The 68,550-nt window shown below is 38.1% G+C and overlaps 12 protein-coding genes across 13 annotated transcripts; 7 read left to right on the top strand and 5 right to left on the bottom strand.

The window, feature by feature from the left end:
* Positions 1–874: 874 nt before the first annotated feature.
* Positions 875–2,908, top strand: LOC149391292 (uncharacterized). Its single transcript, XM_089619973.1, has 3 exons — positions 875–1,362; positions 1,823–2,318; positions 2,747–2,908. The coding sequence occupies exons 1-3, from the start codon at positions 875–877 to the stop codon at positions 2,906–2,908; spliced, it is 1,146 nt and encodes a 381-aa protein (XP_089476099.1).
* A 582-nt stretch (positions 2,909–3,490) lies between these two features.
* LOC149391293 (uncharacterized) lies at positions 3,491–5,090 on the bottom strand. Its single transcript, XM_089619975.1, has 3 exons — positions 5,027–5,090; positions 3,779–4,248; positions 3,491–3,668 (listed from the first exon to the last, which is right to left on the bottom strand). Exons 1-3 carry the CDS (start codon positions 5,036–5,038, stop codon positions 3,491–3,493), a joined length of 660 nt encoding a protein of 219 aa, XP_089476101.1. The 5' UTR covers positions 5,039–5,090.
* A 384-nt stretch (positions 5,091–5,474) lies between these two features.
* Positions 5,475–8,491, top strand: LOC149391294 (uncharacterized). Of its 2 annotated transcripts, none has more exons than XM_089621390.1 (9): positions 5,475–5,633; positions 5,753–5,804; positions 6,276–6,349; positions 7,114–7,215; positions 7,349–7,492; positions 7,630–7,681; positions 7,833–7,906; positions 8,028–8,121; positions 8,231–8,491. In XM_089621390.1, the coding sequence occupies exons 1-9, from the start codon at positions 5,509–5,511 to the stop codon at positions 8,267–8,269; spliced, it is 756 nt and encodes a 251-aa protein (XP_089477516.1). In that variant the 5' UTR covers positions 5,475–5,508; the 3' UTR covers positions 8,270–8,491. The 2 variants fall into 2 exon arrangements, with proteins under 2 accessions (XP_089477516.1, XP_089477517.1); XM_089621391.1 differs by having other exon boundaries at positions 8,028–8,117.
* A 2,644-nt stretch (positions 8,492–11,135) lies between these two features.
* On the top strand, positions 11,136–13,401 carry PAB5 (poly(A)-binding protein 5). The gene is made up of 5 exons (XM_089619976.1): positions 11,136–11,322; positions 11,619–12,466; positions 12,544–12,633; positions 12,806–13,114; positions 13,204–13,401. The coding sequence occupies exons 1-5, from the start codon at positions 11,136–11,138 to the stop codon at positions 13,399–13,401; spliced, it is 1,632 nt and encodes a 543-aa protein (XP_089476102.1).
* A 61-nt stretch (positions 13,402–13,462) lies between these two features.
* On the bottom strand, positions 13,463–14,629 carry LOC149391296 (uncharacterized). The gene is made up of 4 exons (XM_089620967.1): positions 14,510–14,629; positions 14,157–14,421; positions 13,980–14,087; positions 13,463–13,900 (listed from the first exon to the last, which is right to left on the bottom strand). The coding sequence occupies exons 1-4, from the start codon at positions 14,561–14,563 to the stop codon at positions 13,725–13,727; spliced, it is 603 nt and encodes a 200-aa protein (XP_089477093.1). The 5' UTR covers positions 14,564–14,629; the 3' UTR covers positions 13,463–13,724.
* A 4,468-nt stretch (positions 14,630–19,097) lies between these two features.
* On the top strand, positions 19,098–21,379 carry HGPT (Hypoxanthine-guanine phosphoribosyltransferase). The gene is made up of 3 exons (XM_089619537.1): positions 19,098–19,551; positions 19,643–19,807; positions 20,695–21,379. Exons 1-3 carry the CDS (start codon positions 19,258–19,260, stop codon positions 20,791–20,793), a joined length of 558 nt encoding a protein of 185 aa, XP_089475663.1. The 5' UTR covers positions 19,098–19,257; the 3' UTR covers positions 20,794–21,379.
* Positions 21,380–26,301: 4,922 nt separating this feature from the next.
* LOC149391298 (DEAD-box ATP-dependent RNA helicase 39-like) lies at positions 26,302–28,529 on the top strand. Its single transcript, XM_089618742.1, has 6 exons — positions 26,302–26,817; positions 27,175–27,264; positions 27,350–27,532; positions 27,648–27,791; positions 27,946–28,146; positions 28,290–28,529. The coding sequence occupies exons 1-5, from the start codon at positions 26,404–26,406 to the stop codon at positions 28,117–28,119; spliced, it is 1,005 nt and encodes a 334-aa protein (XP_089474868.1). The 5' UTR covers positions 26,302–26,403; the 3' UTR covers positions 28,120–28,146; positions 28,290–28,529.
* Positions 28,530–28,956: 427 nt separating this feature from the next.
* On the top strand, positions 28,957–29,713 carry LOC149391299 (nucleolar protein). The gene has a single exon (XM_089620682.1). It carries the CDS (start codon positions 28,986–28,988, stop codon positions 29,364–29,366), a length of 381 nt encoding a protein of 126 aa, XP_089476808.1. The 5' UTR covers positions 28,957–28,985; the 3' UTR covers positions 29,367–29,713.
* RH39 lies at positions 29,700–32,848 on the bottom strand. Its single transcript, XM_089620681.1, has 9 exons — positions 32,240–32,848; positions 32,064–32,159; positions 31,665–31,853; positions 31,400–31,540; positions 31,114–31,254; positions 30,793–30,935; positions 30,561–30,690; positions 30,407–30,455; positions 29,700–30,334 (listed from the first exon to the last, which is right to left on the bottom strand). The coding sequence occupies exons 1-9, from the start codon at positions 32,747–32,749 to the stop codon at positions 29,808–29,810; spliced, it is 1,926 nt and encodes a 641-aa protein (XP_089476807.1). The 5' UTR covers positions 32,750–32,848; the 3' UTR covers positions 29,700–29,807.
* A 6,886-nt stretch (positions 32,849–39,734) lies between these two features.
* On the bottom strand, positions 39,735–43,688 carry LOC149391301 (cucurbitadienol 11-hydroxylase-like). Its single transcript, XM_089620920.1, has 9 exons — positions 43,435–43,688; positions 42,174–42,510; positions 41,393–41,542; positions 41,045–41,299; positions 40,855–40,944; positions 40,615–40,693; positions 40,308–40,414; positions 40,088–40,215; positions 39,735–39,948 (listed from the first exon to the last, which is right to left on the bottom strand). Exons 1-9 carry the CDS (start codon positions 43,638–43,640, stop codon positions 39,858–39,860), a joined length of 1,443 nt encoding a protein of 480 aa, XP_089477046.1. The 5' UTR covers positions 43,641–43,688; the 3' UTR covers positions 39,735–39,857.
* An 8,920-nt stretch (positions 43,689–52,608) lies between these two features.
* Positions 52,609–53,442, top strand: LOC149391302 (embryogenesis-like protein). The gene has a single exon (XM_089620373.1). The coding sequence runs from the start codon at positions 52,751–52,753 to the stop codon at positions 53,201–53,203; it is 453 nt and encodes a 150-aa protein (XP_089476499.1). The 5' UTR covers positions 52,609–52,750; the 3' UTR covers positions 53,204–53,442.
* A 1,816-nt stretch (positions 53,443–55,258) lies between these two features.
* On the bottom strand, positions 55,259–59,086 carry LOC149391303 (Leucine-rich receptor-like protein kinase family protein). Its single transcript, XM_089621170.1, has 2 exons — positions 56,250–59,086; positions 55,259–55,783 (listed from the first exon to the last, which is right to left on the bottom strand). Exons 1-2 carry the CDS (start codon positions 59,071–59,073, stop codon positions 55,395–55,397), a joined length of 3,213 nt encoding a protein of 1,070 aa, XP_089477296.1. The 5' UTR covers positions 59,074–59,086; the 3' UTR covers positions 55,259–55,394.
* Positions 59,087–68,550: the final 9,464 nt, after the last annotated feature.

A 68,550-nucleotide genomic window follows, 5' to 3' on the forward strand; every position in this document is an offset into this window, starting at 1 on the left:
TATGAAGCGGGTAATATGCCGATTGAGCCTGCTTTGTTGAAGGACGATATTGATGTTAAGTATTACACGAAGTGCAAAAGTCGTAGAAAATATGCACTTTGTGTAACTTTGATATCGAAAGAAATCACAGCGTTCAGTGCAAACAAAGTAGATAAAGGAAAAAATGTTATCAATGAAGAGTTGCCTCGTGTTGAACTCAACAAGAGACGAAAGAATTTGATAATCACCGATCGAGATGATGAAGTATACGTGCATGATAGAGATAATTATCACAACAACGAGGAAGAAGATGATGAAGAACAAAATAACAAAGTTGACGAAGATAAAAGTGACAAGGGAGAAGATGGACTCAACAGTGACAAAGAAACAGAATTCGAAGAGTTTGTAAATCATGAAGAATATAAAGATTTTGTTAAACATTTTGCAGTACCATCAGGACACGGTGAACAATCAAAACAAGGTGAACCGTCACGTGACCCTCGTAAAGATGTTTCACAAACGGATTTCGTGCGTTATTCATGGGAAGCCCCTGACTTCACAGCGGCTGATGTTGTCAAAGAAGAACGTAATGAAGGTCCAACTCTATTGTCACATTCTTCCACAGGTAATAAAAACAATGATATCTACTTATATATGGAAAATGTTATGTTATATATTTTATAACCATTGATTACATGCAATAGGTAGCACAGAAGATATATACCTTGGGAAAGAGTTTGAGTCAAAGAAACAGATGAAGCAACAGATTCATGTTTTTGCTCTAAAAAATAATTTTGAGTTTAGAGTGAAATCGTCTTCGAAAAAGAGATGGTATGTCATATGCAAAAATGAGATGTGCACTTGGAAGCTGAGGGGTGTTGTGCAGTGGTCTGACATGTGGCAGATAACGTCGTATGAGAGTAGACATTATTGCGCGCGTGTGGTTCGAACAGAAGGTCATAGAGGAGCTGCACCTTGGGTTATTGGGCACGTCTTCAAAGATAAGTACAACATTAGCTCTATGGCTGAATATTCAGCGCATAACGTAAGAGAGGAAGTCAAGACAAGATGGGGTGTTGGCATATCGTACTTGAAAGCGTGGAGAACAAGGGAGAAAGCAATTTCTTACGTAAGGGGTACGCCAGAAGAATCTTATCAGAAGTTACCATCTTGGTTATACATGTTGGAGCAGAAGAATCCAGGGACTCTTACGGCGTTTGTGAAAGATGGCGATAGATTCAAATACGCGTTCTTTTCTATTGGGGCGTGTCATAGAGGGTTCAAGTCTTGTCGACCCGTCATATCATTAGACGGTGCATTTTTGAAGATAAAATACGGTGGACAGTTGCTATGCGCAATTGCGATGGATGCTAATTCTCAGTTGTATCCACTTGCATTCGGGGTAGTAGATAGCGAGTGTCACGCTTCGTGGATTTGGTTTTTGATAAAGTTGAGAGAAGCTATCGGTGAAGACGTTGAAGAGTCGGTGTTCATATCCGATCGACATGTTAGCATCATACATGGCGTCGAAGTGGTGTTTCCCGGTATCCCTCATGGAGCATGCTTCCATCATCTCAAACTAAATGTCCAACACAAATTCAAGACTGATCATTGTGGAATTGAACTGTATGATGCCGCTTATGCCTTCAATAAGCGGGCTTTCGAAGCTCATTTTCAGCAGTTGAGGAGAAAAGATGTCGAGATGGCTAAGTATCTCGAGGAAGTCGGTTTTGATCGGTGGGCAAGAGCATTTTTTCCTGGAAAACGGTAAGACTAAAACTTTTCCCTTTATCATTACAAGTGTTTTAACCAGAACGTCGCTAATATGTAACTGTTTCTATAGGTATGATATAATGACAAGCAATAATGCAGAAAGCTTCAACAATAAGACGAGGAATGCTAGAACGTTTCCCATCACCACTTTGCTTGAGTTCATTAGATTCACACTTCAAACATGGTTTTTTAATCGAGAAGAAATTGCTAGAAAATGTGATACAAGACTGTCCCCGAAGTTTCAAGATAATCTCGAACATCTGAACGGCAAAGCACAATACGTGAATACCTACGGACTCGGGATGTTTGAATGTAATGTTAGATACGAGAGAGGTGACTTTGATGTGCATTTGATGAATAACACATGCACTTGTGGACTACCACAACTACTTGGAATCCCGTGCGAGCATGCCATCGCATCCGCACAACACAGGAGTGTGGACATTTATTCGTTGTGCAGTCCTTTCTATTCGAAAGAGATATGGATTGAGATGTACAAGGAGTCTATATATCCTGTTCGGAATGAAGAACAGTGGAACGTTCCGGATGACATAAAAAACATGAAGGTGTTGGCACCAGTTGAAAAGAAACAAGCCGGTCGGCCGAAGAAAAGTAAACAAGGAAGGCGAAGAGTCAATCGATACCCATCTCAAGGAGAAAAAGTTGTTATCCATCGGAAATGTGGTAAATGTGGTGGTATGGGACATAATAGGAAGACATGCACATCGAGAGAGTGAAAACTTGTTTATTTTCATTAAGTTGATCATTATCTTTTTTTTTAAACTTATTTTGTTGAACAAATTGACGTTTAAGTTTGAGTTGAACATGTTTGTGGTTATGTTTATGTTTATGTTTATATTTTTATTTATTACTTTAAAATAATTAAATATAAATTTAATGACATGAGATCGTTTGTACTTAGAGCCCTCAAGACGGTTGCCTGAGATCTTACCAACTGACTCTGAGATTTTCGAAGTTCATTATAAGATTTTAGAAGTTGATTCTGAGTCTCGATCATATTATTCCACATATCCTCCGTCAAAGACCACATAGGGAGATGATCGGGACGAGCCGGATGATCGGGATGACCGGGACGATCGGGACGAGCGGGATGATCGGGACGACTGAGAGGTGCGCGAAGTGTGGGCTGAAATGATTGAAACTAATAACTACTTCACATGATTGAAACTAATAACTACTCTAAAACTAGTAATTACTAAATAAAATTTACCTGACGAGGTTCTCGCGGTGTATCTGAAACATGATCATCATCATCGTCTTCATCACTCCACAAGTTCTCCTCTTCGTCCTTTTCCGCTTCTCTGAGTCCGTCGGCTTCTTTCGCGATTTATTGTACTAAATCAATCTCTTCCTCGATATTACGTGGCTCAACCACGTTTTCGCCTTCAGTCGGATAGAGCGATTGACTGAGTTGCGTTTCTAGTTGCTGCTCAACCACGTTTTCGCCTTCAGTCGGATAGAGCGATTGACTGAGTTGCGTTTCTAGTTGCTGAAAGAACTCGCGCTCACCGGTCCTTGGTCTCAACATCTGAAGAACACCGAGCTACAAGAGGAAAAAAAAATATAAATACTTAACATCTAGATAAGTGTATAAATTATGTATAAAAGATATAAATTATAAATTACCGTTTTTTTAAGGAAAACCTTCTCGACGTCCTTGCGTGTCACCACTCGAACGCTTGACCACGAAAGCATCCTCGGTACTCGAACACCGATATTATTCCCGAACTGTTGACCAATCTCCGGAATAGCCTCGAACGCCCAATATTGCACGGCGTGCAAATTCCCCAGTAAGGAATACTTTGCCTCCTTCTGAAGAATGTTCTCGTTGACGGATTTGTCCTTTTGTTTTAGACAGTAGCGTTTCATGTCCACAGAGAGGGCAGAGAACGTCTCTGTCCACGTGATGTTCCCCCACGGCAGAGAATAGAAGAATGGCAAGTCCTCAACCATGTAGAGATACTTGTCGTTAATGACTCGGTTGTGTTCTACTCCGAGGAGATACCCAATGACAAACACGCACAATCCGAGCTTATACGCGTCCTCCGGATCTTGACATGTCTTGAACGCGTTCGTCAAGACTTCGAACTTGGCGTTTCGCACGCCGTTTAAGTGATCGGTCACGAGCCTATTACTTCTTCGCTCGTTCTGCTCCTCCGCCGTCGGACCGTCTTCCATACTGAATCCGGTGATCAACGCGTATTCGAGTTTACCGAATCTCACGCGTTTATTTCCGATACCGAAGTGAATCTCACCCCTTTTCGTGGACTCCACCTTTCGAAGAAGCAGAGAGTGTAAGAGTACTGAAGAGAAATTTAACGTCGTCGCCTCGAAGAATTGAGCGAACGGAGTCTCTGCTATCCTTTGAAGTAGATCCAGAGCTGTGAATTTTTCTTTCACAAGCTTCAACATTCCCGAACCACTATACGTGATTCGACCCGGAAAATTACTCTCACATAGCAACGTCAAATTCTCCTAAAACACGAGTTATAACAAGTTTAATCACTAATAAATTATAAATATCATTCAAAACACAACTAAAATTAAATATCATTCAAAACACAACTAAAAACACAATTACATATCATTCAAAACACAACTACAAACACAACTAAATATCATTCAAAACAATCCAACAATAAACACAACTAAAATCTGAAAAAAATAAAAAATTATAACAAGTTTAATCACATAGCAACCACGTTACATTCTCCTAAACCACGAGTTATAACAAGTTTAATCACTAATAAATTTTAAAACAAAACAAATATCATTCAAAACACAACTAAAATTAAATATCATTCAAAACACAACTAAAAACACAATTACATATCATTCAAATTTAAACCCATCTCTCGTTAGAAAAAAAAAACAAAAAAAATTCACTTTGAAGCCGACGGGATTCAATGTCATTGGAGACAGTCGGATCCCGTCGGATCCCATCGGAATCGGTCGGATTCCGACCGATTCCGATGGGATCCGACGGGATCCGACAAAATTTAAAAAAAAAAAAAATAACTTTGAAGTCGGAGACGGTCGGATCCCGTCGGATCCCATCGGATTCAGTCGGAATCCGACCGATTCCGATGGGATCCGACGGGATCCATCAGGATTTAAAAAAAAAAAAAAATCCAAACATTTCCAGATTTTAAAAAATAAAAAATTCACTATGAAACCACTCTAATCTTATTTCTTATCTATGCTACACTAAGAAACCATGAAAAACCATTAAAAAAACCATTAAAAAACATACCTTTTTTGTCATTTTGAGGTAGCTATGGAGGTTGATGGAGGTCGGGGTCGGCGTCGGAGTTGGTGGTGGGCGTCGGAGGTGTCGAGGTCGGCGTCGGATTTGATGAGGATGGCGTCGGATTTGGTGATTTTCGCGTCGGAATTGGTGGAGATGGAGAAAAGTTGTTTTTGTGTTGAGAGAAAGTGAGAGAAAGTGAGAAAGTGAGAATGAAGAAGATGATGTTACGAGGTTTATTTTGAATTGAGGGTATTTTTGTCCAAAATTGGTATAAAAGTCCAATTTTGGATATTTTTTAATTAACGGGTCTAATTGAGATATTTTCATAACTTTTAGGTCTAGAAAATGAAATTTCTCTTTGTAAAACCGCTATATAAACGTGAAACAACGTCCACGTGGCGCTTTAGTGTCCTCTAACTTCTTTCTCTTCTTCTACGCCTATTTACTAGTTCTCTCAGTCGCTGCTCTAATGGAATCTCGTGAAAATGGAGAATTCTCTGGCGACTGGCTTGAAGGTTCTGTTCACGGCGTTAGGGCTTGCGATGGCCGTCGCTTTAGCCTACACTCTCGCCGTTGACGGCAGTCCCTTTCAAAGAGAGTATCTCCAACCGTACGTTGAAACCGTATTCATCACGAAACGCTGTCTTCCATCGGGAAATGCGATTGGAGTTCTTTTTTGCTCCGTTTGAATCTCAATTCCGTTTATTTCTTTCTTTTTTTTCCTTTCAGGTGGTTGGTTAGGTCGTTGTTTGATTTCTACGTCAACGTCGCGATATTGGCGGTACGATTATACACTCATTGAGATTGAGTTTGTTTTCTTTGTTGTGCGATTATGGTCTAGATGTAAGTGCTATAAATCACCATGGATTAAGGTATTGATATTTGAGATTTAGAGATAGATCATAGAAGTTTTGTATATAAATACGAATGGTACCAGAATTTGTCTAAAAAGCTTATACTAACAACTAAAATTTAATGATTGTGTTTCTTAAAAGAAAAAAGAAAAAAAAAGCAATTTATACTCAAGATTGAATCAGGGTAAAATTTAAACTACTCATGAATTGCACAAATTGAATTGAGTTGGTGTCAAACAACGCGATTTTTATATCCCGGCTGATTATAAACATACAAAGAAATATAGCATGAGTGTGTAAACATAAAAAGAATGTTAACTGGAAGCTTACTTTTTAGTGTAAACTTGTTCTGTGAAAGAATATTTTGTGCATTTAAATATTTTCTCTATTTATTCCAGGCTTGGATTATTTACAAGGAATCCAACTGGATTAGTGCAACAGTTTGGATAATCTTACTAGCATGTGTAGGCAGGTATTCAATATTTCGCACCCTTTTCTTGTCCCAACTGTTTTCTAGTTACACTCTTACTCTTACAAGCGATATATCCATGTTAAAGAGACAGTTGAGACTGTTCTCTTAAGCGAGGTCTGCTTGAATACCAACACAATTTTATTTTGGTTTTTTATGCTAAAAGATTTATCCATTGTGTTTATTTTCAACATGATCACCCAGTTAGCTAGGTTGAATTGCAGATGGATATAGTATATTGATTTTAATGCCTAAACTACTTGAATCTTGAACCCACGGGTATTAAGAGATCGTAGTTAAATATATAGCAGGAGAATTATTTGGTTCATCATTTTACTGTCCTGTTCTGTCTAACTCGGGTAAGAAAGATCTTTTGATTTTGTAAGGTTTCTATGTTTGTTGCCTTTATTTCTTTTAATCACAATTACTGGAGTTGAAAAGTGATCAATGTTTAAACTCAGATCTGAAATTGTAATGTTACTGTTAGGACCTTAAGGATAGTACGGTAATTAGAAATTAGTGGTTAGTAAAATCATTTACTTAATATATATAAAAGAAGAAGAAAAGAGAGAGTTAGGCAAATATTGAGCGAAAGATTGCGATGTTTCCATTTGGAGATAACAAGCCTCTCGAAAGCTTTTAACTATCATTATAATTTCTATTTTCAACTAGTAGAGTACACAGGTTCTTATCAGCTACACTATTGTATAGTTTTTTGCGATTTCTAATTCGTAATTCTTATTTTCGTTTCCCTTGTTCTATTCTAGCATTGCAACATGCGTGTACATTGTTATACAATTATTCAAGTTGTCGAAGCAAGAGATCGAACAGGATCCAATTTATCATGTTCTGTTGCGGCATCCAAACAAGTAAGTCAGAAGAAAATTTCAGGGACGTCAGTTATGTGATAAAAAAAACAAAAACAAAAAACCTTAAGAAACACTATATTTTTAATATGCGTTGACCAACGTTGATGAAAACGAGTCCTATTTTACTCCATAGGAACAATGGTGAACAAACGACGAAGCACGTCCCTGTTATTGCGGGTAGAGTCATCTTCAGTGTTTTGGGGTGTTTGGTGCTCGGAGTTTTTATTTACACTGCGGCCACTCATTGGTCTGGTTATCTCCAAGGCTTTACCACCCCGTAAGTCGTCTCTAGAAATCATTAGACCTATGCAAAGCGCTTATCTTATTTGGAGATCTTTATTTTTAGTGTTCTTTTGTATTTGTGGTGATTATGTAATGAACTGATGATCTGTATGTGTATATATGTACTCACAGGTGGGCACCGGCAACTCTGGTTGACTTCACTGTCAATTTCAGTGCCATAGCAGTATGTCTTACTTCCACGTTATATGACTTTTCCATTGGCCTCTTTTCTATCGGCAAATAGTATAAAGTTGTGATGTTTATGCAATATTTACAGCTATTTTGCTGGCACTGATTGTAGTTAACATTTACGATTTGGATGTGTGTGTGTCCAGGTTTGGGTTGCTTACAAAGAATCATGTCTAGTCAGAGCCGTGCTTTGGATAATATCCATGTTCTTACTCGGCGGGTAATATTCTACTGTAATTTGGTATTAGTCTTCATTGTTCCATTAACAATTATTTTCTTTCATATTTTTTTTTAGTTATTGGTTTGAATAAATTGTATATGGTATCCTTTCTTCTTCGCAGCTTTATGATATGTATCTACGTCGTTACACAGCTCTCTCGGCTGTCGTCTAGAGATCCTCTGTATCTTATTTTGTTCAGAAACGGTGTCAGGCGAGTATGAAGCTTTCTTTTGATCATTTAAGAATGGATAGTCAGAGAAAGAGAAAGAAGGCATTTAGCTTTAAAACTGGGTGGTTTACTTGATTATTTATTTGCTATTTCAGGGAAGAAGGAAAGTACCAAAGAGCAACTTTCTGAAGTGATTGATAATCATTATCATCAATTCTTGTTTATATCCTAATTATTAAATTATGAGACATTTTTTTATCAGAACTATTGCTAGTCTTTCGATGCTTCTCAGTAGGGAATCACTTGTAATTTAAGTTATTGTGTCAATTTCCTTTTAGTGACGTTGCTTGGACGGTTAATTAAGATAAAGAAAGGAATATAGGTTTTACGTGGCTTCTGAAAAATTACATTGAATATTACGTGCATCGTTAATATTATTAACACATTAAAACTAGGAATATTGTAATACTATTCTTAGTGAATTTGAAAAGTAATTCATACAACACAGTTTTGAAAGACCGGTCAATTTATTCTCTCTACATCTTCCCTTGGCATCTGTGATTACAGATGACATGATCAGACAATTAGCGTGTTAGATAATTGCAGGGATAATTGAAACATACGAGTCAAACACAAACGGAAGATAGCTTCCTGCACAAGAAACAAATGGAAATAGGAGCCAAGAACAAATAAACTAGATAATCAATAAGGACGGGGATTTTATCCTTGGAGAACATTTTATCTTTGGTTCATATCTAATGGGGATCATAATTAAAGTTAGGGCGTGATAGACCCTACTTCCGATCCACTAACAATTCACCGACTCTAGTGAAGAATCCGGTCACCGATTACAGGAGGCTTCTGAATAATCTTCACAGCAAAAATTATTTCACTCTCTTGCTCAAGATCTCTCTCTAGCTCACCCTTTCTCTCAGTTCAATGATTTACTGCTTGGACGAAAATGATAATTAGTTAAAATGACTCAAAGGTCCTTAGATACAAGACAAGCAGACTCAAGCCTAACGGTTTTAACTGCTTTTCTCTAAGTCTTCAAGTCTTCTGCCAAATGATAAGACACCGATGGTTGGTCCGCACGAAGGAAACATCTATTGAGTGAGGATCATATTGTGAATATTGACGATGGTTGGAATCCGGAAGAAAAAAAGAGCTTAGGTTTAGTCTCTTAGGGAAATTTCTCCCAAGGATAGGTCTGTAAGTCGTCACTTTTTCAATCACATCTTCTCCTTTAGAATCTTAAGTACAAATTGGATGTCAGTCAAGCAGCGGCGGCAGATGAATTCTCATTCATTTTCACTACAAATCTGATAACTTGAGGGTTCTTACAGATGAACCATGACATTTCGACAAAGCTACATTGTTCTCAAAAGATTCAATGGCCATAGACAACGAAGATGGAAAGTTTATATTTGCTAGCCTCGGGTTCCAAATCAGTGTTCGCTATGAACTACTCAACGCTTGGAAGTCTTTGGGGAATCATGTTGTCTCGTGCTCGAGAGGATATTGAGAGGACGAACGCGAGCAAAAAGTACCGGGGAAGCTTTTGGAGATGGTTAACATGGAGGTTCTACATCTTATAGAATCACCCGAGGCCCTCAAAGACAAGGTCGCCGAGGCTTGAGGAGGTCCTTTGCAACATTGCCTTGGCATATTTTTTTGGGTGAAACGGCTATATAACCAAATAGAACTTAAGCTTTTGCAAAATAGCCATAGTTTGTCAACTATAAGCAAACTAGTCAAAGTAAGATTAATCTAAGTTAGATTAAATTTAATCCCAACGAACTATAAAGAAATAATGTAAGGTTTATGATGGCTGGATTAAAATTAATCGAGGCATGATTAAATTTAATGACAATCTGGAAATCGAGGATCTGAAGCAGAACCGAAACATCTTCTTCGGCGACGCGATTCTTGCGTCCTCGACGCTCGTGATGTTCCCGATCGCTCCGACGGCGGCGGCGAAACCGGATCGCTACGGGAGAAGACTCGACGGTCTTAGGGCGCCTTCTTCGAAGACGATTCTCCGAGCAACGTCGTCACCGGAGGCCGCGATGACGGAGACAGCGAGGGCGGCGAGATCGCGGAGGGAGTGATGGTCGAGGAGGACGAAGCCGATTCCGCCGATGAGGACGAAGTCGATTCCCCCGGCGACGAGAGTGAAGCCGATTCCGTCGATGAGGACGAAGCCAATTCAATCATCTGGTTAAAGTTTTTGAGAGATTGCTATTTTACCAAACAAATGAAACTATGGCTATTTCGCAAAAGCAATAGTTTGGGATTGACTAATTCATACAATTTTTCCTATTTTTTTCTGGCCAATTGTAGTGGATTATTTTTGGTTATTTGATTGATTTACTTATTCATTTTATTTTTTAGTTGATGAAAGAAGATTCGCTTAGGAACTTTGATATTTCAAGTTTTCGTTGAGGAATTTTTATCCAACAAATTTTTATTGTTTCGGGGAATTGCTTGATCATCATCGTGCATGAAAAAAAATCTATTATATTTTTTTGTTAGATGAGATGAGACTTAATATTATATATACATGAGATACTGTATATAATACTATATATTCGGGGGTGAATCTTTTCATCTCCAACCTATTTCCTTGCTCGTCAAATATATTTAGGATAATTTTGGGGTTCTTAAGATTGGCCCTGGGCTTTATATTCGACGGTGTCCAAAATAAAATAATCCAAAAGAATTGAACGAGAATCTAAAAAAATTTGGTCAACTCTTTTGCGATGACCGAGAATAATACATTACCTTTTAGTTTCCCATTTTTATTTTAATGAATGTCACGTAGGAATAGAGGATTTGGCAAGTAAATTATTTTGTTTATTCTTATTAAATAAATAAATAAATAAATAAACAAAAATAAAATCCGACTCGTTAAACACAAAACTATATATAAATCCTTCACTTCTTCTTATTTCTCTTTAGAGAAGAGAAAAAAAAGTCTCACTTTTTTTTCTCTTTTCTTCAATGAAATAGCCTATATTACAGTCGGCTAGTTTATGTGTATATATCTTTGGGTAGAGTATGGCTACGGAGCGTCGCGAGGTAGTGTCTCTGTACGTCGGAGATTTGGAAGAAACTGTGAAGGAAGAAGATCTTTTAGAGATTTTCAACACAGTGACTTCCGTGTTTTCCGTTAGGGTTTGCAGAGACCAACTTCTTAACCACTCTCTCGGTTATGCTTACGTCAACTTCACCAGCCGTCAAGATGGTATGATTTCTTTTCCTTCTTTTTCTTTCAAGGTTTGATCCTCGAATTATTGTGTTTAGTGAATTAATAATGGATCGTTTGTGTGTGTTTTCACGTTACGTTATGGCTTGAGTTTGGTTAACCTAATACTAAATCTGCATGGTACTCGTTTATTATAAATATTCATCCACGACTTTGGTATTTGAATCCTAATAATTCGGTACTTGATTTGCGTACCATTCCCCCAAATTTAATATCAACCTTTGCATACTGATTAATGTAGATATATTGTTGAAGTTTCTCGTATATATGTGTAGCTGAGAGAGCAAAGGAGTTGCTGAACTTCAAGCCCATGAAAGGGAAGCCGATGAGAATCATGTACTCTCGCCACAACTCGAGCTTACAGAAGAACGATCGCGCCAACGTTTTCGTGAAGAATCTGGACCGTTCGATCGACGACGAGACCCTCCACGGCACCTTCTCGGGGTTTGGGAACGTGCTCTCGTGCAAGGTGGCGCGTGATTCGAGTGGCCAATCGCGGGGCTTCGGGTTTGTCCAGTTCGAGCAGGATCGCGAGGCCGACGAGGCAATCAAGCAACTCGACGGAATGTGCATCAACGACAAGCAAGTCTACGTCGGCCTCTTTCTGCGCCGACAAGACCGCCTCGGATCGGCAAAGTTCACTAACGTCTACGTCAAGAACCTCTCTGACGAGGACTCGGACGAGGACTTGAAGGAGATTTTCGGGTCGTTTGGGGAGATCACGAGCGCGGTCGTGGTGAGGGACGAGAAAGGGGAGTCTAAGGGATTCGGGTTCGTCAACTTCGGGAGCCTAGAGTCGGCTGCCGCGGCCGTGGAAGGGATGAACGGTGTCGAGAGGGACGGGACGGTCCTTTTCGTGGGGCCCGCTCAGAAGAGGGCCAACAGGGAGGCCGAGCTGAAGAGGAAGTTCGAGGAAGAGAAGAAGAGCCGCTACGAGAAGCTTAAAGGAGCGAATCTATACGTAAAGAACGTCGACGACTGCGTCGACGGTGATGAGAAGCTCAAGAAGATATTCTCCTCGTTCGGGACCATAACTTCGTGCAAGCTCGCCACCGATGATCGGGGAAAGAGCAGGGGATTCGGCTTTGTCGCCTTCGCTACCCCGGAGGAAGCTTCAAGAGCAGTAAGTTACTTTTTTTTTCTTTTTTTTTACTATGGTCTAGTTAAAAGTAATAATAATTCTGTTTGCCTTTCTTTCAGATGAAGGAGCTGAACAGGAAGATCATCGGTCGAAAGCCTCTTTACGTGGCCGTTGCGCAACGCAAGGAAGAGCGAAAGGCTCTAATGGAGGTACAATAATTTTTTTTTTTTTTTCATAATCACCCGATTATAATCCACGAGGTCATGGCATTGGCATTATACCCCACCCCAGTAGAGTCCCAATTGCAGTACAATCAATATTATTATAGATTTAGTAAAACACAATAATCATCATTGTGTGTTTGTGTTTCGACTGTCTCAGGCCCAGCGGGCCCAGCGCGCTGCTCAACCGCCGCTAATTCCGAGCTTCCTTCCGGGACCCACTCCAAGGGCGGGCCCACCACTACAGCCCATGTTCTTCACACAAGGAGCCGGGCCCGCCATGCCCGGGTTCGGGTTTCAACGCCCAGTGATGATGCCTCGGCCGTTCCCTCAGCAATGGCAGCAGCCACGTGGCAGTCGGTTCTTGCCTATGATTATGACCACCCGTCCGATGATCAGAGGCCCGGCCGGACCCCAGAGGTCCCTCTCTTCTGCATTGGCCTCGGCCGACCCGGAATCTCGAAGAACGGTATGTGTTGAATGAATGAACTCGCGGGAAATAATAATGGTTTGGTTTGGTTTAGTTTCGTTTTGTTCTGATATCTGGTTATGGTGTAGATGCTGGGAGAGAGGCTGTATCCGATGGTTGAGAGGATTGATGGGACGAACGCGAGCAAAGTGACGGGAATGCTTCTGGAGATGGACCACACAGAGGTTCTGCATCTAATTGAATCGCCTCAGGCTCTCAGAGACAAGGTCGCCGAGGCCGTCCAAGTCCTTCGCAACTCTGCGCTCCCCAAATCCCTCGATGAATGAACCGGCTGTTTTCGTGCTCGGTTCATTACAGGGGCTGGATTGTGTTTTTGGTTATGTTGGGGTTATTTTATTTGTTGATTCATTTTAGGTTTCAGTTGGTGAAGGGAGATTTGTTTCTGAACTTTTGAAGTTTTTGAGTTTTTGTTAAGGGATTTTTATTGAATGAATTTTGATTGTTTTTGAGGATTTGCTTGCTTATCATCGTGCTTGAAGGAATCTATTGAATTTATTTATTTTTGTGGAGATGAGAATAGACTTAAGACTATATAGGCATGAAAATGATCTTATTCCTAGCACAGGCTGAAAATAGAGAGCTAAGTTTATCAGAGAAAATCTGGGTGAATCTCTTCATCTCCAACCTTTTCCTCATTCGTCAAACTTTTCCAGTCGTCTCCGGCGATGCCATCGCAATCCTCCCGAGTCACGTATTGGCTCCATTTTGAATCCTCTTTAAAGCTTCCCTTGCCTTCCTCTTCGCTGCGATTCATTGGCTCGTTCTCTGCAAAATCAGAGCCATGAATCACTAGGAACCATGTCAGTAATAATACTCGAATCGATTCAAATCTCTCATTCATTACCTCCTCTGCACAAAAGAGCTCGTTTAGAATCATTGCTTCTCTTGTATCCTGATCTCATCTTAACCGGCAACTCCGTCACAATCTCCGGCCCAACATCGAAATCGCCTCCTGAGAGAGAGAGAGAGATAATCAGAAATTCCTTGGATCTGCTCCACAAAACCCTAACTGTGAACTCACCGGGCTCGGGGACTGCTTGGTGGTCGAGATCTAGAAACTCGGTCCAGTCCGGGCGAGGCCTCTTGTTGTTGTGGTGTTGGAGAGGAAGAGGAAGAGGATCGGCCGTCGGAGGAGAGCGGCCGCGAGACATGTTGGAGGACTGGACGAATGGTCGGAGGTCCTTCGCCATTGGAGCTTCGGCGAAGACCTTCCGAATCGACTGTTTCTGGTTGCACACAACGCATACCCATTTGTTGCTCTTGCTGTTCTTCTTCCTCTGCTTCACCTAATTCCCACCAAACACTACATTCAAACTCCATATATATGTGTGTATATATAGAGAGATAGAGAGACAGAGGAAAGGATAGATGTGCCTGCATGGTGGAGCATTGGCAGCACTGGATGGCCATGAAGAAGATGCTCGACATTTTCTTCTTCTTTCTGGCTCCGCCCCTTTTCAAACAGCGCTTGTTGTGTTTGATAATTTTGATTTTGGCGCCAAATATTCTGGAAATTTTGGGAGTCTGTGGTCGGGCCTGGGCTTTTTTTTTTTTTTTTTTTTGACGGCGTCCAAAAGAAAAGAATCCCAACAGAAAACAGAATTGAACGAGAACGAATAATATTTTTTTTTTTTTTTTTTGCGTTGAGTATATATTATATTCATATCATATTTTATTTTATTTTATTTTCGTTTTAAAAAGGAGTATCGTGTATATGGATATATTTGTCAATATTAAGTGACGGAGCCAGAAAAGCCCATGAGGGGGGCTAATTTGAAAGAAAAAAAATCAGGAGGAGCTTGATTGTAAAAAATTTATAAAAATTGGGCCAAAAGTATAAATTTTCAAGAGAAAAAATGTAATTTTTTTTAAAATAGGCAAAAAGTGCAAAAAAATAGGCAAAAAGTGCAAAAAAAAAAAAATTGAGGAGGGGCTTAAGCCCCTGCTGGGCCTATACTGGCTCCGTCACTGGTCATATTCAATTCACTCACGACTACAAAATATATTGGGATTATTCATAAACTATGACCTTCACAATAGTTTTGGACCAAAATCCAATATCTCTAATTTAATCCAAAAACATTACTTGCTTTTTTACACAATTACGTTTTTATCCTTTTATTTCTTTCAATTTTTTCTCATTGATTCTCTATTTCTCTTTTCTCTCGCTCCACCATTTTTTCCCTCTTCTACTCAGCCATCTTTGAAAACAACAAATGATTCACTTCACAAGCGTTGACGCGAAATCAAAAGAGGAAGAACACCGCCAAGAGGATTGAGCTCTCTCCGTCGAAGCTCATCGATGTCTCGAAATTGGAATCAAAGCTCGCAACTTTTGAAATCAGGATCGAAGCTCACCACGCCGCGGGAGAAAACGCATCACCATGTTCGTTTCGAAGCTCGCCGCACCGTTGTACAACGATTTCTGTTCTTATTAGGGTTTTGATTTAGAGTTGGTCTCGTGAGATTTATGTATATTTATTTGTTTATTTATCTGAAATGGCTTTGATTTGTTGAATTCTTGTGGTCTTTGAAGTTAAAAAACAATGAAAGAACGATTTTTGGAAGCATGGAAAATCTGAAAAAAAATTCTGAAAAATTCTGGGAATCGTTGAAGATTTATTGACATTGTTGCATTTTTATTGACATTAATGTCAATAAATCTTCAACGGTTCTGAGAAAATTCTTTGAAGATTTATTGACATCAATGTCAATAAAAATGAAATTTTATTGACATCAATGTCAAGAAATCTTCACAGTTTTTTATTTTTATTTTTTGTTATGATTTTAAATGTTTATAAAGGAATTTTAAACGTTTAAAATATGAAATTAACATCCCGATTACACTCTTTTTATACAGTAATGGGTGATATTTTAGTGTGTCAAGCATAGTGGTACATGGGTTAAACCATGTGTACATGGGTTAAACCATGTGTACATGGGTTAAACCATGTGTATTAAAAGAACATGCTCATGTAAACATTGGAACTTATTTGTAATCTTTATTGGCAATGCCGAAAATGGTGTCTCATATTTGACCACAACGGAATGAGTGGACGGTAAGAGCCCTATCTCAGCATACACGGCGTCCATGAGATGGTTGTACTCAAAACCATCCGAAAGCACAAGTACAAACGATGCACCCTCCTTGTATACACATGGTTTAACCCATGTACCACTATGTTTGACATACACTAAAATATCACCCATTACTGCATAAAAAGAGTGTAATCGGGATGTTAATTTCATATTTTAAACGTTTAAAATTCATTTATAAACATTTAAAATCATAACAAAAAAAAACTGTGAAGATTTATTGACATTGATGTCAATAAAATTGTATTTTTATTGACATTGATATCAATAAATCTTCAAAGAATTTTCCCAGAACCGTTGAAGATTTATTGACATTAATGTCAATAAAAATGCAACAATGTCAATAAATCTTCAACGATTCCCAGAAATTTTCAGAATTTTTTTCAGATTTTCCATGCTTCCAAGAATCGTTCTTTCATTGTTTTTTAACTTCAAAGACCACATGAATTCAACAAATCAAAGCCATTTCAGATAAATAAACATATAAATATACATAAATCTCACGAGACCATGCAACTCTAAATAAAAAACCTAATAAGAACAGAAATCGTTGTACAACGGCGCGGCGAGCTTCGAAACGAACATGGTGATGCGTTTTCTCCCGCGGCGTGGTGAGCTTCGATCCTGATTTCAAAAGTTGCGAGCTTTGATTCCGATTTCGAGACATCGATGGGCTTCGACGGAGAGAGCTCAATCCTCTTGGCGGTGTTCTTCCTCTTTTGATTTCGCGTCAACGCTTGTGAAGTGAATCATCTGTTGTTTTCAAAGATGGCTGAGTAGAAGAGGGAAAAAATGGTGGAGCGAGAGAAAGGAGTAATAGAGAATCAATGAGAAAAAATTGAAATAAATAAAAGGATAAAAACGTAATTGTGTAAAAAAGCAAGTCATGTTTTTGGATTAAATTAGAGATATTGGATTTTGGTCCAAAACTATTGTGAATGTCATAGTTTATGAATAATCCCAAATATATTCACTAGTTATAAAATATAATGCTTACTAAACAGAGCCGGCCCGAACTAGCACACAAATTGAAATTAATGAACTAACTTGTGGGCAATTTAATTTCCCGCCGGTGGCAAGCGATGAATATCCTCAGCCACATATTCTAAGGAAATCGAAGCCGTTGTCACCGTCTTATGATCACTTCCAACCAAGTTATAACTTATATGGCGCTGTTAATGTGTCTTAAACAAAATAGATTTTTTTTTGTAGTAGTTGATGATTATATTTACCCAAGTTTCGTCTTATTGTTATCATCGTGGGACTTTAATTTTGAAAGTAAACCGTTTACTAGAAACAAAATCGTTTACCGGAAGGGAAACCAAAAGGTATTCAGACAACAAAAAAGAAATCGGTATCGACATGAACCACTTACCGTAAAAAAAACGATAAAAAATGTGAAAAACCGAAATATATTCAAACAAATATATTGCAAAAATAAACATATTTTTCATAGTTCATACACATAAAATAGTTCATAGAACGAATACATGATATCAATCAGGCCCGGCCCAACCTTAAGGGTTGTAAAGCATGCGCTTTAGGCCCACTCACGAAAAAAGGCCCACAAAAATTTAAGCGGTAAAATTTTATAAAAAAGAAAAAGAAAATAAGACTTTAACCTAAAGACTCACAATGCCATACCCGAATAACTTCCTGTATTAGAGGATATTAAAAAAAAGGCCCGTGTAAAACACTCTGATTAAAGCCCATTTCCTATATAGTTGTGTGTTTTTTTTATTTAACTAAATATTGCTGTGTCATTCCATAGACAATGTATTGTACAAATATTTTTTTTTTCTTAAGGAAAACAAGGCTTATTATTTCATTTACACTGGATGTAAAAAAAAAAAAAAAAAAAAAAAAAAAAAAAAAACGCTTACAGCACAAATAAGAATAATTCTCAGGATATATTTTAATATTTATTAACATATTTATGTGGTTTATTTTTATATTTAAATTAATTTTCTCTGTTTGTATTTTTTTTAATGCTAACATATTGTCAGTATTTTTTTAGTTCAAATATAAATATAGAATAATTATGTCTAGTAAAAAATATCAATTAAGATTAAAAGAATATGATTTTTTTTCCATTTAACCTAACAAAATGCTCTTGTATTTTTCAATTTTTTTTATCATTCATAAATGTTTTATTTTAAATTTCGCTTTAGGCCTCGATTTGTGTTAAGTCGGCCCTATATCAATTCATCATCAAAGCATCATATTCATCTCAAGAACATCATTAATTATCATAAAACATCATAAGCATCATATTCATCTCAAGAACATCATTAATCATCATAAAAACATCATAAACATCATATTCATCTCAAGAACATCTATTCAAGAACAACATAATCATCATCAAATCACCATCTACAGCATAAAAAAACTCATATTCGGATTAAAAATCAACATTTTAATTCAGATTAAACCTAAAAATACATAGAAAAGCATACAAAACAATCAATAAACTCATATTCATTGCTCAAACCCTTGAAATCATGAATTAAAGTAAAAAAAAAAAAAAAAAAAAAAAAAAACCCCAAAATCGGAGAAACTCTGAAACTAACCTGCCGAAATACAAGGAAAGTTGATAAATAAAAAATACTGCGACGAACGAAAACCACCGAAAACCATTGAAAAGCACCGGAAAATTGGAACGAAAACGGTTACTAGTGAACCGTTGCCGCTCCTCTTCGGTAAAGCAGTTTTCGGCCGATTTCCGATCGGTTTCCTCGAAAAGTCAAATCTTGTATTTACCCGAATTAGTGTGCTAAGGGAATTTTTTTATTTTTTTTTGTCATTTTCATGCTCTTTTTTATGATTTCATTTTCATCACAGACACATTATACAAGTCACCGCAACACCACACGTCTTTGGTATCTTCTGTCTCCCACTTTTTCTCATTTCCCATCCAACCAGAGTAAATGTAAAATAGCCTCTCCCGCGCCAACAAATCAAACTCCCTCACACACACAAAAAAAAAAAAAAAAAAAAAAAAAAAAGGCGAACACTTATTCTCCATGGATTCGCACATCGAGAGAGTCCTTTGGACCTCAGACCAAATCTCCGCTCGCGTCTCCGAGCTCGCCAACCAAATCTCCGCCGACATCGCTTCCCAGTCATCCACCGTGGCCTTCGTCGGCGTCGCCACCGGCGCTTTCCTCTTCATCGCCGACCTCGTCCGCCGCATCGACCTCCCGATCTCCGTCGACTTCGTCCGCGCCGAGTCCTACGGCTCCGCCACCGAGTCCGATGGCCGGCCGATCATCTCCTCCGATTTGAAGCTCGACGTCGCCGGAAAGCACGTCATCTTGGTACGATTACGCTTTCTGAAAGTCTGTTTCGTTGATTTTGGAGTTGGAGGAGTGAAGATGAATTGTTTGGGGGCACTTTGGTAATTTTCAGGTGGAGGACATAGTGGATACGGGAAGCACGTTGGCGAGGCTGATAGAGCACGTGGAAGCGAAAGGAGCTTCGTCGGTGTCGGTGTGCGCTTTTCTTGACAAGCCTAGTCGGAGAAAGGTTAGCTTTGACATGGTCGGAACTGGCAAGTTCTACTCTGGCTTTCAGGTACATTTCCTTAAGCATTATTATTACTGTTAGATCGAAAAATGGTTTACAACACTACTATATTCTATTTCTTCTTTAAAAAGAAAAAAAGTCATTGTCTAATTGATTTCCAATGCATTGTTCTATTTGTTTGTCATTTAGTAACAATAGTAGATCCACTGTTTAGGATAATGTATGATGTTAATAATTATGAAATGGCGAATGAAAATTTTGTTTTAGTAATGCTATGTTCTTCCAATGCTAAGTAGAATATAGACTGTGCACTGAAATTAGAATATGGCATTTCACAAGTGACATACAAAGTAGAACATACTCCATTCAAACAGTGACTCTTTTCCTTCAAAAATAGTAAAACTAAATAAAGAATGACTTCTTTTCAGAACTATAGTAACATTTACGAATAGCTTCCGGTTATTTGACAGTGCACACAAGAGATGTTGTAGAATAAAATGGATGATGTCTTTAGCTGAAGCTAGGAGTAAAGTCATTGTTTGCCATACTTTGTAATGTTTTCAATGTTCGACATTTAAACGGTTTTGTAAGGCGGGTCCCAAATGCTAGTCGAATTAAAGGTCAAAACTGATTCTAAGCCTGTGAAAAAGAGAGCCCACCACATTGTTTGTCAAATTTTCAATGGAATAGACATGTCAAAATTGGTTTCATCAGTATAGTGCAATGGCACATGAATGTTTGGGAAGTGCAATGGCACATGAATGTTTGGGAAGTGCAATGGCAAGCTGTTGCTTTGAATTTTAGTAAAAATTAAGATGACCATGCATACAACTCAACTAGGCTGAAAAAGAAACTCAAGGGTTTGAACACAATTCCATGGTTTTAATTATAGTTATTGTCACTTGTTGATTGATGGGATTTGAATTGTTGTGCAGTGTCCGGATCATTTTGTGGTGGGATATGGAATGGACTTTGCAGAACTATATAGGAACTTGCCTTATATTGGTGTTTTGAAACCCCAATACTATCAATGATTTCGAATTTCTCGGCTTCACCCACACCAAGATCGACTTCGATTTTTTTATTCTCCCTCTTATTAGGAGATTACTAGATCTCGTAGTTTGCTTTTGTCAAGTTTTCATTAGTTGCTGCACCCAAATTGGTGATCAAGCATCCTCTTTAATTTTAGTTTTAAGTTTTAATTATGCTGATGAAAAAAGTTACTTACAAGTTACAATAATTGTCACGGTGAAGATCGACTCTGCTTAGTAGAACACCCCGAACACAACTTCAATCTAGGCATGATTGTCCTTACACCAAACGAATCTACAAAGAGAGAAAACAAATGAAAATGACGCGAGAGTGTTGATGTATCTGACAATTGCTGACAATTGTTGTCCATGTATCTGTTTGTGAGATTTAATGCAATAATCGCTCTCCTCGTGTGTGAGCGGGTATCCTAATATATGTGGTCATGTATTATTTTGACTACTCTTTATATAACAGCCATCTTTTATTAATTTTCTCGGTTTTGTTTGATGGTTTTCGACCCTTACCGTATGGACATGGTTAATTTGTATGCTCTTAGTTAGCCCTCGAGCTCGATGTCCGGACTCTTTTGAGAGAGGTATCCGAGCTGAAGCTAATTGATCAGGTCGGTTTGTTGACCCTTGTAATAATGTTTATGAAAGTGTGGATGAGAATAAGTTTATACAAGATTAAGATATTCTCAATAGTTTTACAAATATGAATGATTACTATTTTCTATAACAGAAAAATTGAATAGAACAAATTACTTTCGGTTTTTTGAAACGAAAAAAAGATAAAATTGAAAGCAATTCAGTTAGAAACACAGTTATATCACACAAATTACTTAAAAACTACATTACTACAATTCATCATGGGCAGACAGACGGTACTTAATGGTACCCGTGACTACTGTCCGCGTGGTGTTCTACCGTTGGCTACCGCTAAACCGTAAAAGTGGTAACAGAAAAATGGCTTTCGTGTGTCAGTCGGTGCAGAAAATGGGGCAGAAAGTGACAGATAGCCGTTTGCTACCGTTGGTAGTTGAACGTTGCTTTTGTTTTATTTTTATTTTTTGACTTTCAATCTGAGCCGTCCAATATGTGACCGTTTTGATAATCAATTGCTGAAAGATATGACCGATTTTTACCGTTTGAGCTCGGAAATAACAAAAAAATTTACACTTTCATCCTCCAACACTATAAATACAACCCATTTAAATCCAATTTTCACAACATTATCCATCAATTCTCTCTACAATTATCTCTACGATTCTCTACAACCAATCTCTCTATATAATTTATATGCTTAAATTGTTTTATATAGTTTATAATATATAGTTTTGATTTTAAAATAAATTATATACTTAAGTATTTATTACAATTTATATTATATAGTTTTGGTTTTCCAAAAATATATACTTGAAGTTTTTATTACAATTTATAGTATATAGTTTTGATTTATACAAAATTTATTTACTTAAATTTTTTATTACATTTATATTATATAGTTTTGATTTAAAAAAATGTCTGGCGAGTCATCATCTTACTGAAGCTCTCGTCGAGGTTCTCGTCAAAGTTCTAGTCACACGCACCATCAAGACATGAGAAGAGGCTCAAAATCAAGAAGTTGAGCGACCAAATCCCTCCTCTCGAGCCATTCAATATCCACAAAATTAGTCAAATCTTTCTCAATATCCCAATTTTGAGGACACCAAAATCCCTCCCGTCCCCCCCCTCCAACATATTTATATCAAGAACCAACATTCAATTTCGCTTAAGAAGAGATGACCCAATTAAACCAATTTGCCCTGATCTTCCCTTATGTTCCACAACGACCACGATATACTTTACAACAACTACCACCACCACCACCACCACCACCACCATAACATCCCTATAGCTCACAACAGCCACTCCGATCTCCGTAAATGGCATATCAAGAAGGACTTCGTAAATTTCAACGAGAGTCACCTCCTCCACCACTCCCAACACAAAATCCACAAGACAATCTCGAAGAAAATCCACAAGACATTCCCGAAGAAACTCCACTAGACAATCTCGAAGAAAATCCACAAGAAAATCCCCAACCTCCACAACAAAGGAAAAAAAATCTCGTTCCGAAATGTGGAAATATTTCACCGAGATCAACGATGACGAAGGAAAATAGAGTCAATGCAACAAATGTGGGTAGATCATCAACGCTAACAATATGGGTCAAGGGACTTATGGATTGCACCACTACTACAAGATGTGCGTCCAGGCCGAATATTCTTCATCTCAGGTAAGTACACACGATCGCTTGGAATTTAGAAAATAATTTGTTAAATATATAGTTTCTACCGACCAAGCATTTTCACATGTAGAAGTGTAGGATTCGGTAGGTTTGTGCATTATTTAATTCCCGAAATTTAAAGGATTTCTAGAGGTACTCTACGTAGAGATATTATGAATTTTTTTCAACAAAACAAAGAAACATTTGAATCCCGCTTCGTGTCTGTTCGGTTTAATGTAGCCCTTACGTCTGATATTTGGTCAGGAAATGCAAAAATGGACTAATTGCGTGTTGTAGTACATAACATAGATGATTCTTGGAACCTAAATAAGCGTATAATAGAAGAGTGGAACCTATGTGAGAGAATCATTTCTATAATCATTGACAACGCCACAAATAACATCATCATGGTTAGAGCTTTAAGACTTAGGATACCTAATCAAGAGTCCCTTTACACAAAAGATGTACCACCCATATCATCAACCTTATAGTGAAAGTCGGGTTTGTACATTTCGAGGAATGTATTACTAAGATTAGAGAAGTCATAGCTTGGTTAAACAATTCAAACCATAGATTAGACGAACTAAAGATACGCTTTTTATTAAACGATCTTGACGAGAGGAACTTCCACACAGATAACAATACAAGGTGGAACTCGAGATTTTTAATGTTGAAATCCTTCTTGACCGATAGATATGTAGAAGTTATTAGTGAATACGTGAATAGGTTCGGGGTCATAAAATAACCGAAAAAGATATCGCAGTGGCCAAGTATTTCTTTCAATTTTTACACTTGTTTTTATGATGAAACATTTACATTGTCCGCCCTTACACACTCACATCTTATTTAGCACTTCATAGTGTTGCAAGAATTGCTGAACATCTTTACCTTAACGAAAGTTTTCATAATTTTTCAACCATTTTTACAATTTACGAGATCAAAATTTTCAAAATATTGGGGCACCTCAAAGATTCCTCACTTATATGGTTTTGCATGCATTTTAGACCCCGAATGAAATTTGGAGGTTATCTTACTTTTTTTTACAAAATTTGAAACGTTCTACTGGACAAGACTACATGGCACATGATCATACTAGGGCCGTGAAAGAGTTTTACTCATTTTTCAGGTTTTACTAACGACAAATTCCAAATCCTCCCGAGCCGGATCAACCATGACACGCATCAACAAGTAGAGGAATGTTTCGAGATCTAGCTCGTTTCGCTCGAGGTGGAACTTCATCTCCAGTATCATATCCACATCCCACACATGCTCAAGAGATGTCAGAACACGATGAGATTACGCTATACAACGCTCAACAATTCACCTACATGAGCCAAGAGGATCTGAATGTGTTGACATGGTGGAGGCAACACGAAAACATGTTTTCAATATTGTCCAAGATGGCCCGAGATGCACATTCGATCCCGGTTTCAACGGTTTCGTCCATATCCACATTTAGTAGCCTGGTTCACATCACCGACAATCGAAGGCAAAGCTTGAAACCTCAAGTGATCGAGGCACTAACCATTTACAAAGATTGGCGCCAACACGAAGGACATTCAAGAAACATTTATTAACATTGATCTTGTTGATAATTTTGATCTAAACTTCCAAGACATGAGTATTTCATAACATTGTTGTAATGTTTTTATCATAATCTGGTTGTAATGTTTTACTTGATTGCAACCACGGTTTTCCTCCGCCACAAGTGAGGACAATTAGTAAAATTTTCGTGGTACCCTCCACGATTTAAAAGTTTTACATATTAACCATTTTTATGAAAAGTTTTACATTTTAATCCCTTTGATTTATCATTTAAAATTATTTTTTTCTTATTAAATTAACGAAAATTAGCGGAAATGCTTATTTCCGTTAAGCTTACTGGTAGAATCGCTACCATTAATGAACGGAAGGTAAAATAATGCCTAACGGTAGAACTGTTATCGTTAAGCTAATGGTAGGCACAGTAGCAATAATTTCATTAGCTACCAATATTCAGGTTGAGCGCCAATTGACCTAGTTTTTTTTTTTAAATTATCTTTTGCTTAAATAATCCTTAAGAATGTGAATTTTTGACACAAGTAGTCTTTGAATTTAATAATGTGATATTTTGGCGCAGATAGTCTTTGAATTTTAAATGTTTTTTTTTTTAGAAAAGAACAAAAATACTATGTTTCTCAAAAAAAAAAAAAAAACTATAACATGAATATTGACCAAAATACCAGAGTCATAAAACTTCAAGGATTATTTGCTCAAATCAAACTTTTTCACCTAATTTTCCCTAAAGGACCCGAGCTTTCAAATATGTAACCTAGGCCCTCAATTCTAAGGCTCCGTTTGGAACCCGGAAAATAAGAGAAAAAGTGAAAATAATAGAGAAAATGAAAATGTAAGAGAAAATAATAGAAAAAGTCAAAATTTTAATTGTGTTTGAAAGTCATAAAAAATATGAGAGAAAATTGACGGGAAAGTAACGATGGGATTAGGGACGGAGCTAACTCAAGTCCAGGGTGGGTTCTAGCTCCTTCCTCCTCAAATTTTTTTTATTTATATTTTTTGCCCATTTTAAATTTTTTTTACCCTAAAATATTTACACTTTTGACCAATTTTTTTTTAAAAATTTATTTTACCATGAATTTTTTTAATTATAGCCCCCTAAATTTTTTTATTTACTTTTTTGTCCATTTTTAAAATTTTTTACATTTTTACCCTAAAAAATTTACACTTTTGACCCATTTTTTTAAAAAAAATTCATTTTTACCATGATTTTTTTTTAATTAGCCCCCCCAAAAAAATTTTATTTACATTTTTGCCAATTTTTAAAAAGTTTTACATTTTTACCCTAAAAAATTTACACTTTTGACCCATTTTTTTTTAAATTTTTATTTTTACCATGATTTTTTTTAATGCTACCCCCTTAAATTTTTTTATTTACATTTTTTGTCCATTTTTAAAAAGTTTTACATTTTTACCCTAGACAAATGTGATCCCTCATAAACAAATGTGGAGAGATTTTCATTTTTCATTTGATTTTCGAAGGAAAATGAAATTCTTATTTTAGTTATACACTTTCTCTCGCATTTTCCATCATATTTTTTTCTACCATATTTTCCTCAATCCAAACAATCCAAGTAAAATAGGAGGGATTTTCATTTTCCTTTCCCTCATATTTTCCGGGTTCCAAACGGAGCCTAAAACATTGGTAAAAACACCCACTCTTCCACAATTCCTCAACAGAAAAAGAAAATAACAATAGAACCCTAAATAAACCCTTCTCAAACCGGAAGCCCTCTCTTGTTCTTCATCTTCGAATCTAAAATCCTTGAACAAGATCAGACACAGCCATGAGAGGAGCTTCAACAGCAAGAGCTCTTCTGAGGATATGTCGCTCTTCTTCTTCATCTCTAGTGGCGGCGAGGTCTGCGTCGACGATCTCCTCCGGCACGGCGTGCATCACAATCGAGACCACCACTCGACTAGGCATCCGACCAAAAGATAACGACAGAAATTCGCTTCTCAAAACCCTTACCCAAGCTCAAAAATCGGCCTCGCCGTCGGTTATGGGGTTCGAGGAGCTGGGACTGAGTCCGAGGCTGAGCAACGCCGTTCAGCGACTGGGCGTGCTGTTTCCATCGGAGATTCACTGCGCAGCGATTCCCGAGATCCTGAGCGGAAAAAGCGTTTTGCTCACTTCGCATTTCGAGTCTGTCGGCTCTTTCTCTCTCGGGGCCTTCTCTTACCTTTTGCCGTTGATTCAGGTAATTAAACCAGACGAAGAAGAATATAGTGCTATTCAAATCCCTTTTGGTGGATAACGTTCATTGTAGATTGTTTTGTATATTCGATAATCAAAATTCAATCTTTATTTTTACTTCAGTTTTGACGATACAACACGTTTCGGCGTATCGTTCTCTGATTGAGAGTTGTGTTTAACTCGCATGAATGAATGTGAATCTATTTCTTCTTCCTTTGGTATAAACTGCTGCTGTTAGATTGTACCAATGAATTTCGCAAACTATCGAAGGTTATGCTGTTGCGAAATCAGATAAATGTGTAGCTTTTCCTTATTATGAAGCCATAGAAAAAATAGATCTTTGATTTTTTTGTTTTGGCAGTCTCTGAAACGTGATGCCAAATTAGCCGCGCAAGAGCCCAAAGGTCCTCAAGCTATTGTTCTGTTATCCTCAAAGGAACTCGCTAAGGAGGTCTAGTTTCTCTCTCTTTTTTTCTCCACTATTTGCTTCTCGTCTTTTACGAATCTCAATAACTTTAGATCATGGGTCTCCACAGTTCCTCTGTGTACTAGAGATCATCCTCGAAGAATTGAATCCCGCAACAGAGAATAGTGATCCTGATTCAGGATCCATGACACGGTCTTGGGATGTTTCGAAGGGCTTGTTTGTTGGTACTTCCGACGAGGTTTTTGAGAAAATAGAGGAGGGTACTATTGTTTCGGATGAGATCAAATACTTGGTTAGTATCCCTGTATAACTTCTGGTTCAATTCGAATATTAGTTTTTTTGCCTATTTTATTTTTATTGCAACTGCATTGGATTTGGTTTTTGTTTTGTTTTTCTTTTTCAATCAGGTATTCGACGAGGTGGATGACATGTTTGATCACGGCTTAGGTTCTGAAATTCAAAAACTGCTAAATCTGCTAAAAGAAAGCAAATCTTCAGCATCTACTCAGCAAGACTTGCAAACTATTTTGGTAACGTCCTCGATAAAAAAGGTACGTGACTGTGTATATATATATTATGTATATGGTGTATCATTAGATTAGAATTATTTATAGTAGCTAGATGTTAATTGGTCGTTGGGATATTTTTTTTTTGTCTAGTTTTCTCGTTATTCTTGTTGGGTATCTAATTTGGTCATGATTATAGATTATGCTCGAAGATCACTCTTCCATTGTGGAGCATCTGAAACATGGTCGCGCAGAAGTTTCTGGGATGTTGATCGAACTCGACCAATCAGAGGCATTCAATCTCCTCGAATCACCAGAAGCTTTAAAGAAAAAAGCTCTCGAGGTTGTCCAATCTCTTCAGCTAGCTTCCTGAGGGTTCTGAGACTCAATTCACCAGATGGTATGTTTAAAACTTCATGATCATCAAATTCATATCACTCATTTTGGTTTAGACTCGAGTATTATAAATGTGACTTATATTTATGTAGGCGTATTTCTGCTCATTTTTCCCAGTTCGTTCTTTTGTGTGTAACTGTGTGACAGGCTGTCGGAGTAGCTACTCGGAGGTTGTGGGACCTGAACCATTGTTTTGGACCTCATTAAGATAAGAGGATTTTTTTTTCATCTTCCTCTACTCTCGGAAGACTCTTCTTCTCTTGAACGGCAAACATCTTTTTGTACCATTTTTGTCAAGTAATTTATTTGAAAAAAATAGGTGAATTTCCCATATAGACATTTATTTCCATAAAAATAAATATACAAAAGAAAAAATAAATGCGTTTATGTTCTTTGGTTCCAGACACTGGTGTTTAAGTATTGTATGAAATCTTCTTCTATGTTATGAATTGAACTTGAAACTGGTCAACTAAACGTTTGTACTTGATTTACCATTAAAAGACCATTCCAATGCAATCCTAAGACTTGCTCAGAGCCAAGAGAAACAACCACCAACTCAACTCAACCTAAATCTTCCGATGGACTAACTACATCATAGTATCACTATATTTAATCATTAAATATGTCACGCGTATGGGATGAGATAATAATAATACGTCAAGCATATATCCTACCAAAACCAAACTAAACAAACCCACAACAAATCCTTAAAAATCCAACAACTCCCATTAAAACCGAAACCATATAAACATGTGTTAACCCTTAAGCTCAGCTCAACACACATTTCATACAACCACCAAAAAAAAAAAAAAAAAAAAAAAACCTCGTCCAAAAAAAAAAAAAATGGTTCGCCAACTTGTTTTCACACACATCGGCAGCGACAAAAGCGGGTTCTCGATGGGAGTCGCCGGAGCCGGGCTGAGCCTTTTCGTGTGCGCGGCGGCGTTGTTGATGTGCGCTTCTCACTCGAGGAAGTGGCGGCAATGGAGAGCTTGCTACGAGCCCGACACTGACGACACGGATCGGTGCCACGTCATCCACCACGTCGAGCAGGGAGGCCGAAACGCTGACGTGGAAGACGAAGATGTGTCGGTCTGGCAGAAGAACATACTGATGGGAGGCAAGTGTCAGCTTCCCGATTTTTCGGGGGTCATAATCTATGATTCTGATGGAACTGTTGTCACTCCGGCCAAAACCTCTCGTCTGTTACTAACTTGGAAATGAAGTTATTACCATTGAAGAATAGCCAGGTCATAGTAGTTCTCTTTCTTCCTTTCTCAACTTTAGTGTGCTGTTTCAAATCATGCTTCTGAGGTTTTTTACTCTAGTGAACAGATTCCATTTTTTATTTATATTTAATAAGATGAATGTATGTCTTGGTTGATGATATGTATGTTTGTTTCAAAAAAATTAATGGGATATGTCAGATATTTGTTGAATTCAAGACCTTTATGACCACTATTCATTTTTACTACACGTTAGCTTTAACAAATTTATTGACATGGACTTCACTCAGGGTATAAATAATTCAGAATACAAAACGAGATTAAATATCACAAAAAAACAAGAAACTACTTACTCACTGATGTTACAAGAGAATTTAGAAAGGGAAGCTTACATTTTAAGTAAAAAAAACAAAACTTTTACGAAACGCTGATCATACTATCAAGACACAGTGGCCGGCGATCTCTTACTCAACGAAGCGCTCCGACCCCTGAAACCGACGACTTTCAACTTAGAACCACTCGGACTCTCCGAAGCAAATTTCTTGCCCGTTGATGGCTTTGCATACGAAGGTCTCGTCGAATCGCTGCTAGACCTGTACTGTTTCCCTGACCTCGGTAACTTCATGCCCTGCTTCGCGGGCCTTGATACATTGATCCCCGGCTTTGATGACTTATTAGCTGTAGCATATGTCTTAATCCCCGGCTTCGATGACCTAATAGGTTTTGTATACACCCTTTTGGGCTCCGCCGCCGGCGATGCCGATTCGGGTCTTGCCTTGCCTCTCGGCTTTGTGAACTTCATTAGCTTCTCATTCTTCCCTTTCTGCTCGGTTATCTTGGACCTCGCAACGTCTCTTTTCAGGCCGCTCACGGAGAGGGATTCCAAGCTTTCATTCTTCCTCATCGCCTCCTCGATTCGGTTCGCTAACATAACGTCCTTCCTTGCCACCAGACTAGTCACCTTGCCTGCGAAAACCACGGCTTTTTAACTCTTTGCTTCTTAGTAAAGAATTAAAGAATAGAAAGATGTTATTTTACCTTTCGCACCCATACGAGCGGTTCTTCCAGTGCGGTGAAGATAGTCGATCTAAGCGATATTACGGCCAATCGAGATTAGGGTTAGATTTCCACAACAAAAAAAAGAAAAAGAAAAAAAAAAGTGAACCAAAGTAAGACCTAGCGCTTGGCTTACAGAGTTGGAAGGGAAGTCAAACATGATGACATGGTCAACATCCAAGTCCAGTCCACGAGCAGCCAAATCTGTGCAGACCAGAGTCGGGCAATCTCCCTCTTCAGTCCTGAACTTCTTGAGGTTTTCGACACTGCATTTCGAACAATCAGAGAGGAAATTAATTTGTATTCAGTCTCGATTATGCTTTTGCTTCAATAACTCAACTCAATTATATAATTTTTGTGATTCTCACCGTTGTTCGGCAGGCACTTCACCGTGGTAATTGACAGTAGATATCTGATTTTCACAGAGAAAGTGATCCACTGCACGGCTCGAATTCAGTGTGTTGCAAAATACCATTATTTTGTTTCCTTTAGCTAAGCTTGGCTCGAGAACCTACATTCACAACAAGTTTCTTTGTTCAGACATCGGCGCAAAATAACCATACATGAAACCCTCTTCGCCATTATTACAACGGTCAAGCCCTATGAATATTGACAGTCAAGGAATACCAACTATTATAAGCCCTAGATTATTATTCACTTAACTCCCAAATGCCTGATAAATCATATACCTGTAGTAATGCTTCAAGCTTGTTTTCAGAGCCTGAGAGTTTGATGAAATCATGACGAGCTGTTGAAATCTTCTTATGCAGTGACGATGTGCGCAAATGTTCAATCCCTTGGAACTCCTCGTTGACTAGCGTTTGCACTGCCTGCAAAACATCCCGAAATGTACATAAAAAAAATAAAAATAAAAACTCTCAAACTCCATTGATTGAACATTGCGACTATTCACGTCTCTCCTAAGAGATTTGCAAGCAGATATAAAAAAATTAAAACGAACTACCACTTACTTACCGATGTCATTGTTGCGGTGACCAAAACAGTTTGAAATCCTTGCCCATCGGTTTTATCCATGCGATGCTTCAACGGAGCGATGAACTTGCGAATGTCGGGTCCAAAACCATGATCGAACATGGTATCTGCTTCATCCAAAACCTGCCAAGAGAAACCATCATCTTCTCAAGCTCGAATGAGAGCCTTTTTCAGCATCACTATTTACCAGCTCCACGAGTACACGAACTATACAAAAAGAAGAAGGAAGAAAGAACAAAACACTCACCACATACTTGATGTCTCCGTAAACTATATTCCCGTCCTGAATATGTTGCAAAATCCTTCCTGGGGTCCCGACCACCATGTCGATAGCACCGTTCAACGAATCTTCCTGCGGTCTCAGCCGCCCGCCGCCACTTACCATGGTTGACCTGAACCGCGCGTGATGGCTTATCGACTTCGTAACTCGAAACACCTCCAATCAACAAAAACCAACCGACAATCATCTTAATCTTTACTCTAACCTTCGATTCTAAATGGGTGCTCCTATTTTCGAATCGGGTTCATCTAAAAATCTATAAGCTTTGTTCAAGTCTTATAAAAACAGTAGCTTTATTGAGAATGACATAGCAAGGTCTTGTTACGTCTTCTAAAGATTCTATCAAAGCAACATCTTAGTTAATACCTGCTCGGAAAGCTCCCTCGTCGGACACATCACCACCGCGCGGGGCCGCCTCGGCTTCATCAGCATTCCGTACATTTCCTCGTCCCGCCTCATCAACTGTTCAAACATTCCAATCACTACAAAAACGAATATAATCACATATATGTGTGTATATATATATCTGAAATAATGAGTACCTGAACGAGGGGCAACAAGTAAGCGAGAGTCTTTCCGGAGCCGGTGTGGGACCCCAAGACGACGCTCTTCCCTTCCAGCACCGCCGGAATCCCAACGCCCTGAATCTCCGTCGGAACCTCGATTCCCATCTCCTTCACCGCCCCCATGACCTCCTCGCTCAGCCCCAATTCCTCGAAGCTCTCGAACTCGGTTTTCTTCTTGATCCCGCCATCGCCGCGTTCCCTCTCCCCGCCCGCCGCCGGCGCTCTCCGCTTCCTGGCGGCGCCGTCGGAGGGCTGCGGGACGGCGGAGGAGTCCTTGAGGTGCCTGAGTCGCAGCCTCTCGAGGAGGATGGAGTGCTTCAGCGGCTGGACGGCGCCGGCGAGCTCGACGGCGGAGGAGCAGAAGGCGAGGGAGAGTCGTGGGGGTTTGTGGGGACGGAGGAGAGGGAAGTGTTTGGGAAAGGAGAGACGGTGAGAGAGGAGAGTGGTCGAGAGTGAGAGGCTCAGAAAGGTCTTCGCTCCTCCCATGGCTTCTCTTCCTTCCTTTGCTTTGCTCTGGTTTTGGGTGTGAAAAATGGGACCGCGGAGTGGTTTTAATTTTTATTTTTGGAGTTTAGATAATTCACACTCTATATTGTATTATAATACTTTTCTGTCATATATAATATATATGCACTATAATATTTAATATTTATCGAGGCGAAACCGCGAAATATCATTCAGTTCAGAACTCTCTTTTTTAATAATTATTTTTCACTGTCAAATTAATTGAATACACAAGCTACAAAGATGCTTTAAAAATGGAAAGAAAAAAAATAAAATTGAGGTTTTATTTTATTTATTTATTTTTTTTCTTTTCAGTTTGTGGAGTTTAACCAAGCTCTCAAAGTAGATAATCTCACTTGGATGAGGTAAAGTTATCCAACTTAAGCTATTATGGTAATTATAAAAAGGGTTATATAGGTATATAGTCAAACTGTTATAAGGGTTTTAGTTTTAGTTTTAGTCAATCTTCTGTTAATTTCCTGTTAATAGTCACGTCAATCTATTTACAGCATGTTAAAAGACGTGAATGACCTCAAATAACTCTAGCCAAATTCCCGCTCATTATTTTCAGCCCATTAATTCAAATAAAAAACAAAATATTCGGCCATAACTACTCGCACAAATTGAAGGAGCATGTAAAACTCCATTAATGCATATATCTATACTCTCTCTTTAGATCTCTACACAGCTGATAAAAACAAAATCAACGCTCTGCAACATCGGCCGACGCTCCACCCTCTGCAACATCGGCTCCGACACTCACCCACCATCTGCAATATCGGCCGACGCTCATCGATGGTGACGGAAAACGGGTTGTGCCTATCGGATTAGATTGGAGGGATTACAAGATTTCTTGTATTATGATGATCCTTCATTTTTCTCTCTCTCTCTCTCTCTCTCTCTCTCTCTCTCTCTCTCTCTCTCTCTCTCTTCTTCTTCTTCTTCTTCTTCTTCTCCTTCTCTTCTTTTTCATCGGAATTGCTGGTGGTTTTGAGTTATGAGATTTGTTTCAGTGATTGTGAATTTGCTTAGATTTTGGTTCTGGTGAATTCTTATCCAGTATTGTAAATACAACATTGATTTACAGTTAATACCAATTGTTTCATCATAAATGCATTGTAAATACAAAGCATATTTACAGTTAATACCAATTGTTTCATCGAGGATGATTCGCTGTTTTTAATCAAATAATATTCAGTAAATAAAAGAATATATTTACTAATTTTATTCCATAATTAATAGCCACGAAAATAGAAACAAACTTAGCTAAAGTCAACACATATCTCACATCCATAAAATCCCGAAATACACGTTAAAAACTCTTTCCAAAACCAAAAAAATCTTTAATTAGTCAGCTCAATTAATAAGGGTAAACGTGTAAAAAATTTTCAATTAATAAGTTGTCACGTAAGCAAGATGGCTATTTACGAAAAATTAACGAAAGGTTGGTTAAAACCAAATTGCTAGTGTTTAAGATGGTTACGTAGCGCCAATTATTTGTTATAAAAATCTTCAATAACCTAATGACATAATATTTTATAAGTTATCACAAATGTTGGAAGATTGCTCCGCTTAAATCAATAGTATATTCAAAGATTCTTTCGCTAAGGTTGCTGATTAAAAGTACATCAATTGCAACTTTATCACCTTAATTTGATAGGACAGTGACGTGTGGTGTCTTTTGATATATTATGCTCGATAAGTCTTTGTAACTTTAGCTACAAAATTATTGACAAGATCATCACTAACTATCTTAGGAGTGGGATTTCGAATATTGTTTCCGCGATAAATTAGAGAATTTGTATGGGGAGATGGATTGTGGAGCATGGAATGAAATGAAAAGATGGTTTGATGGTATAAAGATACATGTTGCTGAGATCAATCACCTTCAGCCATTTATCAGGATTAATAGAGTAATTCCTGATGATACATTCATAAGTGATTTTTTCGTCATCACAGCTCAAATTGTTTGAACCTTGTTCCAACAAAATCTGACTTGTATAGGATACTTTTGACTCAATAGGCTTCTCATCTGACGCAAATATTAAGAATAGTAAAATTGTTAGACTCATCAACCTGCTTGCTTGCTGCTATCTGACTCGTCATCACTCCACCTGACAACATAAAACATGTTCTTTTTCTTCATAGTGTTACCACATTCAACTTGAAAACGCCCGAAGCCTTCACATTCTCTACACTGAATTCCTTTAGACTTCTCTCGTCTATTCTCTTAACTCTTGTCTCCAAATTTGTTTCTTCTTTGGTAATTGCCTCCTCTTATGTTCAGATACTTTGGTGAAGATTGTTAACCTTGATATCGTAATTTTTTGTTCATCTTCTTTATGAATTTTCAAAGTTCTTGGTCAACATGGCAATTTGCTCAAACATGTCTTTATCATCTGCAGGATCACCAGAGACTTCTGCTTTCATACCAACATTCCTAACCATTGTTGTTCATCTCAAAGATTTTCAGAGACCCTATTAAGGCATCAAGTCTCGTAGTCTTCACATTATGTGCTTTCTCAATGGCAGTAACTTTCAAAGCAATGAAGCAAGGTAAGGACCTTAACCTCTCTTTGATAAGCTTTTCATCATTTATTTGTTCTTCCAAGACAAAAGATTCATTAGAGATGTTATAATCTAGTATTAATATCATAAATGGACTCATCTCCTTCATTCTCATATTTTCAACTTGGTGGTTAGCATCTGAGTTCGTAACATTATGACATTGTCACTTTCTTCATGAGACTATATATCCAAAGTCTCCTTGGCAACTTTACAATTAGAGATCAGTTTGAAGATGTTCTCATTTATTGCATAAATATGGTAGCTTTAAAATTCACGACGACAACCTTCTCATTGTCATTATGACATTGATCCTCAAGTTTCCTCCAAGCAACACCTTTGTTGCCCTTTTTCATCGGAGAGCTCCAAGCAGATATAACAACCTGGCTCTCTCATGATTTGAAAATTCAATCATCATGGCTTTTCATTATCCATAATTAGGTCCTTCCAGAAGTGGAGGTCAACCTATACTATGTCCTTCCTTCATTGTCTTCTTAAAAAACTAGTTGTAAAACTAGATCACACTCAATAAATTGAGTGACCCCCTCTGGTACCAATTGAAATTACTAAGCGTGTAATGTTATTCAATTACTAGTTGGAATAGCTAGTTGAACAACTTATTACTACTTGTGCAAGAACAATTAAGTAATCAATCAAACAAACAGAAAAACAACAAGGACACAAAGAACTAGTAACCTAGTTCAGTGAAAACGCCTAATTTAGAGGGCAGGTGAAAAGCGATTCGCTAATAATCAATCAGAGGTACAAAGAACACGGGCTTGCAGACTCCCCCTCAAATTGTCATCTTACTTTTAATTCTTTGATAAACTGCAATCAAGCTCCCTTAGATGAGAGATCCCTCTTGTTTCCAAACAATCCTCTCTCGGAGATTGTCTCAGCAATAGACGCAAACACACGTTACTCACCAAATATGTACAAATAAAGCACAATATCAATTGCAAGCAATTCCTTGAACATGATCTTGATGATGATCTCCATAGTAGATAGACAGGTCCAAGGATAAGTCGGTGTGTGAGACTAAAAATCCAAAATGCATAACAAAAAAAAAATACTAGACGAGTTTTATTAAGGTAAGCTGCAAAAACTTATGCGAATCTTTTAAATCAAGAAAAATTGAATTCGATCATATCTTTCCGAAAATATCATAACTAAAAACATAATATTTTCAATTCTATACGCGCGGGAAGGACATGTGACTTTAAAAGACCCGAATGTATTGAACGACTTGTTGCCAAAAGTCTTGAACAACTTACAATGTATGACCAAACTAAAATCATACGACAGAGGATCCAACATGATTGTACATCTGCCAATTAGAAAATCAAGATTTGCACTCCTGATTGGAGGTTGGCTTGGATCTAAAGTAATCTCGAAGAGCGAAGCTGGAATCGGTATTGTTCCATTGAGGATTTCTTAAAATCCACGTGCACGAACTGTAATCAATACTCAAAATTTCCACAGAACGAAGTTATTGTGATCTATTTTGATGGACATAGGATTGAAAATGGAGCAAAATTTGGAGCACCTTGAGATTCACTCGTTCTTGGATCGGACATTGACAACGCCATTGATGAACAAAGTCAGAAACCTTGATGGAGAGCTTTAGATAGAGAGAATGATATATTATTATTGAAAACATCTCAAATGACCACAAGCAGGAATATTTATAATAAATACAAGACAAAGTAGTTTAACCAAAATGTAACAGAATTGTATAGCTTAGCATCTACTGCACGCAGACTGTTAACTCAAAAAACAAACAATTGGACCTTATGGGCCAAAGGAAAAACAAAACAAAACCCTAAGCTATCTACATTTTCCCATTTTTTTTTTTACAAAAAGACCGCTCACAAAAGAGGAAAAGAAAAGTAAATATCTTTCTCCTACTCTACTACCACACTATCTTAGGCAGACCAAAAAAATAAGGAAAAAAGATATATTTCTCCTACTATACACTCAACCTCACCCAAGCAAAAGAGAAGAAAAAAATATCACTGACGCTCATCTACTCCTAGACGGCAAAAGAAGAGAAATGAAGAAGGAAAGGAGAGGACTTGGGTCATGATCTCGGTCGCACATTCACAGAAAAGAGGAGGACAAAAGAAAGGTCCTCACTCTCTCCTCTCTAGAACTCCCACGGCAAAAACCAAAAAAAGATCTTCATGATCTCTCTCCCATTTTCTTCTTCAGCCACAAAAAAAAATGAAAGAACAACAAAAACATCTTTGCCCCTCTTGTCCATCCCACGGCAACAAAAGGATAGAAATTATGTCATTTTCTCCATATTCACAAAAAACTCCAAAAAAGAAAAAGAGAAGCTACTCTTCAACACCACCACAAGCACACACATAAAAATCATCTCATCTTTCCTTCTTCACATACATAACAACCAAGAAAAAACAAATTCCTCACCATGACACAACCAAGAAAACAACGGTGGAGAAGAAAACAACGTGATGATAATGACTATATGAAATCAGCCGGTGCCGGCGAGCACCGAGAACACGTGGTTGGAGAGCACCGCGAAGATTGGTCCGGAGAGCTGAGCGAAGACCCGTGCCGGCGAGCACCGCGAAGACCGGTCCGGAGAGCCGAGCGAAGACCCGTGCCAGTGAGCGCGCACCGAGAAGACGTGGTCGGAGACCACCGCGAAGTCTCGTGCCAACGAGCCATGGCGAAGTCCATGCGGGTTAGCATCAACTAGACGTGGCCGGAGAGCCGAGCAAAGACTCGTATCGGTGAGCACCGCATGCCTCTTCGAAGCTTGAGACCGGTGAGCCATTGCGAGTTCAAAGCCAACGAGCCTCCTCGAAGCACAAAACCGAGAGTTCGAAGTCGACGAGCTCCGAGCGAAGAGCCACGAGATAGCGTCCCCGACGGACCACTCGGCGAGGTGAAAAGCCACGAGATAGCGTCCCCGACGGATCACTCGGCGAAGAACCACGAGATAACGTCCACGACGAACCACTCGGCGAGGCAAAGAGCCACGAGATAGTGTCTCCGACGGACCACTCGGCGAAGAACCACGAGATAGCGTCCCCGAAGGACCACTCGGCAAGGCAAAGAGCCACGAGATAGCGTCCCCGACGTACCACTCGACAAGGTGACGAGCCACAAGATAGCCTCCCCGACGAACCACTCCGCGAGATGAAGAGCCACTAGATAGTGTCCCCGACGAACCACTCGGCGAAGAGCTACGAGATAGCGTCCCCGATGAACCACTCGGCGAAGAGCCACGAGATAGAGGCCCCGACATACCACTCGACGAGGCGACGAGCCACGAGATAGCGTACCCGGCGTACCACTCGGCGAAGCGACGAGCCACTAGATAGCGTCCCCGACGGACCACTCGGCGAGGCGACGAGCCACGAGATAGCATCCTTGATGGACCACTTGGTGAAGAGCCGCGAGATAGTTTCCCCGACGGACCCGAAGAACCGAAATAATAATGGGTTAAAACTAAATTATAAAAAATTATAGTGGAAGATGATATATTTAAGATATTTTTTGAAGAAAAAGACATTGTTCATTAATATAAATATGTAAAATAGAGATGGAAAATGAAGATCTTTAATTAAAATAAGTCTTACTTATTCACCAACAATACTATATCACCCCATAAATAAAGAAGGAAAGACGTAGCTAAAAAAAAAACTGCCAAAAAATAGCATTTAATTAGTTAAACAAATGAACAAAAAAACTAAACATCGTTTTGCTTTCTTGAATCAGGAAAACGCAATTTTAATTAGCAATTACATAGAATCCCTTAAAATAGGAAAGCCAAGTTTTATATAGGAATCCGAAATATATATGAAAAAAATCGACTAAAAGATATTTAAAAAACAAATTTCAATAGAAGGGCAAAAAAGTAAATCAATTTATCAAAAACTGCCTAAATGATAAAGAATGGCTAGCTATTTCTTAATTGTCATAGTTTCAAATGACCTACTTCTCGCAATAATATCACGACAAAGTGATCATTAAAGTATTATAAATAAAATTAAATACTAAATTAAAACATATGTATTAAATAAGTAACCTGTTGAATTTACAAAAAGAAAAAAAATGCTCATTAAATTATATTTTTACTCTAGAATACGTGGTAAAAGTTAACGAATTTTGATTTCAAGTGATAATATTTTTAATGGATACTTTTTAAACTGACATGCAATCTATCACATGTAGCTTAATAATTTCTGCTCATTCTATCTTCTTCAACAAAGATGATAATGACGTCCAGGATAACTGTAATTTGTTTTATTTAGAATAAAAAAAATTGGAATAGAATGATAATAATTTAATATTATAATAGAACACAGATGACACAACACAATAATATTGCTTGATCGATCATACACGATCTGACACATCATGCATCTTATTTTATATGTTTGTTTGGGTCCCAGTCTCGTTCAACCCAACTTACTACAGTACAGACACGTATAGAAATAGAGATGATGCATATAGCACATCAAATGCAAAAGAAATAGATATAGAGATTCTTCTATTTCTTCGAGAAGTTCATGTGAAGGCCGTTCGCGCCAAATCCCAAATTAATGCCGCGACTGATATCTCCCCCCTTTATTTTTTTCCACCTGAAATGAAGGTAAATTATATCATATTAGAAAGTTATTAATGGTTTTCATCAAACAGCGTTTTTTTGTAAAACACTGTTAAACTTCTTTTATACGGAGTTTTTTAAGCGTCGTCATATGTCTTTCGTGTAGAGTGTACCTGTATTTGAGGACTAAGACATGGACAAAAATGGCCATGCTTGCTTTAGTATAATCTGTCCCTGGACACTGCCTTATTCCATGACCGAAGGGCATAAAATTCTTTGCTATAACATCTGAATCAAGATCCTACATATAAAAACATAAGAATATTAAGAAAACCAGTTTTTATTTTACGCTTTTCTTTGATATTGGATATAAATGAAGTAATTGAAACAAACTTTCCAACGCCATGGGTTGAATATGAGTGGATCACTATAAGCATTGGAGTTTAAGTGCAAAGTTGAAGTGACGAGCATGATAGTCCAACCCGCTGGAATCACAAAACCTGAAAGAGGTTTTTTCCAAAAATTTTAAGTTGTGTACTGTTGAATTTTATATATGAAAGGTTGAACTATTTTAAAAAATTGACCAAAATCTTAACAAAATACAAAAATTGGAGATATTATATGGAGGTAAAAGTGGACAACGGGGTATGTTTTTATTTTTATTTTTTATTCATATTAAGGACATGCTTGTTGTGCCTACCTTTCACTTTTACGTCTTTCACTGCTCTACGTAACAATCCAGGGGTGAAATTTGCCATCCTTATACACTCGTTGATAACCTTAATAGTATATTTGAAATGTGAGGGGAGAGAGAAAATATTATCGCCATGCATTAATAATCTAAAATCCACACACACACATATATATATATATATATATATATATATATATATATATATATATATAATACAGATATGGAAGAACAACGAATTTTTCTAACTTGGTGAGTGAAAGTCAAGGATTTGTATTCGTCCCACGTAAGCGATGAGTTTGGGTTTGATCTTCTGTCTACAATTGCTCCATGCTCGGCCTATAAACAATTAATTAATTAGCGAAGCAGAGTGTGTGTGTGTGTGTATATAATATATACGAGTGATGACAAAGAGAAATATATAAGAGTAAGTACGTACCACTATTTCGTTTACGACTAAGGGATTTTCGTCAAGGAACTTCAAAAGCAGCGTACCGATCGTTGAAACGGCCTCGGACGCAGCTAGTATGACAATAAAGATGAGGTTAATTATAAAATCTTTTGACAAAATATTTTGAGAGCCCAAGCTGTTGATCATCTGTTCTAAAACATCGCCTTTCTTTGCATCATCACACTTCTTATCGAATCTCTCCTTCATCACATCTTCCAGTATACGAATCACACTTTTACTTTCCTACATAACATGATCACACTAATGATTTTTTTTTTCTTTTCAAGATATTTTAAGGAAAGGATTTGATTTAGTTATAGTATTAGTATTACGTACCTTTATACATTTATGGTGTAATGTGCCAGGGACGTTGAGAGGGAATGACATGATCCCATCCAGGATAGTACAGAATTTTTCGTTTATATTTTCTGATGAATTTTCAGCATCGTAACTGAACAGCTTTTTTGCGTTGAAATTTACGAGCAACTGATAGAGCAAGAAAATTATTATATGTCATTTCAGCTAGTTTTAATTTTTAGTTTGCCAACAGATCAACACAAGAACGATATTAATTTTTTTTTCTTCATTTTAGCTAGTATTAGAAAATATGATTTACAACACTCTAAATAAGCGAAAATTAATTAAACGATTTGTTGGACCTTAAACAAGACCAAACTTGGAAGTTGTATTGTTATTAATTGAATTCAATTTTATTTCTATATTATAATAAGTGAGAGAGATGATAATCTAAATTATTAAACAAGGCGAGAGAGAGAGAGAGAGAGAGAGAGAGAGAGAGAGAGAGAGAGAGAGAGAGAGAGAGATTAATCAAAATGTCACAAATATTAATGGAGAGTGTAGCTGCATAACCATAGTAGAATGTTAGAATTGTGTATTAGTCACGATTTCTTTAGTGGTTGGTAAATAGCCAGCCGGTTTTTTTTTTTCGAAATAGCCAGCAGGTTATTGACTTCTTTGCCAACATTACCCATATATATCTGTTAAATTCAAACATTTTTTAATGTCTTAAAATATAATATTTGTAGTAGTACGTGTGTTAAAATTAAGCAGTATGCGTTGGAATTGCTCTTAGCTAGTCATGTAAAAAAAGACTCACAAGTAAGAGCTCATGCTTGATTTCAACAGAAGGTCTAGTCGACCAAGCCGTTAGAGCTTCGTTGACGAAGTGTTCGATCTCAGAGAGCAGGTTTTGTTGGAGGCCCGTGCAACCGAAATGATTGAGTAAAGTTTTTCTGACGTACTTGTGGGCATCACCAAGTGCACTCATTCGAGTTTTCGGGTCATCCAACGCAAGAATTTTGGAGAATGTATCAAAGTACCAAAGCTCAACTGCACCTTTTTCTTCTTGCTGTAGAATATATTTGTTTACCTCTTGATCAGCCGATACCACAACTCGTGTACCCATCATACTTGTTCGAAAGATTTGCCCATACCTGCCAATAATGAGAAATAAATAAATAATTATTTTAACCAACTTAGTTAGCTGTAAATAGTCATTTATAATCGAATTAATAACCACCTTAATTAATAATGTATAATGACGTTGGGTGGGAAGTGATAGGGTATTTCAGTCAATTTACATATATATAAATAATAGATCATGATTATTTACCAAAAACATTAAAAGTTGGCTAAATAACAAAACGTATATAAATATCGCTATATATCTAATGAACCAAATAAATATGCTACACAAACAAAACCAAACCCTATATTAGAAAAACTATACTCTACTCCTACTTCTTTAGCGGGTAATAGCTATATCCTATCCTAAAGTCGGATGTGCATGAATCCGCAGGTAAGATTGCTATCAGGGCTTGTGGTGTTTGAACCTTTTGCATGTTGTGGGTGACGGACGGGTATATATATATATATATATATATATATATATATATATACATATTTTTTGTATGTTAGTTGTCAAGTCTGAAATTTGATATACGTGATCCTTTTGCATAATTTTTGTCTTATCTTTCGACGGAATCTTGAATATCCGACGAATTATCATGCACTGAATCAATTTGTGGATGAATCTCAATTTTTGCGGCCTGCGGCCTTTGATTTAATTTGTTTTTTTGTTTTAACCTTTTGATATAATTGATTTGGTGATGAATTCTTTCACATATAAACCGACTAATTCACCTTAAACGTATAAAGTATAATGTAATATACGGAGAACAAACTTGAGACGACGCTAAAAATGACAGAAAGTTAGGCAAACAAATTACATGTAACGAGTTTTAGAAGTTCTTGTGATTATTCGTGAAAAAAATATACAAGAACAAAATCCAATCTACATAACTTATAAACTTAGGGGTTAGAAGATCAAAAAATCAACATATTATAGGTATATTTACCTTTGAAATCTAGTTTTGAAGAAAGGGTGAAGGTCAAAGGAGGCAATAGGGCTGAAGAGTTGCAGAGTCTCTCCCACAAAAGGCAAGCCCATAGAGCCTGGTGGAAGACTTTTGTGATTGTAATTCAGCTTCCATCTTCTAAAGATCCGACCAATTGTTAGTATGGCCACAATACCAACTACCCACAACGCGCTTGAAGACCACATTCTTTTTCAGAGAAGAGATATAGCTAATTTTGGAAATACTTTAAAACTGAGTACAAGTAATGACCAGCTGAGTATCCCATTTATAGACATACTAAAAGAAGAAGAAAAAAAAACATACACAATTATCACTAGAAAAGATCAAACCGACAATCCGTTATTTGAAATAGTTATTTAAAATAGTGATACAAAATTTACTGAGGTACGGATAACAAAAGGTATACCGACATATATTTCACGATAAACACGATTGAAGACAACATTTGTTTTTTCAGAGAAGAGATATAGCTATTTTTGGAAATATTTTAAAACTGATTAGAAGTAATAACCAGCTGCGTATCAGTAGATCCCTCTTTATAGACATACTCAAAATAAAAATATACACATTTGTAGAATTTGAGAGAGAATCAAAATAAAAAAGAGTTCTGAAATTTGAGAATATTTTCTGATTGTTATTATGAATAATGAATATACAAATATATATATATATATATAAATATATATATATAAATTTACAAAAAAAAAAAAATTAAATGGGAACATTTCCGGATAATTTCATCGGATATGACAAAGCAATAAAGCTGCACAACTTCTGGTATTATATATTCTCAATACTGGTGATGATTCCGAGGTTGCATCAGCTTGATGAAGAAGGGTTAGCTCGATGAAGATGGGACGAGCTGGGAAGACGAGCTGAACTTCAACATTCTCCCTCAAGTTTGATTTTAAATATTGAGAAGATCAAACTTGCTACATAGCTCGGAAAGCTAGCTCGGTGGAGAGATTTGGTAATAATATCTACGAATTGATGCCAGGTTGGAATATACTCCATTTTCGATAATCTTTTACTCTATCCTTCTCACTGATAAAGTGACGATCAATCTCGATGTGCTTAGTCCGGTCATGATGAACTAGATTTTTTGCAATGCTTAAAGCAGTTTGGTTCACATAGGAGCTTAACTGGGCCTTTGAGCTTGATCTTGAGGTCGTCCATTAGACACTTTAGCCATAGACCTTCACACACTACATTGGCCAACGATCTTAGCTCGACTTATACACTACTTTAAGCTACTACGGTTCATACTGATAATCCAACCTCGGACTTAATTTAAATCCTTGTTGAGCCCGGATAACAGTTTGAACACATGTTTGGTCTCCAATATTCTAAGGTAAAGCCTTGCATCTTCAGAATAGGTCCACTAGTAGTGTTCGTAGACATTAATCTCTTGTCAGAGATGCGTAAACAAGCTGAAAACTGAGCAAAAGACATCTCTCCTTTACGTAGGTCATGGAGAGTGCTCTTAATCTCGAATAGCTCAGACGCATCTTCTGAGTTGAAGAATATTTCTCTAGCTGCTTCTTAGATTTCTGCCACTATGGAACAGAAAAGTAAAGTCTCCCTGATTTCAAGTTTCATTGAGTTTATGAGTCAGGACATCACCATACTATTTTCAGCCTTCCAACTCTCGTATGCCAGATCTTCGCCCTTTGGAGCTTTGGCCATGCCGGGGAGATATTTTTCCTTGCTTCACCCAGAGATAAACATGAGTACAGATTGTGACCACTGGAGAAAGTTGTGGCCATCGAGTGATTTATGACATGATGGGAAAATCTACTTGAATTCGATTAAGTGGGCATTATTTGATATGCGGATGAAGTGGTGTTAACGGCAAAGGAGTTTCCGAAGGTGTTCATGGTGATTGTGTTTATGAAGTCTGATACATGTAGAATTTGAGAGAGAATCATAAAGGAAAGAGAGAGTTCCGAACTTGAGAATATTTTCTACTTGTTTTTTCTTCTTTCTAATAATGAATACACAATTATATATAGAGTTACAGAAAAAAGAGAATTAAATGGGAGCATTCCAAATTAATTACATCGAAAATGACAAAAGAATAAAATTGCATAAAACTTTCGATATTATATATTAATCTGAGAGACGAGTTTCCAGCTTGATGAAGAAGAGCCAGCTCGATAAAGAGGACACGAGTTGAGAAGACGAGTTGAAATTCAACATACATAATATCTGCATGAGAAAATATCAAACCTTTTAGGTTTTTAAATGCTTTAGTTTTTAAAATGTTAATTCTATCGTTTTTATCACAAAAATTATTGATAAATAATCGTTTTTACAATAAAAATTTGTATGCATTAAGGTGGGCAAGTGGCCATTTATTTTCAAACAAATTTCGTTGACAATAATTAACATTAAGTTATTAAATACCAATGGTTTATCTGTGTTCTAATTTTACCAATACAAAACAAAGATTCGATGAAAACATGTGAATGTATCATGAGGTTACATCTCAAAACTAATTGGTAATGAGAGGAGAAATTCATGACCTATATAAACTCTTGTTAGTTCTCATTCACTTTTAATGTGGGATTCCAAGCACGCCCACCAGGATGGCGGCTCTTTGCGTTTGCTCATCTTGGGCCGAATCCCAACGATTGGATCGGATACCCGTTTGGGCTTAATGAGTTTTTGATACTATGTGAAAGTATCATGAAGTTTCATATCAAAATCAATTGGTAATGCGAGGAGTAACTCGTGACTTTTATAAGCTCTTGTTAGTTCATCTTCACTTTCAATGTGAGGTTCCTAACAAAACAAAACTTAATACCGACGTACATTACATAAAATAATATTAGATAATTAATATATATTTTTTTAAAAGATAGCCGTTATCGATATCAATATATCACATCTAAAAGGAAAAACTCAACATTAAGAGAATGTAACTAAATATAGTCTTTGTAAGTCAAATGTGGAAATATAATAAGACAATAAATAATTAAATATAGTCTTTGTAAGTGATGTCAAATATGGAAATATCAAACTATTTGTGTACAATTAAGTTATGACAACAAATAACTAAGTATAGTCTTTGTAATTAATGTCAAATGTGGAAATATCAAACTATTTTTTGTACAATTAAGTTATTAAATATGCTTTATTCTTGCACAGCTTAGAAGATATTTTCAACTTAAGTGATTAAAATACTGATTGATTATCACGCAAGGATATGAGTTCAATCTTTCGATATAGCGATTTATTTTTATTATTTGATCTATAAAAGATTTTGTTGTAATTTAAGCTTAAATATTTCATGTAATCAAATATGTGAATGTATGAATGAAAAATAGTAAAAAAAAAAAACAAATAATAATAATAATAACGATGAGTTATCAATGTTCTAATACCAAAAAACATTATTAAAAAAAACAAACATATATTTCATTTAGTGACAGTAAATAAAATAATTAATATTTTTTTAAAGGACATTTGATGTCGGTTAGATTAATTGAACACCTCTACTTTAGCACACCTCCACTTTATAAGTGGTGTAAAATTATCACTGACTAAATTAGATATCACAATTAATAGTTTATTAAGATTATCAAATTTGTTGAAGATACATACTCGATATCAATTGGTATCATCAATACAAAATTACTCACCGTTGAGAAAATAGAGAACACTATGCTATAAAAGCCATTAAGTACAAGGAAGAAAAAAGTAGAAATAGTCTGTGTAAGTGTAAGTAATGTCAAACGTGGAACTATCAAACCCTGTTTGTACAACATGAAAGAAATAAAGAAATACTTCACTTTGGCACAACTTTCGGCATGTATATTTATAATAGATTACTAAAATTGTGAAAATTACATTAGGTATATACAAATACATAGGACTGATGAAAATGTATACATTTTTTTTCTTAAATATGTTTTTACGTTGGCTAGTTTATTATTTGGAAAAACTGCTCCAATATGTAATTTAGACATATTACAACATTTTGAAAAGAAAAAAAAATTATGATTGTTAGATCGTGTCTGATTTAATTCGCCAGATATTTTGCACAAGTTTTATTTATATAGAGATTCGCTTCCAATTTTATCTGCTCCGAATCAAATTGTGCAGGCGATCTTCTTTGAAACTCTAGCAAAATATCGTATCTAGGGTTTGACTCGTATAAAGATATTTAACTTTAAATTTAGGAGCTCAATTTGAGCTTTCGTTTAACTCACAAACGCTCCTTGAAGTATGTTTAATCCAGAACGCCTTTTAAATCCAAATACTCTTTAACATTGAAGCAATCTGTTTTTACACTTCTTAGATTTGCCAATTTTTTAAGAGTTAGAAGGTTTATCCCCGGACAAGAGAAATGCACGTCAACTGAGTATCTTTGATTTAAAAAAAAAAAAAAAAATCAAGTATGGAGGAATGCATGTAGGCACTAGCCAACATTATTAGAATTTTAATTTTTCTTCAAACACTACCCCCAAAAATATGTTTTTAACTAACTTAACATATTGTATATACCCAATCTAATTTCGGATTTTTTTACAGAGTTGGTTCAAATGGATATATATTGATAAAAATCAAATGCTAATATTATAAGAATAGCGCAAAAGAAATTCAAAAACGTATACGAGAAGAAGATGAAAAGTGGATCACAAACAATCATAAATACAACAAAATAATAAATGAGTTACTCGTCTAAACAAATAACTAATCATTATCAAATTACTATATTACACGAATTACAAACCGAAACACTGGTCTTTATCTGTTGCATATTGCTTAGATATAAGATTCATATATGAAGAAATATTTAGAACCACACTGATTAAAGATCGGGCGGCACAAAAGCCAAATTTAATAAGTCTAGATAATTGATACATAATCAAAAGAAAAAGTAAATTATGAAGAAAAAAATAAAGATAAAAAGTATTTTCCTTTAGATCGACTATTCTACCTTCTATAGATATGACCACTAAGTATTCACTATTTTTTTATATTGCTATCAAGAACTGGTTCCCAAACCTGTATGGGCGAGCAGTTAGCAAGTTTATGCGTCAAGTTTTATACGCCATTGGCCACAAGGGAAGGTTTGAAATTGGTCATATAATTTTTTATCAAATTGCTGCACATGGTCCTTCTGAAAAAGTCAACCACCCCATTAGTTTTCTTTCTTTGATCTATGAGTTCGTGATTGCTCAGTATCCATGGCTTAAGGCATCTGATGGGGCTCTGTTTGGAGAGCATCTTCTCTTCAATGCTGATCCAAAGTTGTTTATTGGAAAGCACACCAACGACACAGGGGGAGTGTCTGCTGCTCAAGAAGTTCAAGAAGATGTTCAACCACCTTCCTCCAGTACCCAGTGCAGGTTCAACATCTTTTGTTTCTGCTACAATGAGCCAGAGAATTATCAGGCAACTTGAGTATGATATCAAGGAGAATACTGTAGAGATCAAGAAGCTGACAATATCAAGGTTGAACCTGACTACACTCCTTCGTGACATCAAGTACCCGGTTGACCAAGATCCTACTTAAGATGAAGCTAAAAAAAAAAAGTCCCCGCTGCATAGAAGAATATAGTTCCTTTTTTTTTTCTCTTTTCTATTCTTTACTTTTCAATATGTTAATCATCTTTTGTTCTCAACCTAGACTCTTATATTTCCCTTGCTTGTCTTTTGTGGCAAAAAGGGAGAGTATTTTTTGGTTGAGTTCTAGTTTTTTTTATGGGTTGTAATAGCTAAACTGAAAACCATGCTATATTTTGAATTGCTTGAACATGATGATATTACTGTTATTGGTTTTTGCTCGAAGCACTCTGCATAGTGTCTATTTGTTTTGCCAAAAATGTCAAGGGTGAGATTGTTAGTTCCTTTGTGGCATGGGTTGTTGAAAAAAATAATTTGTTTTTAAGTTGTTCGAGTGAAGCTGTAAGAAGATTTTCAAGACCGGGTTACTTGTTCTACTCTGTTCTCTCTCGCGAACTAAAATTGAAAAATTCCTCTTTTGTTAGGTAAATCACGCCGCCTTATACCTGTAGTTAGTCTCTCTACTCTGGAGATCTTCATCGAGAACTAGATATTGGTGATTGCAATTTTCTGAGTCATTCATTAATTAGAGTTTGTGATTGCATGTTTTTGCATTGACGTACTTGATAATCTTTGGGAGAAGATTGATTGAAACATAGAGATGGGGTCTCTGATATGAGGGAACTCAGATCTACATCAATTAGAGAGGTCAAAGACGACGGTGTTTGCAAAAGGGAGTTTTGTAAAATTTAATATTCATATTCCTTTGACGATTGATTATAGTGGATTGTTTGCACCCGTACGTATCAATCCCCCCGAGTAGATTGTTTATACCGAACATGGTTACCAATTCTTGTGTGTCTTTATTGCTTTTTATTTGATTGATTGATTATTTATCACTTTGATTAAAATGCCAAAAGCATTCAGTTGTTCAACAAGTTATTCCACACATTAGTTGAACAACCATCTTAATCACGTGAAGTAAATCCAGAGTTAATTAAGATAATCAACGTCGAGTTGAAACTCTTGCTGATTTTTTTGGAGATTCTTTTTCATTAAAATTTTGTTGCTAACTTAAAAAAAAAATTCGGATTTGATATTTCAAATCTTTGATGCAACATCTAAGTATACGTTCGATATTTTTGCAGTGTATCCAAAATGAGTTAATGAAGATAATTAATGTCGAGTTGAAACTCTTTCTTTTTTTTTGTAAATTTTTTTTTCTTTAGAAATTTGTTGCCGACTTCACCTTTTTTTTTTCCTTCTAGATTTGATTTTCCAAGTGCCTTTGATGCAACATCTAAGTATACATACAATATTGTTGCAGTGTATCTAAAATTTCGTGTTTAGATTGTTGTATGATAGTTTTTATATTGATTATTAGAGCATTTAGATCGGTTTTAGACTAGTTAGGATTTTGAATTTGAGATATTTTTCAATGAAATACGATGATTTAAAATGATATCCGACGAAATTAATGTACATGCTTACGATAAAATATGATGATTTGAGATGAAATCCGATTAAATTCAAATTTAAGATGAGTTGCGATGCTTTAAGATGAAATAACGATGATTTACAATGAGAGAAAGATGGCTAAATGAGTTGAAATGGAATTATTATCCAAATTTGGATAAAAAATAAAGTTGTAGACTTTTTTTTCAATGGGCTCATTAGAAAAATAGCCAACTTAAACGTTTGATATTGTTAAATAATCAACGTTTGGTAAATATTAGGTAAATAGCCAATTTCATATATTTACAAATGTAAATTTTAAGTAAATAGCCACTGCCATATATAGCCACGTCATCATTTATTGCTATTTATCTAAGATTTATCAAACGTTGGCTATTTAGCAATATCAAACGTTTAAGTTGGCTATTTTCCTAATTTTTTGTTTTTCAATTAGTGGGTTGTCTTGATACTTCTCCTCTGCGGTCCACACAAAATGAAAATTCTCTATAATTCCATTTTCGAAAACTCCAACCTTTGACACACACACCAAACCCAGAAGTAAACCCAAGAAAAAAAATGCACCGAACTCCAAAGATCCCCCTACGCAAACTCCTCTCGTAATCTCATTTCAGCAACCCCCCAAAAAGCTTCAACCCTGAATTTGTTCATCGACACGTCCAAAACCCTCATCAAACCCCACCAATGCCTTTGACTACCATAATGGATTTTTAGAGACTTGAGATAACCTAGATTGCTAAAGAGTCGTGTGCGATCTTCAATTTATTGTTTATTGTATTTTATGATTTGAAATCGAGAGTTAAAAATATGACATTGGGATAAGTTGTTAAATGCTCACGAGAAATTTAGCAATATTAAAATGTGAATGTGATTAGCAAATTCAGGACTAAATTTTTTTGCGTACCTTTATGAATCTCGACCATGAGAGAAGATAATAGAGCCAAAGACCAACAATTATTAATCCAACAACTTACATTAAATCTTAACAAAAATTTAGCGATATAAACCACATAAACATAAGCGTTTGCGTTTTACCCAATATTTTGTAAATTTTTCGTAAATAGCCAAAAAATGTTGTAAATATTTTGTAAATAACCATATTTGCTAAAAAATTTACTCTGCGTTTTTGTTATTCTTATAGCTTGAATAGATTTACGTGGTTATTTACAAAAAATTAACGAAACGTTGACTATTTCAAAATTTCTAACGTTTCATATGGCTAGATAGCCAATTGACCCAAGTCTTAATGGTACAAAGCGAAAACAAATCTTTTCGGGTAGTACCGTGTACTTCCCATTGCAGGTTGGAACCGAAAGTAATGTTAAGGGCTCACCAATGAAACAAAACTTCGGCAGGGCTTCGAAACTAGTCGGAATCTTGTGAAAATTAAATAAAAACTAAAAATAAATAAACCTTATATATATATATATATTTTTTTTTTTTTTGGTTAAGAAGGATGTTTTCGTCAACTTAAAGTTACAAGTTCAGACTCTTTTTATAAGAGAAATTTCATTTTGTGGACCTCAAAAATGAAGAAATATTAAATTTAGGCCGATTAGTTAAGTAATACTCAATATTGAATTTTTGACCCAAATTCGGATAAAAAATACCCTTCAATTAAAATAAATCTATCTTTCACTCCCACTCTCTCTTTCACTCTGTACGACGAAATCTAACCCTCCACGACGAATTTTGACAAGCTACGACGGTCTACGACGAGTAACATACATTCTGTGATGATTAAGACGGGCTTGACTTGAAATCAATCACGACACGACCCCACCGCTTAAAATGATCAAAAAGGTAAGATTTTCATCTTTTTTTGTGTTTGTTAGATAGTTTTTATAGTGATTAAAGTGATTATTAGATGATTTGGATTGGTTTGGATCAGATTTTAAAAAGTTATGGTATTGAATTTGAGATATTTTTCAATGAGATGCGATGATTTAAGATAAAATTCGACAAAATTCATATTGTTTACGATGAAATATAATATTTTGAGATGAAATCCGATGAAATTCAAATTTAAAATGAGTTACGATATTAAAGATAAAATATGATGATTTACAATGAGATAAAAAAAAAAAAATTAAATGAGTTGAAATAACATTTTGTTGATGCATATATAGGCTTAACAAAAAATAATTAAAATCGTAGTTTTCTAATAATTTAATTTTGAACGTCTATTTTGTTTAATTTTTTCATAACTGAATCTTTCCATTTCTCCATTTTCGCAAAAATCCAATCTTTGATACACCACCAAGCCCAGGAAACCCAAGAAGAAGAAGAAGAAGAAGAAGAAAAAGAAATGCACCGAACTCCAAAGATCCCACTCCGGAGACTCCTCTCGAAAACCCCGTTTCACCAGCCCCCAAAACCCTCAACCCCGATCTCGTTCATCAACACGCCCAAAACCCTCTCCTCAAACCCCACCAACGCTGGTCCGATTCCCTTCTCATCCTCTTCCGTCGGACCCCTCAGGAGCTACAGCAAAGACGAGTTCGACCCGAGCAGAGAGGTGGACATGATCAACCTGAAGTTCGCGGAGGCGAGGGAAGAGATAGAGACGGCCATGGATTCCAAGGAGACCGTCTACTTCAACGAGGAAGCCGAGTGTGCCAGAACCGCCGTGGAAGAGGCTCTCGCCATGTTCGAATCGCTCTCGGCGAAGCTTCCCGAGGAGGACAGAGCCGCTCTCAGGAGGTCTATGGGCCTCAAGATGGAGCAACTTAAGGCCGAGCTCAAACAGCTTGATAACTGATCAGGTTTGTCCTGCTGATACATTTTAGATTCAGGAATAATGGGATATGACTTTTAATTTTGGCTACATTGTTATTCTTTGTATTGATGATTCTGTTTGTTGAAGGGTGTTGAACCTTGTTTTTAAGCTAATGATGATGATGAATTTTAGCTTTATTTATAGATTGTGTCTTGGATTGAATAAGCAATGTTTTAGATTCGTGCATTTTTGGGTTTAAATGTTAAGAAGCAATGGTGAACGGATATCTTTATCCTCGATAAAGAGGCTCTTTTTATGACTTGCTGAAGATTTCAACTTGGATTTTGAGCAACAGTTCTGAATAGGGGATTCACTTGTTATTATTTGATGTCTAATCTGATGGAGGAATAGCTGAAATTTTATGCATTGTCTCAGGTGGTTTAACCATTAACTAACATGAAGTGTCAGTTTTAGTACCTCCACGCGTCGTCTAACTGACTCATTGTACCCAATACTTGCAATGTTGTTTATACATCTTTTGATGTCCATCAATGGATCTCTAAATAATACAATAAGTGAGGTATAAAGATCACACTGAAAATTTGAACTTTCCCCCGAGTTTCTGCATTTATAATCTGTGAGTTGTCCATGTGTGTTCCGGTGTCGAATTAATTAGTTAAGAGGGTTTTGTAGGTATAAATTATGTCGATTCATGGTGCTTCTTTAAGATTCTCTTCATCCCCATTTGATTCTCACTGATCTCCGTGTATGTGTGTTTTCACTTCTCCCTTCATAGATTGTGATGAGCTATGTATTAGGTAACAAGGCTGTAAAAGTAAACCAGAACGTTGAGTCAAACTGACCAACTGGACTGAACTAAACCAAAAATTTGTAACACGTCTGCAACGGAAAATTTTCAAATAAGCCGAACGAGTTTCAAGCCTCTTAGTAACCTGTTCTCACGTCAATTGCTGTCTGATCTTGATCTTGTTTCATCGTTGACCTGCTTTTGTTTCGGTTTCCGAGATTGTTGCAACAAGAACAAGACCATTACTACTTTCGCGTTTGGTTCATAGAGCGCTTGCGTATGTGAGAATAAATTCCTCGGTCCCTTTTAGCTCTGTATTCCCGAGACACCGGCCTTTCCATTGCGCCTAATGTATCTGTTTATGCTAACTTTTACGCTTATATATATGGTTTCTATGGAGCTACATTGCAACAGCTCTTCTTTTTCTGCGTCCATTGCAAAAAAAAAAAAATTGCTCTTGCTTTCTTCCTCTAAATTTTCAAGGTACCTATTAGTACTCCTCTCATGGCCAGTTGGATTTAAGATAGATCTGCTTGGAAAATTCTCAAATAGAGAATAGGAAAAGACAACGAAGACTAGGATATTTAGTCATATAATCAACTGGCACTTCTTAGTCAAACTGGGCTCTCTCATATGTTTAGAGAAAAGTTGCAGAATTTGGTTTACACAAAAGGCCAATGTAGAATCAAATATATTACTCTTATTCTAAATAATACATGACCAATAAAACCATCCATGTTCTCTCTCTCTCTCTCTCTCTCTCATTCTCTCTCTACGAGAGGAAGCCTTTTTTTTCCTTCTTTAAAGCTATGGGTCTCCATAACATTATCTAGATCTCTGAATAAAACTGACAACTTATCCAAAGAAAACAAAAAGAGAAGCTTTCTCGATTGGGTCAGTGACTAATCCTCCGATGTCAATATGATGAATGCAATATATTAGTTTAGATCCAACGGTATCTTCTGGGATCTTTCTTTTTGACCGATCTTGTTTAAAAATGTATATAAACCAACAAAGAATGTGATCGAGGAGAGACAAAGCTTATTGTCAGGGAAGGCATGTGGGTGCGAGGGAAGGAGAAGAATAGGCATGCCTTGTTCTCTTCCTGTCTTCTTTTAGCCTGCAATGTGGGGACTTGCTTTATGTACATACAATCCAATATAAAATCATATAAAAACGCCCATCTAGAGTTATCTTTTGCCTTCTCTTGTATCATATATGCCCTGAAGTTTAAGCCTTTAAGAGCAGAGTAGATTAAGTAAGTGAATACTGATTTGGACCAGGTGACATGGTTGTAATTGCTGAATTTACTATGCATCTCAAATATCATAAAGACAAACAAGTGCATTGAATTGATGCCTGAGAACTGTACAATAGAATGAAATCAACTAGCTACCGAAAACAAAAATGAGTGTCCAATCCTATTCAGGTTTGATTACTGGAGGCGGGTTTCATGAGCTGCTGAGAAGAAGTCTTGGCCCACTCTTCGGGGGTGGTCTTGACCTCCATCAAGAGCGCTACGACCTCCTTCATGGTGGGCCTCTCGGCCGGGGAAGAGTTGACGCAGAACATGGCGATCCCGAGCGTCTGAAGCATCTCCTGCACGATCTGGTCCGGTAGGCCCCGCAGCTTCGGCTCGAGCACCGACGAGGCCGGCTCGAAGCTCCCCATCTTCTTCTTCACCCACTCCACTATGTGGAGCCCGTCCCCGGCCTGCTGCTCCACCGCGCTCCGCCCGCTCAGTATCTCCAACAACACCACCCCGTAGCTGTACACGTCGCTCTTCTCCGTTATGTTCATCGTGTACCCGTACTCTACATATCCAAAATCAATCAATCGTCAATATTCCAATTACTAAATAACTACCGAGACAACTTAACGAGGTTCATTAGATCACGAGTTACGATCTCATCGCTAGAGCCAACTAAGGACTAGGGAGACATAGATTTAGGATAAATTTTAAAATATCGAATTCGCCCCCTAACTGCAAATTCTAGCTTTGAGCTACTCATCTCATTACCAATTGTGCATTAGTATATACAATCCAATCAATTTTGGTTTGTCATTTAGTCGATCTTTAGTAAATTTTTGGTAAATAACCAATGACCAAATATTTACACGTGTAAATTGATCAAAATTATCAAAATGTTGGCTATTTACCTAAAACTTAAAAAACGTTGGCTATTTACTTATAATTTATAAAACGTTTGCTAATTAGAAATTCATTTAGTTGTAGTTGGCTAGTTTGGTAATTATTCGTTGATTTTGCGGGTGTAATACCTGGGGCTATGTAGCCGTAGGAGCCGGCGACTCTGGAAACGGCATGGTGGTAGGTAGGGGAGTTCATGAGCTTGGCGAGGCCGAAATCGGCGAGGTAGGCCTCGAATTTGGAGTCCAAGAGAATGTTGTTGCACTTGACGTCGCGGTGGAGGATGGTGGGGACGCAGTCGTGGTGGAGGTAGGCGAGGCCCTGGGCGGCCCCCACGGCGATCTTGTACCTCGTCTCCCACTCCAACCCCCGGTGGTCCTGCAACAGCTGTTGCAAGTTCCCGTTGGGAACGTAGTTGTAGAGCAAAAGCTTCACGCTTCGGTTCGAGCAGTATCCGATCAGCTTCACGATGTTGCGGTGCCTTATGTGGCCCAGGATCTGTATCTCCGCCGCGAACGAGTCGAACGGCTCCGATTCGTGGTGGTACTGCTTCGCCGTCTTCCACAGCTTCTTCACCGCGATCACGTCCCCGCTGGGCATCTCGGCGCGGTACACCACGCCGGAGCAGCCCTTTCCGATGATGTTCTCGTCTCGCAGCCGGTCGAGGATGTTGTCCACCGTGAAGCTCAGCTTCTGGAACGGGATGAAGCTCCACGGGTATGAGAAGTCCTCCCCGGAAACCGGGGACGAGGACTTTTCTGGGCTCGCGGCGTAGCGGCGGCTCCGAGTGAGGACCATCCACGTGGCGAGAGCGGCGACGGTGACGGTGGCGAGGATCACGGAGATCACTGCGGCGGTCTTGGCGGACCTCAGCCCGGTCCTCCGGCTCTGGCTTGAGGAGCAAGTTACCCCGTCGGCGGAGACGCAGAGGCGCGGGTTGTCGAGGAACGAGCTCGGCGAGACCGTCCTGAAGAAGGGCGTGACCGGGATCGGGCCGGTGAAGTTGTTGAAGGAGATGTTGAGGGAGGTGAGGCTGGCGAGCGAGCCGAGGACCTTGATCTTCCCGGAGAGCGCGTTTCGGGAGAGGTCGAGGGACTGGAGCTGAGTGAGGCTCGCGATTTCTTCGGGGATTTCTCCGGTGAGTGAGTTCGAGCTGAGGTCGAGGCCGATGGTGAGGCTCGTGATGTGGCCGAGCTCCGGCGGGATCGGGCCGGATAGGCCGTTGAAGCTCAGGTCGAGGAGGGTCAGCTTCTGGAGGTTCACGAAGGACCTCGGGATCGGACCGGTCAAGAGATTGTTGTTGAGGATGAGCTTGTTGAGGTAGCTCAAGTTCCCGAAGCTCAGCGGAATCTCCCCGGCGAAGCTGTTCCTGCTGAGATCAAGCTGCTCGAGGTTCACGAGCTCGCCGAGCTCCGCCGGGATTTCACCGCTGATGTGATTGTTGTGCACGTCCAATAGCTCGAGCACGGTAATGTTGGCGATCTCCGGCGGAAGCTCACCGGAGAAATGGTTCATGTAGAGATCGAGGAAGACGAGATTCTCCAACAGCCCAATCTCCCTAGGAATCCCCCCGGAGAGCTGATTCTCACCGAGCCTGAGCCTCACCAGAGACCGACACTCCGACACGCTCCCGGGAAGCCCTCCGGAGAGAGAGTTCCCGAGCAAAAGAAGCTTGCTAAGCTTCTTCAGACCGAAAATCTCTTCGGGGATTGAACCGGCGAGTCTGTTCCTCGAGAGATCGAGCGCGTAAAGCTCCGTGCAGTTCCCGAACGAGGCCGGTATCGTACCAGACACATCGTTCCCCCACAGAAAGAAGCTCTGTAGAAGCTTAAGATCTCCGACCTGCCATGGAATCGTCCCGGAGAGCCGGTTCTTATCGAGCTGGAGAGTAGTGAGGCTCGTGCAGTTCCTCAGCCGCCACGGGATCGAACCGGACAAGGCGTTATCCGAAAGATGTAGCTGCTCAAGATCGGAAAGCTTCCCCAAATCCCCCGGAATCTCTCCGGAGAGTTCGTTCGCCGAGACGTCGAGGATCACCAGCGAAGAACAGTTCGAAATCTCCGCCGGAATAGGTCCGGACAAAGAGTTCCCCCATAGTAAGAGGCTGGTGAGCTTCCGAAGCTCCCCGAGCCGCGCGGGTATTTCTCCGGTGAGCTTGTTCATGTGGAGGTACAGATTCCTGAGCTCGGAGCAAGACCCGAGCTCCGGCGGAATCGAACCGGAGACCTCGGTGTCGTAGATGGCCAGGGTTTGGAGGCTCACGAGGTTTCCGAACGTCGACGGTATTTCGCCGGAGAGCCCCGTGGCGGCGGCGCCGAAGGTGGTGAGGTTGGAGAGGAGTCCGAGCTGCGGCGGAATCTCGCCGGAGAGGTAGGGGTTGCCTCCGATCCTGAGCTGCTGGAGAGAGGAGAGAGAGCCGATTCCGGCGGGGATAGAGCCGTTGATGAGGTTGTCTTGGAGGCACAGAACCTGAAGCGAAGTCAGGTTCGAGATCTCCCTGGGAATCGAACCGGTGAGCTTGTTGGAGTTGAGGAAGAGGAACTGGAGCGAGGTCAGGTTTCCGAGCTCGGCGGGGATCGAGCCGGAGAGCGAGTTGGAGGACAAGTCCAAGAGTCTGAGTCGGGTGAGTTGGCCGAACGAGTTGGGTATCGAACCGGACACGTTGGCAGAAGAGAGGTTGAGGAGCTGGAGCGACGTGAGGGACGAGAGGGTCGCGGGAAGGGACGAGAGGTTCAGAAACGTGTTCGGTAGAGAGACGGAGATCACGTGACTTTGAGGAGAGCACGTGACTCCTTGCCACGAGCACGGGGTTTGGTCCGATGGGTTCCACGTGGACAGTATGGTAGTCGACGACGAGAGGAGTGAGAGAAGTGCTTCGCCGTCCGAGGACAGTGACGTCACCGCCGTCGTCAGACAAAACACTACTGCCAGCGATGACAAGAAGTTGATCATCATTCTGGTCAGTTTTTTTTTTTGTTTGCTTTTTTTTTTTGTTATGGGTCTAGAGAGGGAATGGGAGTGGTGTTTTAGAGAGAGAAGTGGAAGGGCAACGAGAACATTGCATGTGGTGTGGCTTTTTTTTTACTTCACAAACCGATGTGTTAGTGTTCAAACTTCAAACTATATCAAATCGTGCATGTGATTGGATAGGGAAAAGGAAAACCCAAAAAAAAGAATGAAAGGAAGAAAGAAACTGAACGACTTTTGATATGTTGTCTGGTCTTCGCTAACGTACCGGGAAAAATATATCACCGTTTATTTTTTTGTCGCTGGGCGATAGAGGCAAATAATATTACCGTCTATTGCTCTGTGAAGAATATTAGGCGCAAAGAATGAGTCTTTTGGTTTTTTGCCCAACAATGGTGGACATGACATGAGAGAGAGAGAGAGAGAGAGAGAGAGAGAGAGAGAGACGTTTGTGATGTGATGATGAAAGGTTTGAACGAAAACGGAAAGGTATTGTTGAGTGAACGAAGAAGAGGAAAACGGGAGTGATTTTAGCGCTTATAATATCGTGTGGTGTTACCTAGACAAGCTTTGAAAACAATCCCCATTTGCATTTAAATATTGCCTATGTATTATATACTAATATATATAATATATGTTGGGTGTATCTTTTTTGATGAACAAATATTATCATATCTAAGTCTCTTGGCGCCATGTTTCTATCTATTTATTCTATGCTGCAGTGATTTTTTTCTTCGTTCTTTTGGCGTAGGCGACTTGGTTCGTATTCGTAATGTAAATTCTATGGTCTAAATTACCCTTGGTTTATAACCTTTTTTTGTTTTTGTTTTTTCCCTAGAAGACAAAGTTAGTACTTACAAGGGTAGAGTTGACAATTTTTCTTCTGATTTTGATTTTACATGTGGTATTTGAAGAGCATATTATTGCTATTGCACGGGTTTTACTGATTTACATGAAACAATAGTTAAATACGGGTATAATATTATATGAGTAAATGATTAATAAACTACTAGCTAGAGAATATTAATTTAGAGTATCTTCATTCATATGTTACTCTATTTCCATCCACTTATCAAAAGCCTCTAATAAGAAATATTCCCCGTTTTAGATCACCACCAATGCAATCTATAACCAAACACGAGCGTGAATTAAAATATAACAAATTAAGGCAATAGGCTCAATTTTATTAAATTGACATGATATCACTAATATCAATCTGGACTTCATTAAATATATGCGATTGTGTGACATGAAAAAACGTTCGTATCTTGACATTGTTGCTTAATTATATTAGAAGAATAGAACCTAGAGCTACATATATATATGCCCCACTTTGTCAATGAGGATGATATATATTGCATTACAAAGGTATATTTAATCGAATGGTCAGGATTATTCTGGAGTGGATAATGTCATTGTCAGCAAGCATTATTAAAAATGAAAATTCGAGTACATTATTTCGTAGCATGCATGCAATTCATGTATGTATTCATTTTTTAATTATCTGAAATGACCAAAAAAACCCAAAACTGCACACATTAATTTCCCGCCCTTGTCCCACACTCAAAACATGGTATTCACAGTAAGTAATATTATTCACGTGAAACATAGATAAGCCAACACAAAAAATTAAAAATAATCAGTCAGAGAGAGAGAGAGAGAGAGAGAGAGAGAGAGAGTATTCATCGGGAAGAGAAAGACTTTGATGATAATATGAGCTCGGAGTGAGGCAGCATATAGGAGATTGTGAAAGGTAAAAGTAAGCAAACCAATTTCAATACAAATTTTTAATTCTATATATATTATTATAATATGAGGCCTCAAACGTGGCTAGTGTTTTGGAAGAGTAAGGTAAATTAATTGAATTAGCTAGGCTTTAAAGGTGGCGTGGAAATAGAGAAAGCTTTGTGTTGGAGCTTATGGTAGTGAGGGAAGGAAATTGCTACGCCATTTAAATTACAATTGGCAAAAGTACATTCACATTTCAATATATAATTATCTTTTTTACTGTGTAATTACTATTGGGAAGCTGAAGTTAAAATAAGGCAAGGCAATTTGGTTACCGATGAAGAGTTAGTGGGATTGTTTCGGGAGAAGAACTCATCAAAACGTAGAGAGCCACGTGAGAGAGAGAAGAAGGCAGGTTTGAAATATATATGTAAATATATGTATACGGGTTTAATATATAAGTATATATTAATGTAAAGGAGGCACACGAAACGATTAGGGTTTTAATTAGAAATCTTAGGTTGTTACAAAATCCTACTACATTATTAAGTCGCAGTATTTCTAGGCATCTATATAATATTAGAGTTGAAATTAATAAATGAGAAATTGTCTAATTTGCCATTAATATTATAACATTTTCTCACTTTCCACAAAAACGTTAATTTTTTCAAAATATCACCATCTATGTCAACAATGTTGACATCTATGTTTGCCCTTCACTATTAGATGTCAACATTGTTGACATAGATGTGGTATTTTGAGAAAAATTAGCGTTTTGGTGAAAAGTGAGAAAATATTATGAAATTGGTGGCAAATTAAGCAATTTCTCTTAATAAATATAAGTTGAAAAATGGATTTTAGGATATTGGGTTTAAACTACATTTAAAAGCTATCTATGAGCATTTTAAGTTCAAATTTGATTTATAAAAACAATTTGTTAGTATAATCTTTTTATACTGCCCTTTTGGCAATTCTATTAATTCTCCTATTATACTTAAGGGTTTTGTTCCCACTTTTCCAATCAATAACAGGGGTTTAAGAATAATAATAGAATAGATATAAAATGAAACTGGAACCGAAAATGGATTATATAAATTATTAATTATGAAGTGCTAATACATGAGAGGAAATTAGCAAATGCAAGAGGGTGAAACCCTAGTGTCCGTATGATTTAGGGTGCTTCAAGTCAAAATGATTAATAATTGAGCTCGAACACCCATTTCGAACAAATTGATTTCCTCATACATCATTCATTAGTATGTACTTATCAAGATTTTTTGTTTCTTTGTATTTAACTTTTAATATTATATATCAAGGAAGTTTTTTCTCCGATAGGGAAAAGTTACTGGAAAACGCCGTTACCTTATTAGATTACATTGAGAGGAGAAAAAGTAGCAGAATATAGACTTAGTTGCATTTACGATCTCTAAACTTTATGTGTGCTTTTTCACATTGGTCTTCTGATTTTTTTTTTTTTTTTTTGACACCAATAGTGTTTATTTAACTTTGAAATTTCAGTACTCACAGCCATTTTTCCAAATTTATGTCAATTTTTATTTAATGAAATTTCAAGTGTTCAATATGCATATTAAGCTTCAAGCAAAATTTGTAGCACCGTTGAGAATTTTTCTAAAAACTATTTTGTGATACCATTTGTATTGACTATTTAACCTTATATTGTGTACACTTAAGAAACTATCAATAACTTAATCATTTTTTTTTTTTGAAAAATGGGGTGACGAGTGTCAGACTTTCAAAGTCTAGTATAAATTTGGCCAAAAATATAAAAAAATACTAAATTTTTTTCGGGTGAGATTATAATTTTTAAAAGTTCAAGGTGGCATCTGTCCATCCTAAGTCCAAGGTGGCTCCGCCCCGGAATATATTGATCTTTTAGTTATTGTTTGTTTGACGTGGCTTGCAGCTTGATTGTAACAATTGCCCATAATGGGCTAGTTTAGTGGTAAGCATTCTCATCCCTCAAATCGAAGGATATTCGAGTGACTGAAATGCAAAAACTAAAAGCAAAAACGATCTTTGAAAATAAAAGACGAGAGACAAGTTATTGAACTAGCATAGAAATTAGGGAATACTAGAAGTAGATATAAAACTCTCCGTAATTCATTTCATTGGTGAAATAATGAAACAAATTTATAAGTAAATAAGTCACAAAAAATTGGAGATTTGTTAAATAACCATTTTTTTTTGTAAATTTGAAGTAAATAATCATTTTGGTAATTTGACATTATTTGGATGTTTTTAATAATCCATTTATAATCACGTAGTCTGATGATTTACTTACAACTATTAACGTATTTTTTACTTTGTTAATAAAATTTTGGAGTTATTTATTTAAAATTTATCAAAAATTAGTTATATTGAAAGATTTGAGTTTTCGTATGGATATATATATATATATATATATATATATATATATATATATGTATATAGAGCGCCATATAAGTCACAAAAATTTTCAAAATTGACTGACACCCTTTTTTTAGGATGGTTATTTTAGAGAAATTTCAATTTGTTTTGTATATGTAAAATTGCATAAAATTCAACTACTATATGCTAACTGATATAAAATTTAAATATTATATATATATTATCATCAGCCTGCAAGTCACCGCAGTCCACAGGCTGATGAGACGTAAGGATACATTCTATGGTAAAATGCTCATACTTTTTATATTTTAAATATATAACACATATTTATTGAATTGTGTGTAATTTCATGCGTAAAAAAAATTCTCTATCTTTACAGCAAGTTATATGTCTCTAAAATTCAAGCACTATAACTTATTACACGTATTATGTTGGTGCAAAATATACCTTAGGTGTTTCAAAAATAGAAAATAGTTCCCTTAAGAAGCAGAAAGTAGTTGCAACTTAAACAAGTAAACATTGGATTCGATATCTCTTTTCATTGAAAGTGCTCTTTTTGAGTTCTCTCCGTACAAGTGCTCTTTTTGAGTTTCTTTAGCGTAAAAGTTTTGAAGAAGTTCAAGGGCCTTGCAACGGGGTGTAGCTCTGAGCTGAGGAATCAGTGAGGGGTTATTGGGGAAACAGTGAGAGTTTTAGTGAGGGAGTTCTGTTTACAGTGAGCATAGAGAGGGGAAACACAAGGGTAGACCTTTTTTCATGGCAGAAGTGGAGGACGAGATTTGTGAGACTACTTCTTTTCTTGCAAAAAATTTGGTGATTTCGGAAAGAACTGATGCTGATGGGGAGATTATGGAAAGTCAGTTTCTGGGAGGGAAGATCATTTCAGATGTGGTTTTCGGGGCACGAAGGGTAAAAGAAGTCTTCAATGGAGTTTGGAGATGTAAAAAACCTTGGGTAGTCAAAGAAATTAAACCAGGGTTATTTCAGTTTCGTTTTGAAGATTGTGGGGATGTGATGAAGGTAATGGGAGGGAGACCATGGACGATTAAAGGTTTTCAATTGATCCTGAAGAGATGGCCGGCGAACCTTACAGAAGAGGAACTGGACTTTTCATCTTCTCCATTCTGGGTCAGAATGGGTGGTTTGCCTCCGGGGTATCTAAACGTTGGGAGCGCTAGAGAGCTGGCGCCACTGCTTGGAAATTTCTTGGGATTCTCGGGGCGTCCTGGGAACGACCTGAAAATGCGAATAGAGATGAAGATCGATAAAGCTTTCTTGTCGGGTTTCTTTTTGGATCGAGAGAACTTACCACCGCTTTGGATCTACTGCAAATATGAAAATTTGGGTAGAATATGTTTCAAATGTGGGAAGCTGGGTCATGACGAGGATATCTGTAGAAGAAGCACCTGGGTTAAGGTGAGGGTGCAGCATTCACCGGAGGTAAGGATGTTTGGCGTTTGGCTCCACGAGGATGCACCGATAAAATCCGCCTATGCCGGGTTAGAAGCGCTGATTGGGAAAGGTAAATTCCCAGAGGCAACGGCTTGGCTTGAAGACCCTGAAAATCGCCGGAAAGTCCCATCGGAGATGGTAAGAAGCTGGTTGGCCTCGAGAGAGAAGATGCAGACTTCGGGGGACGAGATGAGCATAGTCAACCATACCGATGTCAGGAGCCGCGAAAATCCTGGAGATGTTGTCAACCCTAAATTAGGGATTATCTGCGGTGATGGCGACAGGTCCTCGTCTGGCAGGAAGGTGGGGAGTCACACAAAAAGGTCTGGTACTGACGGGAACAGAAAGAAAGCTGAGGAAGAGGGTTTTAAGGAATATAATAACAGTAATTCTGACAAGAGGGAAGAAGGTGGGGCCGTGGGCAGGAAAACAGGAAGTGTGACCGTTGGGGAGAAAGGAGGGCTGGAAATGAAGTCAAATGGGCCAGATGTTAGAAGTGGGCCGGTCAAAGATAAAGCCAAACAAGACAACCCAGAACAGGGAAGGAAGTTGGAGGAGAGTTCAGTGGGCCAGTTAAATGGGCCGATGGAGGCAGAAGAGGATGCAATAGTAGGGATCTCTCAAAAGGAGATTGAATACCTGGATTATTTAGCCTCTCCCCAGTTCGGGCTGGGCTCGGGATCAAAACGCAGAATGGTTGACCAGGCCACTGTTACTGAGAATAAGAGGCTGAATGAAGGGAACGTGCATGGTAATATGCATGGGGATGTTGAAGAACAATGTTTGGGAGACTTGGCTAAGTTGGCAGCGAAATTCAAGTTAGCTTTTCACCCGGGTAATAATCAGGAGGAGGCTAGTTCTTCGGACGTCCAGAAGAATAAAAAGGTGAGGAGGCATGCTGGGAAAAACAAAAAAGGAGGAGAAATGAAAAAGAACGAGAAGAAAGTCAGTGCTACAAGCTTCGAGACCGAGGAGGCGGGTCATCCCAAGCCCCCACCCCCTCAATGTTAGTCTTATCATGGAATTGCCGAGGCCTTAATCGGGACTCGGCCCACGATGCTCTCCGGGGGCTCGTGAGGGAAAGAAACCCGGATATCTTAGTTTTATTGGAAACTAAGATGTGTTACGGTAGAATGCAAGATTTACGTGGGAAGTTCGGTTTTTGGGGAGGAGAGGCTTTTTCGGCTAACGGGCTAGCCGGTGGTTTATGTATTTGGTGGCGGAGGGGTGTGGAAATAGACATTTGGAAGACGACTAGAAATATGATTTGGGCGGTTGTGCGGGGCAAGGAAAGAAGCAAAGATTGGGACTTGTTCGGGACATATGGGCCTCCGTATGCACGGGATAAAGCAAGCTTTTGGGATTCTTTACCCCAAATGGTCGGAAAGTTTGGAAGACCTTGGTTAGTGATTGGAGACTTAAATGTTATTTTGGAGCCTAGAGACAAGCAAGGAGGAGTCCCGGTGACATGGGCGAAGGGGAATTTTTTGAGGAACTTTCTTTTCTCTTCCGGAGGTCTTGAGATCCATTCGAAAGGTAGCCATTTCACTTGGTCTAATAAAAGAGAAGCGAGATTCCGTATAAGAGAAAAACTAGATAGAGCTATTGCCAATCCGGAGTGGTTGTGTAGATTCCCCAAAGCCGGAGTGAGAGTCCTTCCGGCTATTGGATCCGATCATAACCCGATTCTCCTAGATTGTTTCTTGGAAGATGCTAGAGGAAAGAAACCCTTTAGGTTCTACGAAGCTTGGTCGGACCATCCTCATTGCCGAGAGATAGTTGAAGATTGTTGGAGACCCCCGGACTTATGCGGGAATTCTCTTTTAAAGAGGTGTAAGGAAGTTGGGAAGAAGCTCCAACGTTGGCAAGCGATTGAATGGGGGAGTGTCAAGGAGAAGATCAAAACTCTCGACAAAGAGCTCTTGGGGATTCAAAATTCAGCTCCAAGCCCGAGACTTCTCAGCCGGGAAGAGGAAATCCTTGAAGAAATCTCAGCCCTAAGAGGAAAAGAAGAAAGAGTTTGGCGGCAAAAGTCGAGAGAATCTTGGCTCAAGCATGGAGATGGAAATACGAGATTTTTCCACACTTCTACGGTGATCCGGAGGAAGCGAAACTACATAGGATGCTTGGTCAAGGAAGATGGTCAAAAAATTTTCTCTAGAAGGCACATCGGTGATCTCCTAAATCGTAAGTTTCTTGATCTCTTTACTTCTTCTAAACCTTGCTCTCCGGATGATCTAGAAGGTCTTATTGTACCGGTGTTGAATGAGGAAGATAATAAAGAGTTAGAGAGGGTTCCTTCGAATGAAGAGATCAAAGCGACGGTTTGGGACATGCCGAGTCTCAAAGCACCGGGCCCGGATGGGCTACAAGGTTGTTTTTACAAGAAATATTGGGACGTGGTGGGAGATTCCCTATGTTCTTTTGTGAAGGAGTTTTTTGAAGGAAAAGGGTTGAATTATGAAGTGAGTTTCGCGCATATAGTCCTTATTCCTAAATGTGAAGGAGCGGAAGAGTTCGATAATTTTCGTCCCATAAGCCTATGCAACTTTAGCTTCAAAGTTATCACAAGAATCTTAACGGCTAAGCTTAGGAAAATCCTTCCCAAAATGATATCGCCATTCCAATCGGCTTTTATCCCCGGAAGATGGATCGCCGAGAACACGATTCTTGCTAGAGAAGTGGTCGAAAAGATGAAGAAAGTTAAAGGCAAGAAGGGTCTCTTGGGATTAAAGATAGACATGAGTAAAGCGTATGACCGGATGGAATGGTGTTTCATCTTTAAAGTCTTGAATAATTTTGGGATGTCGGAAAAATTGATTAAGCTTGTGAAGGAGTGTGTTTGCTCGGCTTCTAGTGCGATTTTGTTGAATGGGAGCCCTCTAGAAAACCTTAAGCTCGAACGTGGGCTTAGACAAGGAGACCCATTGTCACCATTCTTATTCATTATTGCCTCGGAGGTCCTTAGTAGACTCTTGGAAAGAGAGGAGATCAAGGGAGGTTTTCATGGTATCCGGATAGGAAGAAAAGTACCGAGCATCTCGCACCTTATGTTCGCCGACGACACGATCCTTTTCTGTCAAGCCAAAAAATGTGAAGTCGAGGCTATATGGAGTTGTGTTGAGAAGTATCTAGGGTGGTCCGGGCAAAAAGTGAATGTCAATAAATCCGGGTTATTTTTTTCTAAGAATTGCTCGGAGGAAGTTAAGGAAGAAATCAAAACCACTCTTGGCATGAAGGAGTGCTCCAAAGATGTTATTCACCTTGGTAATCCCCTCTTTATCGGGAGTAAGAAGAGTGAGAGCTTCGTGTTCCTCAAGAATAAAGTTCGCAGCCGGCTCGAAGGATGGATGGCGAAAACCATCTCCAAAGCAGGGAGAACAACTCTGGTGAAGTCGGTCATCCAAAGTATTCCAATCTACACAATGTCTTCCTTTAGACTCCCCAAAACCTTTTGCCAAGCTCTCGACAAAATGACAAGAAAATTTTGGTGGAAAGGGGCTTTTGCGGGGAATCATTTCTTGGCGGCGATAAGTTGGAGTGAGGTTTGTAAACCCAAATGGGAAGGAGGTCTAGGATTCCGAAAATTCGAAGACATGAACTCAGCTCTTCTTGCGAAGATTGGGTGGCATTTGGCGGCGGACTCAAAGCTGACTTGGGTGGATCTTCTTCGGAAAAAATACTGTGGGGACAAAAAATTCCTTGATGCAGAAGTGAAGAGAAATCACTCCGGGCTTTGGCGAGAAGTGTGTGCTTTGAGAGATTTGATCAAAGTAAACTCGGGTTATCTGATTGGGGATGGTGTGAATGTGAGCATAAGTAATGACAAATGGGTCCTAGATGGTCAGCACTTCCTCAACGTGAGTGGGGCTCCCATGGGCTTATCGGTGAATGCTC

The sequence above is a fragment of the Urtica dioica genome, chromosome 7 (assembly GCF_054948205.1).
Source record: "Urtica dioica subsp. dioica isolate 48M chromosome 7, U.dioica_male_clone48M_v1_H2, whole genome shotgun sequence".
Taxonomy (NCBI): Eukaryota; Viridiplantae; Streptophyta; class Magnoliopsida; order Rosales; family Urticaceae; genus Urtica; species Urtica dioica.

Coding starts and splice junctions, on each gene's coding strand:
- LOC149391301 (XM_089620920.1), bottom strand. CDS start 43,640: ATGTGGTCTTCAAGCGCGTTGTGGGTAGTTGGTATTGTGGCCATACTA. Junction 40,694..40,854: donor CCTTGACTTTCACTCACCAA/GTTAGAAAAATT, acceptor TATACTATTAAG/GTTATCAACGAGTGTATAAG. Junction 39,949..40,087: donor GTCTTAGTCCTCAAATACAG/GTACACTCTACA, acceptor CCTTCATTTCAG/GTGGAAAAAAATAAAGGGGG.
- PAB5 (XM_089619976.1), top strand. CDS start 11,136: ATGGCTACGGAGCGTCGCGAGGTAGTGTCTCTGTACGTCGGAGATTTG. Junction 12,467..12,543: donor CGGAGGAAGCTTCAAGAGCA/GTAAGTTACTTT, acceptor CCTTTCTTTCAG/ATGAAGGAGCTGAACAGGAA. Junction 12,634..12,805: donor AGCGAAAGGCTCTAATGGAG/GTACAATAATTT, acceptor CGACTGTCTCAG/GCCCAGCGGGCCCAGCGCGC.
- LOC149391293 (XM_089619975.1), bottom strand. Junction 3,669..3,778: donor TTGTGCGTGTTTGTCATTGG/GTATCTCCTCGG, acceptor TCACGTGGACAG/AGACGTTCTCTGCCCTCTCT.
- LOC149391299 (XM_089620682.1), top strand. CDS start 28,986: ATGGTTCGCCAACTTGTTTTCACACACATCGGCAGCGACAAAAGCGGG.
- LOC149391298 (XM_089618742.1), top strand. CDS start 26,404: ATGAGAGGAGCTTCAACAGCAAGAGCTCTTCTGAGGATATGTCGCTCT. Junction 27,533..27,647: donor CGGATGAGATCAAATACTTG/GTTAGTATCCCT, acceptor TTTTTCAATCAG/GTATTCGACGAGGTGGATGA. Junction 27,792..27,945: donor TAACGTCCTCGATAAAAAAG/GTACGTGACTGT, acceptor TCATGATTATAG/ATTATGCTCGAAGATCACTC.
- LOC149391296 (XM_089620967.1), bottom strand. CDS start 14,563: ATGTCGAGCATCTTCTTCATGGCCATCCAGTGCTGCCAATGCTCCACC. Junction 14,422..14,509: donor GCCAATGCTCCACCATGCAG/GCACATCTATCC, acceptor GGTGGGAATTAG/GTGAAGCAGAGGAAGAAGAA. Junction 13,901..13,979: donor AGCTCTTTTGTGCAGAGGAG/GTAATGAATGAG, acceptor CTGATTTTGCAG/AGAACGAGCCAATGAATCGC.
- LOC149391302 (XM_089620373.1), top strand. CDS start 52,751: ATGCACCGAACTCCAAAGATCCCACTCCGGAGACTCCTCTCGAAAACC.
- LOC149391294 (XM_089621390.1), top strand. CDS start 5,509: ATGGAGAATTCTCTGGCGACTGGCTTGAAGGTTCTGTTCACGGCGTTA. Junction 5,634..5,752: donor CAAAGAGAGTATCTCCAACC/GTACGTTGAAAC, acceptor TTTTCCTTTCAG/GTGGTTGGTTAGGTCGTTGT. Junction 7,216..7,348: donor CTGTTGCGGCATCCAAACAA/GTAAGTCAGAAG, acceptor TTTACTCCATAG/GAACAATGGTGAACAAACGA.
- HGPT (XM_089619537.1), top strand. CDS start 19,258: ATGGATTCGCACATCGAGAGAGTCCTTTGGACCTCAGACCAAATCTCC. Junction 19,552..19,642: donor CCGGAAAGCACGTCATCTTG/GTACGATTACGC, acceptor GGTAATTTTCAG/GTGGAGGACATAGTGGATAC. Junction 19,808..20,694: donor AGTTCTACTCTGGCTTTCAG/GTACATTTCCTT, acceptor ATTGTTGTGCAG/TGTCCGGATCATTTTGTGGT.
- LOC149391303 (XM_089621170.1), bottom strand. CDS start 59,073: ATGATGATCAACTTCTTGTCATCGCTGGCAGTAGTGTTTTGTCTGACG. Junction 55,784..56,249: donor CTACGGCTACATAGCCCCAG/GTATTACACCCG, acceptor TTGGATATGTAG/AGTACGGGTACACGATGAAC.
- RH39 (XM_089620681.1), bottom strand. CDS start 32,749: ATGGGAGGAGCGAAGACCTTTCTGAGCCTCTCACTCTCGACCACTCTC. Junction 30,691..30,792: donor GAAGTGCCTGCCGAACAACG/GTGAGAATCACA, acceptor TTCGAAATGCAG/TGTCGAAAACCTCAAGAAGT. Junction 30,456..30,560: donor TTGACTTCCCTTCCAACTCT/GTAAGCCAAGCG, acceptor AATATCGCTTAG/ATCGACTATCTTCACCGCAC.
- LOC149391292 (XM_089619973.1), top strand. CDS start 875: ATGTGGCAGATAACGTCGTATGAGAGTAGACATTATTGCGCGCGTGTG. Junction 1,363..1,822: donor ATGGATGCTAATTCTCAGTT/GTATCCACTTGC, acceptor CTGTTTCTATAG/GTATGATATAATGACAAGCA. Junction 2,319..2,746: donor ATGACATAAAAAACATGAAG/GTGTTGGCACCA, acceptor ATAAGATTTTAG/AAGTTGATTCTGAGTCTCGA.